Source organism: Vitis riparia, chromosome 1, assembly GCF_004353265.1.
Source record: "Vitis riparia cultivar Riparia Gloire de Montpellier isolate 1030 chromosome 1, EGFV_Vit.rip_1.0, whole genome shotgun sequence".
Taxonomy (NCBI): Eukaryota; Viridiplantae; Streptophyta; class Magnoliopsida; order Vitales; family Vitaceae; genus Vitis; species Vitis riparia.
In genome coordinates, this window is record NC_048431.1 from 16,099,944 (window position 1) to 16,172,032 (window position 72,089).

Consider the following 72,089-nt stretch of genomic DNA (forward strand, 5'->3'; position numbering starts at 1 on the left):
GTATTAGGTTCTATAGCTAGAAATAATTTTTTGAAAATCCTCTATTAAATAATAATTTATGAATTATAGGATAACCAATCAATTTTTTTTTTCAAAGCTTAGAGTTAAGTCGTGTGATTAAAAGATAATTTTCTGTTTGTAAAAATAAAAAATTATTTTAAAAAATTCATAATATTTTTTTGTCTATTGTTCTTTACTTTTCAGTTTTTAAAAATAAAATAAAATAAAAACAGTTTTTTAAAGAATAAGTAAAGATTGTTTTCGTCAATTTTTAAAAATAAAATAAAAATAGAATTTTTTTAAAAAACAGTAAAACCTAAAAAAAATTGAATATAATATTATTATTATTTTCCTTTAAATTATAAGCATTTTTCAATAACCAAATAAATTCAAATTAAAAAGCATATTTGATACATAAATAATTTGAAACCCAAAAACTAATTTTAGTAGTACTAAAAAATTATGGAACTAAATAATATTATAAAGTTTTTTTTTTTTTCATTAGGCAAATAAATTTCAAATTGAATAAGATTTAATATGTTGGATTCATTCATAAATATAATAATTTTAAAAATAACTTAAAACTTGAATGGTGATATAATAAATACCATAAATTAATATACAAAAATTGGTTTAAAACGACTATATTATTTGTATTCAACATAAAATAATTATTTTATTATTATTTTTTACTAGATAAATAAACTTCAAATTAAATAAGATTTAATGAGTTGGATTCATTAATGAGTATGATAATTTTTAAAAATAATTTAAAACTTAAATAATAAATAAAATATTTATGGATAAAAATTGATTCATAATAACTCTATTTTTTTTATATATAATTATATTTTTATAAACTTTCTCACTATAAAAATTAAATTTAAATCAAATGACACTATGTATTAAATTTATTAATATGTTTGTCAATTTTTAAAAAAATTTGGAATTCAGAGAAATAAATCTAATTACTAAAAAAAAATCAAAATTAATATATTATAAGTTGCAACTTTACTATTTCTCTTACACAAACAACTATATTTATTGAATTTTTTCACTAGTTAAATAAACTAAAAATTAAGTAAAATGTAATTAATAATTTAAATTCTTAATATTTTAATATTAAGAATAATTTGGAATTTCAAAAAATCAATTTTATTAATTATAGATTAAATCCAAGACATTTTAAATATTATATTCATAACTGATTACTAAATATGTGCATATAACGAAGAACTTGATTCATTTATATATTAAAAAAGTTAAACTTTATTTTTTATTCATTTTAAATAAAATATTATTAATAATGATTATTTTTAAATTATAATAATAATTATTTTTTGTTAAAAAAAAAAAGAATTACAAAAATGTTAATATCATCATGTTCCTAACATATACTAAAATAACATATTTTTATATAAAAAATATATAATTTATGATTTTATTATAACATAAAAAATTATTTATTTTTAATTACAAAACTATTCTTCTTTTTAGTAAGACTTGAATTGATTCAATTAATATTATACAAATTGAATTTAGAATATTTTTACAAAATCAAAATAGAAAAATTATTTTTAAAAATGGTTTATCCAAACTTTTTATTTTTTTATTTTTAAAAGCAATTAGTAAAACACCCTTATTTTTTATAAAACACTAAACATCTATTTTTCATTCTTTAACTTAAAAATAACTTTTAAAAAACTAGCATTAAAAAAAAAAAAATCCAAGAAGCCCTTAAACTCTTAAGATTTCTAAAATCTTCTCTTGGGTACAGTCTTCTATAAAGTTACACACGAATTTAATAAATTAAAAAAATATAACAAGTTATTTTGAATTTAACAAATTGAGAAAATAAATATAGGCGAGGGCATGAAGCATGAGCTCTTGTTAAACTAGATTTTATTACTTTCTTAAACAACTAATTTTTTAAAAATATTTAAATTTGATTTTTATAAATATTTAAGCTTATAGGATTTGAAGTTGTAATATATATTATGCATTTTAACAACCTTTTTACATTTCTAAAAATAATTTTTGAAATTTAAGTTCCTACAAGAAGCACTTATAGATGTTAAAAATTGGTACTAAACATTCTCAAAACACTTTCAAACAGAGGATACCCAAATCCAAAAACTGCTATTGTTAAATTGGCCTCACATAAGTTGCTGGCATGTTTGTTTAATCATATCCCGACAAGTGGCAGGGAAAGCACCAACGGCAAAGCAAAATCCCCTAATCCAAGACTAAAAACAAATCCAAAAGTCAAAGAAACTGTAGATCTGTCCATCTATCACGTAGAGGATTGATGTAATTCATTGGATGTGTACAGTCACCGGAAGGACAACATTTTGACTAAATTGACACGCCTGCGTGGCATGCGTGGAATGGGTCGACTTCAAGGGTTGGTACAAAAGAAAACCGTGTTTGACGCCCGCAAACGGCCGGTCCAATAGAAAATTTCAAGAATTCAAAAAGTAGAACTTAATTTATGTAATAAATAGATTATGGGGCAACCCTTTCGATCAACCACATTTATCCGCAAACCTGTAACACGAAGGAGTACAGAGACCGTTGGGACGTTGGTTGTTACGTGGTGGTTTCTTAAAAGATAAGGATTTTCCATCATTATGGGCTTTGACCGCCATTCACATTGAGGCGTCTTTTCTCGATCATTCTGGGTGGAAGACTGTGACCTTTATCCCAATTGATTTATGGGAATATCCCTTGCCTTCCCCATTAGACATCGCCTAACTTTATCCTTAACAAAATTCTGTCGGCTTGTTTCAAAACTTTGATTTCCAAAGTTGATGGGTAGGAGGATGCTAACAGTCGACAGAAGTGATTGTGAAGACGACATAATTGATGAATTATTATGTTTGATAAATAATAGTGTAAGATGATTTATTTGAAGGTGAAGAGATATAATAATGATTCATGAGTTATAAATTTATCTTCTTTTTTTTTTTTTTCTCAATTTTTTTGAATTTTTATCATTTATTTTACAAAATAAAAATTCAAAATTCAAAATTCAAAATTTTAATAAAAAAGAATTTAAGAAGTATGCGTACAATACAATCTAATATTATTATTTAATATGTAAAAATAATTTTGTACATTTAATCACATGATATAATATTTTTTATTTAAAAATATATTATTAATAAAAAATTACTTTATATATATATATATATATATAATGATTTTCCAAATAATACTAAAAAAATAATTTCTTATTTTTTAACAATAAAAATATGTTTTGATAATGGTTATAGGATAAGTTTTTTTTTTTTTTTTTGCCTAAAAAATATTTTTGAAAAAAAATTAAGTGTCCAAGAAAATTTTAAAAACTCCTTTAAAAATTTGAAATCCTTTAAAAATTTGAAATATTTTTTAAAAGGTTGAAAAATTATTTATAATATTTTTTAAAAAAATTTTACAAGTAATTCTCTTAAGAATATTTTTATTAAAAACACTTTTAAATAAATACTTTTACTAAAAACACTCTCACCAACATGAAGTAATACATCAAGATATGCATGGTATTTAAATACTTTTACTAAAAACACACTAACCAACAACAACTAATACATCAAGATATGGTTGGTACATTTTGCCAGAAATGAAGATTTTGGGTAAAATTGGAATTTCATTTCTTCTATAAAAGCAGGCTCTTAAATACAGCCCACCTTTCTTGTCTGGTACGTCTTCTCTGTGAAAGAGGGAGAAAAAAAAATGTAGAAAGGGAAATGATAAGGTGTGTTTAACATCCCTTGTAAAATTGGGAACTTTTTCCACCTTCATAATTTTTGGATCAAACATGTCGCGTTAGAAAAAAATCTTTAGACGATACTTGGCTTCAACTTATCCCAAATAGAAGAACTAAAATGTGACTTTGAAGTTCTTTTTTAATTTAATTTAAAATAAAATTTTAATGTTTAATAGTATTAAATATTAGATGGTTTATTTTTATAATATTTAATTTTTATTAAGTATTAAGAAATAAAAAAAAATAATATATTATTTTTTTTATTTAAAAAAATTAGATATTTTGATTTTTTTTATTTAATAAAAAATTTATAATAAATTATAAAAAAAACTTAAATTTTAAAAATAAATTATTTTCCATAAAAATTAAAAGAACAAATATCTTTTTAAAGAACAAATATTTATTATTATTATTATTATAAAATATTTATTAAAATCACTTTTAAAAAAAGTGTCATATCATGACACGTGACATTATCTTATTTGAAATATTTATATAATAATTTTTTTATTTGAAATATTTTGAAGGAGTTTTGACTGGGGAAGCGGGTGATGTCTACATCTACATCTACATTAGCGCCTACATTCTCGCTTAGATGAGCCGAAGACCCAAAAAGGCTCAATGCAAACAACGTTGAGGAAGCCGCATTCTTTGCCGATTTCACCTCTTTTTCCTTTTGGCTCATCGTTTTCCTCCCAACCATGTACAGTGAGGGTCATGGTCCCACAGCATGAATATTAAGGTTGCCATCATTTTTCATGCACTGAATTTAAAGGGCTGGACTTAAATTTCTCCTCCACTTCACCCATTAAGTAATTACTGATTAATAAATTTTTAAATATTCAATAATTACTGTTTTAACTTTGAACATGTATCCATTAATAACCAATTCACCCTATGCATAGATTTTGACCAATCAAAATTTCGAAAAGCTTCGTATAGTTTGTCAGGTACTTCATAAAATAACCAATAAAAAGGAGGGTTGCACGAAAATGAAAAGGAAAATTGATCATTTTCCACCTGTTTGCGTGATACACTCATGGGGTCTTTGAGAATATAATATTACAATCTTCATCGAGTGTACACAACTAGGCTGCGAGGAGAAAGGGACAGTGAGAAAAAGAGAAATCCCAGTAAAATGAGCACAAAAGATTACAATAAATGCCTATTAAAGAACTTTATGATGGCCTCAAAGGGAGGAAAAGAAAAACGAAAATCCTCAAAATCACTGTCTGGCTGCCAGTTTCGTCCTTTGGCCGGTGACGCTGGTGCGTCCGAGACAAGACAAAAGGGGCTTGCCGAGGATATTTAGATGTAATTTTACATTTGAGTTTGGGGATGGTGCTATATAAAGACGCCAATACTCACCCATCTTTGCATCTCTAGAGTTGTAAGTCGAAGAAAGGAGGAGCTGAATCCTATATATATAAACCAGCCCTGCGAACCCCAGCCACTACCATTGCAGCACGGTTTCTATTCTTGTTCATCTCTGCTGTTTTTTTCTTTCTTATTTCTGATTTAATCTTCAAATGCTTGTTGTGAAGAGGTGCTAGATCGCTTTCTCAGTTTGTGTGGATGCTGTACTCTGTTTAGGTGTCACCGGAGCAGGGTTCAGTCTTTTGTTAGTTGGGGATTGTCAAAGACAATGAAGTACGTTTTAGTGACGGGTGGAGTGGTAAGCGGTCTCGGGAAAGGAGTGACTGCCAGTAGTATTGGATTGATTCTCAAGGCCTGCGGACTTCGAGTTACTTCCATCAAGATAGGTTCGTCTTTCTTGTTCTCATTCTTCTTCTTGCTCGTTTTGTTCTCTTGTTATGCCCTTCTTCTTTTTCCCTTTTCTTCTGCATATTTTTTTTTTCAAAAAAAGATCCTTTTCAGGATTTACCAAAAATAAAATAAAAAAGAAGAAAAAGGAAAAACATATACAGCTTGGCCTTTGAATTTAACTTCTTTTTATTTCTGTTTTTAAACGTAGTCTTTAACTGTAAAATCAGATTGGAAGGATTTTCTTAAATCATAAATTTTCTATGTACTTTATTCAAGTTGGTTGGAGTGGCTGGATTTGTTTTTGAAATGATCTTTTTGCTTTTTTCAATGTGAGTATTGTCCAAATCACACAAAGTGGAAGGTTCAATCATGTTTCAGTATTCCGCAGTTTTCCTCAACTGTAGAGCTGAAGATGAGATGGGGGGCTCATCCCTGTTTTGTTGTTGCTGTTTTTCCTTGCTTTGTTTTCTCTGCATACCAAGATGATATATTTTTCTCACTTTTGGGTCTCTTTCCGCTCAGATCCTTATTTGAACACAGATGCTGGAACGATGTCCCCTTTTGAGCATGGGGAAGTGTATGTCTTAGATGATGGTGGAGAGGTAGAGAAGCTTGTCTCATATTATGAATGCTTTAGTCTTTCTTTACTTTCACTATCTTCCAGAGGGACTATAGACCATTAGAAGGCCAGTCCCCTCTATGTTTACAAGGTGTGTCAGATTCAAATTGTCAGTTTGGTGTTTTTCTGCCACCAGGTCAAGATACTCTGTTTTTGATCGAATTTATGAATATTTATGATGAGAAGAACTAAAGAGCAGTTACATATTTCTTTTCGACACATAAAAATCCCACTATGTCGTCCATTCTCAAAGAAGTGGGGTAATTGGTAAAAATCAAATAGACTAAATATGGTTTGAAGAGGACTGAAATGATGACAAATGAAGCAAAACATTCGAAATAGGCTTACCTTAGGCATATATGCAGCAGGAACTCTATGTTCCATTTGTTTCCGAAATGTGTAGGAACAGGCCAAATTACCTGAGGGGAATATGGACACTGGAAATGATCATTTTATAGACACAACTGATAGCTTGTTTTGTGTTTGTGTTTCAAAGGTGGACCTGGACCTTGGAAACTATGAGCGATTTCTAGATATCAAGTTGACCCGTGATAATAATATCACCACTGGGAAGATTTACCAGGCAAGTGGTTTAACTTGAGCATTTCATGCATTCTACAGATTGTGAAAATCATTGACCCAGCTGATGTTTTGTCTCAGTCTGTTATTGACAAAGAGAGAAGAGGGGATTATTTGGGAAAAACTGTCCAGGTTTTTATCTACTACTGAACTGGTTCTGTGATAATGTAAATATGCTTATCAAAGCTTCACATTTATTACACTGTTCTTCATTATGTTTTCTCTCCCTCTGTAGGTTGTTCCTCACATCACGGATGCCATTCAAGAGTGGGTTGAGCGTGTAGCAAAGATACCGGTGGATGGGGAAGAAGGTCCAGCTGATGTTTGTGTCATAGAATTGGGTGGAACTATAGGTAAAATAACAATATTATTTTTTTTCATGTGGCTAGATGAGTTGTTCTCCATTTTGGTTAGGTTAAAAACAACTGTCACGATGCAGGAGACATTGAATCAATGCCATTTATTGAGGCTCTTGGGCAGTTCTCTTACCGCGTAGGTAAGATTTTGATCAATGCAACTTTCTATGATGTGTAAGTTGCTACTTACAAGTATTGACTCCTTTGCAAAAAAGCAGGTGCTGGAAACTTCTGCTTGATTCATGTCAGCCTTGTGCCCGTTCTAAGTGTAGTTGGTGAACAGGTAAGCTTGTTAGAATTGGTATATCTCCACTTGTGATATTAGATGATTAAGTGTCTTCATGCATCTTATTAGCTTATCAGAACAATGGTGGTCTAATGAGGTGGTAATAATCATATCCAGAAAACAAAGCCTACACAGCATAGTGTTCGGGGACTGAGAGGCCTTGGCTTGGCACCAAATATCTTAGCCTGTCGCAGCACAACGGTATGTCTCTCTCTCTCCCCCCATCGGTCATGTGCTTATGTACATCAATGCTCTGTTTTCCAAGTTCTGAATTTTAATGTGTTCCACAGGCACTTGATGAAAATGTGAAGGCGAAGCTCTCCCAATTTTGCCATGTCTCGGTATTTGATTAGGCAATATTTTGCTTGCACATTCCGTGAATTATTTGTTTATTTGCTCTGGGAGATTCTGATATGTTGCTGCATTTTCCAGGCAGAAAACATCATCACTCTATATGATGTTTCCAACATCTGGCACATCCCTTTGCTTTTACGAGTAAGTCCTTTTGGAACCTACTTTCATAACAATAATAATAATAATAATAATAATAATGATTATTTCTGGAAAGTTTCACATGCTTTTGTTTACCTCTCAATTAGGATCAGAAGGCACATGAAGCAATCTTGAAAGTGTTGAACCTTCTAAGGTTTGTCTACTGAGTGCAATCATCCCTTTATCCGTTACTTTTGGGCTGGATGGTATACGCATTATTCGTCCTATGACAACCTTTTTTTCATTTGGATTTCTGGGTATCTTTGTGGAATTATGTTCCATAATATGCAGTGTTGCTGGGGAGCCATGTTTAGAGGAATGGACTTCTAGGGCTGAACTCTATGACATGTTACATGAGCGAGTGGGTTCCGACCATTTCTCAAATTTGTAATTTATTTTTTTATTGTTTATTGTTTGCATCCCATTTTTTTTTTATTATATTTATGGTTCCTTTAACTTACAGGTGAGAATTGCCATGGTTGGAAAGTATACAGGCCTTTCTGATTCTTACCTCTCTGTAATAAAGGTGAACTTAGATGCCCTTAATCCTTGATCTGGGCTGCCATACATGTATATGTACACGTATACACATAATTTTTGATAGCTACATTTTTATTTTTTTTTTCAAAGAAAAGATTAATTTATATTTTTTTATTCATTTATTTAGCATTCCACAATATACTCTTTTCTCAATAATTTACCTCTTCTTCATTTCATCACCAAGATGATCCATTTCCCTAAATTGTCCAAGGAATTCTCTTGTCACTGTTCGTGTACAACCTATCATCTCATTCAACACAAGATGGGTTTCTTCATCTCCATTCTCTTTTTTTTTTTTCCCTTTTAATCATTTTATCACTATTCTTGTGTTGTTAATTCCTATCAAGAAAAGAAAAGAGTAATAAAAATAAGACCACGATGTGGTTAAACTTTCTCCTGGTATTACTTCACAATCCTCAAATGATCCTTGGTCAATCCTCCTTCTAAGAAAGACTTATTTGACTAATATTTGTTCAACTTTTAATTCTCATTCAATCTTGGTTCTTCTTCTTAGATTGAGCATTTGCTATTACAAAATCATATGCTATTTCAAATTCCAAGATAGCATCTCTTGCCTCACTCTTTTCTCCAAACCTGCAATTCTTATTCACCTTTTCATATTCTATAACCATTTTCCCTATATGACCATTTAATTATCCTGACAAACATTTTGTATTTCTTGGATTAATTCATTCACATCCTCCCAAAATTGTATCCACCATTCCATCCTGTTTGCCTGTTAGTCTTAGCTTGATATACAATTGTTGGTCCATTCTCTAGTCTCTACAAGCCTAAGGTTTTAAGGGAAGTGGTAGTGTAACGTGGTATTAGAACTTTGGCTCCTTTAAGTCTTGGGTTCCAGCTCATTCCTTTACAGGATTTAAGTTCATAAAGTGTGGCCATATATTGAATGTTGGACATATTGCTAAATGCTTTAGTGCCAAAGCCTTCTACTGAATCAGCATGGGGACTGCTTCCTGAATGTTGAGGATGTCTCTTTCATACAGATATGTTGGGTTTTTTTATTCATGTAATTTTTGTTGGTGATATATTTTTTCCATTCACTGTCTTGGTTAGTCTAAAAAGGACAATTTTTTAGGAGGATATCCTTCATTATGCATGTAATGATGAGCTTATGAACAAATTAAGTTCTATCATTTAAATATGAAGTAATTAATAAGAGTAACTTTTGGAAAATAACTAATATTTGAGAGATTATGAGTATTTTTTTTCTTTTGTTACATAATCTCAATTGGCTCAATTTTATGATATGGCTCTTCATTCTGCCAGTGTACTCTTGAAGAATATATCAAGAAGTGCTTGTTTTATTCTCTTTTATATTATCCTTTCATACATTAATTCTTATGCTGCATAGGCTCTTCTGCACGCTTCTGTTGCCCAAGGCAAGAAACTCATTGTGGATTGGGTTCCAGCCTGTGACCTTGAACCTGAAACAGCAAAAGAGGTTATGGTCCATCTCGAATCTTGCATCTCTTTCCATTTATCTAGTTTCATAAATTGACAAAAAATTTGTCCTTCCAGAATCCTGATGTTTACAATGCTGCATGGAATTTGTTGAAGGTTTGTGTAGCTTGGGGTCTATCAGACTCAGAATAACTGGGTCAAAATTTTCTTCTCATGGTTAATTTTCCAGCTCATGTAGTGGTAACATTCTTTATTAGCCTTGTGACTAGCCTTGATCTTCAGGCTGCAGATGGGGTCCTGGTTCCAGGAGGTTTTGGTGACAGAGGTGTTCAAGGGAAAATTCTTGCCACCAAGTATGCCCGAGAAAACAGAATTCCATTCCTTGGTATTTGTCTAGGAATGCAAATTGCTGTTATTGAGTTTGCTCGATCTGTTCTTGGTCTGAAAGATGCAAACAGCACTGAGTTTGACCCCAACACCAAGAATCCCTGTGTTATATTCATGCCTGAGGTTTATGTTTCTACATGGTTGAAACTTATTTTAAGATGAAATGAAACAAATTTTTTTTCTGCTTTTCCTTTTGGCACCAACTATCTTGATATCTGTATTATGTGATCAGGGCTCAACAACCCACATGGGAGGAACCATGCGTTTGGGATCAAGGAGGACATATTTCCAGGTTATGGACTGCAAATCTGCAAAGCTGTAAGCACTATTGACCACCCCCCAGTCATAGCTAGTACATGTATGTATTACATATGTATACATGGTAAGAATGTGGTCTTGATAAATGAGTTGGGCAATGCCATGATATCAAGCCAAGTTCATCAATCAAACATGGATGTGCATATATCAACCTAAACCTAAAGATGTATTAAGATATATAAGTACTGATATATTGAATGAAGATGCCTCAACTTGGCTAACCCTGTGGTCTTTATTGTGTTAGATATGGCAATAGGGGCTTCATTGATGAGCGACATCGACATAGATATGAGGTGTGTGGCACCAAACATGTGCAAAGCTCAATGAGTAGTTTCTTTGCTTATATGTTCATGTGGATGGGATGTATTTCATCTCTTACACTCAAATCACGCAATGATTTTATAAAATATTTATTTTTGCTAGAGAAATTATTCTGTCTTGTGTAGGTGAATCCTAACATGGTGACGCATCTTGAAAATTCCGGTCTTTCATTCACTGGAAAAGATGCAAGTGGTCAACGTATGGAGGTATGGATTTTCTGCCTCACAATTATTATTGTAAATATTTGTGATTAGTACATTTTTTACGGTTTTGAGTTCTTACTGGCATACTGACCCTACAGATTGTTGAGTTGCCTAATCATCCATACTTTGTTGGAGTCCAATTCCATCCTGAATTTAAATCAAGACCTGGAAAACCTTCTGCTCTATTTTTAGGTATGTCTTTCATCTCAAAATTCCTTAAACCATAAATTAAGGGAATTTGCTGAATTTTATATTGTTTGAAATACAAGTGCTAACTGAAGTTGCCATGCCACTTTTGAATGCGCATCAAACTCTATGTTTTTCCATCATAGAAGCTGCATGAGTTGCTATTTTTTTTTTTGTTTTAGGTTTCTTTCACCTGAAACGTGCGCTGATATTTTGTACATAGTAGAAGTGGTATTATACCATTGCTATGCCTAAAGTTAATTTGTTTATTTAGGATCATGACTCATGAGTAAGCTGTAACAAGAATTAACTATGGCCAACAAAATATGAGACCCCAACATTTCTTATTATTTAGTGGTTTATGACAGTTAGGTTGTGAGTTGTGTTGGGTCCAAGTCTCCATCAAAGCACACAGGCATGCTCTGGTCTCACCTAAGAATTTCTTAGCTTGAGGTCAGCCCATTGCACCAATATGAGAAAAGGTGTAAAAAGCGTGTGCATAGGAAGTCCAGAAACTCCTTAGGTTATGGCTGGTTCTCGGAAAGTATGAAAGAAAGGGAATTTTTTTTTTTAAGAAAATAATCTTATCATGTTATGTTTTATCATGGAAAATACGAAAGAAAATCAAATATAATTAAATGAGTTGTAGAAGCATATAAAAACAATTTCTTTGTACCTTTCATTTTTTCCCTCATATTTTCCCTCAAATTTTTTTGGCATCCAACATAACCATCAGGATTTTGTTGCCCCTCTAGAGGACAAATGTATTTATCATGAAATACATTTTCTTACTGCTGAGGATAAAGGTCTTTTTTCTATTGTAACTGTAAAATATTATGTAAGTGATTATTTTCTTTGCCAAGCAGAATAAATTTTGCCATAATGTATGTTCAGTGCATATGTTATGTATTCTTCTAGGTGCATATGCATGGAAAAAGATTAGTTCAAGCCTTAAAATCCCTCGCCTCTTGTCTGAATTGTCATCTTGAAAGAAGTCAAATAGATTATTGCTCTTTATATCGATAGCCAAAGCATTAAAATAAATAAAAATGAGGCTTTTTAGATATTGTTGAGTAAATTAGCATTTTGAGATGAGCTACAAGTTTGAGTTTTCACTTTCATCCTTTAACTTGATTACATCATGTTGAGGGGAGGGGGTGGTTGGGCACAGGGAAGAGCCTAAATAAACTACCTTTTGGTGCTTGTATTGTCCTGTGGCTGTTGATTTCGGTGATTGTGGGGGGAGACTAATTTAAATCTAGTTTGCTATTCTGCTGAGTGGTGCATGGGATTCTTACTGCTGATGCGTGGATTCTTGCTTTGTTATGTTAAAAACAGGGCTCATAGCAGCAGCATGTGGGCAGTTGGATAGTGTTTTAAAGGAGGATCGATTCAGCCAAAAAATAGGGACAGGGAAAGGAGGAATGAGCAATGGTACTAAAATGGTGAAAACATACCAAAATGGATCTCCGACTAAGCCTGCTAATGGATCATTTGATGATGTTTACCGCAATTGTAATGGTGTTCAGGTTTAAAGGGGAGGCCGAGTTTGGTGCCTTTTTACTTTAGGGTCTTTCCTACGTGGTTTGCTGAATATCAAGGACATTATGACGCTGTACAGTCATCTGAGTATGGGTTGGTCATAGGCTCTCTCTCTAAAGGGCTCGTACATACAAGGAAGCTGGATTCCGAACTTTTATACGGAACAGCCAGTTGTATTTTGCAGTTGCGTTGTAACGAGAAGATGGGAGTTTTTCATTTTTAATTTTAATTCCAATTTCCTTTTTTTTTTTTTTTCTTAGGATGATGTTGATTTCCTTTTCTATTCTGCAGTTGCTATCCTATATCCTCATTGCCTTGGAAGTATTGTCTTCCTACTTCTCTTATCGCTCAGTGTAGATAAACTTTAAAAACTTTCTTCATTATATTTCTGTCTGGATGACGGCGGAAATGACAGCAGCTGATATACGACCATCTGTCTGGATGATGTCGCTGACGCTGAGGTGCTATTATCAGCGGATTCATAATTATACCACCTTACTAAACAGCTACGTTTTTCAGATAGAAAAGCTCTCAAGAGTTTTGTTTCACCCAATCATTCTCAAATTTGAACAATTTTCTCACCTTCTCCTTACATTTTTCAATACTCTTCCGTGAGCTATTATTATTGTCGGCCACCGACTCTCCCCATATATCTTTCTTCGTTTACTTATTTTTCTACTCCTAATAATAACTTTATTGAGAACGAGTTTATTGCGGTTTACTTTTAATATTCTGTTTAAAATTAAAAACAAAATTAATGCAATGATTTTAAATATTTGAGAATCTTTAGGTTGCTTTTGGTTTGAAAAACATTCTCTACTTTTCATTTTCTAAAAATAGCATTTATTTCCTATATTTTCTTTGCTTGAAAATGCTATTGATTATGAAAGTGAAACTTAGTTTTAGAAAATGAAAATTATAAAATCTTATTTGATTTTGATTTTTCTTTAAAAAAATGGTAAAAAAACAAAATTAAAATTTTATATACATGGAATAAGATATGTTATTAAAAATGATAATATTACGACGATGAACATATTGTAATATTATAATAATGGGTTTTATCTTTTAGACACATATATGTAACCTTATTATTATATTGCCTTTATCATTTATTATTTTTTATTTGTTTACTATGTTTTTTTATTTTAAAATAGTTTTACAAGAATATTTAAACCCCCTTGAATTACTCCGTTTCTTGGCCCTCGCTTTGATTAGGTGCATGCAACTATCCTAGAACAATTAGATCCTAGCAATGGAAGCATTTAAAAACAAAAACAGATCTAGTATTACCGGTTATAAGTGCTTACTACGATCTGGATATTCCCAGATCGATTCCTTGTAGTGAAGAATGTTGTTGAATGCAGTGGTAGTCATTGAGATCTCATGAACCCACTAATCTTCCACTTGACTCATTTTTTAGTCTAGGCACTAAGATGATGACAATCTCTAGAGGATAAAGGTTAGGGTTCTCTCTTTGGATGTGTGAGAGAAAATGGAAGAAGCAGAAGTATGAAGCCCTAAACCCTCAAGGGTTATTTATAGGTTTCCTATGAGCCTAAGTGACTTAGGTCCATCTTAGTCTTAGGTTACTTAATCTGGCCTAAAAAGGGTCATAATTGATTAGTTAATCTAATAAGGCTCTAATTGATCGATTATCAAAGTCCAAAGATACCATTCACTAAGCCTTGTGCAACCTTGCATATTTACCAAAACAACCTTATGCACATAAGTGAACCAAGAACCATAAACCAAGAACCAAGAACCAATCAAACCCTCATAAATTGTGCCATTAAGGTATATGAGCTCAAGCAGTGACTACTATGACCCATAGAATAATATTGACTCCCTTAAAATCCAATTTTGAAGTTGACTCAACATCTTACTACAAAGAGTCAACTGCATTCTAGTACATTATGTGTATTGTAATGAAATATAAAGTGATTGAGTTCATGACCCGCTATCTACTATATATTGTCTCCCTATAACTTGCTATCAATCTCTCAATATTATTTATACCATCCTGGAGTTATAGATCTTCTTATTATGTGATCAACTGACATATCTTGACTCATAAGAGCATATGTCAAATTCTACTTCACTAATTACTACAACTACATATATCATGATCACACATTCTTAGGATCACCTAAGAGGACACATTGTCTCATTGTCTATGAGATATCATGGTGCCTATATTGGGAATACCTAGTTGTACTAACTTCCATCAATAGTGACCCAATCCATAGGAAATATATGTGTTGGTATAGAGCCCTTAAAAGTAAGACATGATGTAACAAAGTTAGACTTGAGCTTCCACTTATCTATCAATTGTATGCATTAATATTGATTTAAGCATTCAAATCCATATCACTTATATTGTACATGACTTAGGTGCATTTGGAGTTACACATAAAATACAAGTCATGGGTTCCTTGCAAAATGATAAGTAGTTCACAATCTATTCATGGATTTTGGCAATCTAGTAGATGTTGTAATGCACTACCTCCTATTTGAATGATACCTTGTCTTGGCAGTCTAGATGAGTTTCCCATGGTGAGTGCACTAGTATGTATGGTTACACATTGGATAAGACCTATGATGAATCATGACATAAGGTTATTGGATTGTTATGATTTTCCAAGCTACTATATTCTATAGACTCTCAACCTTAAGAGGATATTGAGAATGTGCTGAAATCAATAGGAGACTTTGACTTGTAGGTGAAACCCTAAGTGATGGGAAACACTCGGATCTCTAAGTTTCCTAAGCTTGAATCACGTTAGGATCACACTTAACTATCCTAGGCTTTTCTATGCACAACGAAAAAATGACATTTTTTTAAACTTTAAAGGGATTTAGAAAGTGTTAATGAAAAACATAACTTAGATTTGGATGTTCTCGAACCAATTCTATGCAATGAAAATGAAGAACAAAGTCATAGAAGTCTTATAAACTTGGAGTCTTCCTCTTGATGACTCAAACCTTACCTTGACACACTTTCGGTGGAGGTAAAAAAAATGGTGGAGACTATGACTCTTTCTTGGAGGTGGAAGACGACTCTCCAAAAAAAGTTATGGAAACCTTAACCCCTAAGGGGGTATTTATAAGGTTTCCCACTAAGTTTAATTAAATGTAGTCTACTAAGGGCTTAGGTCACTTAATTTAGCCTAAAACAGGTCCTAATTGATTAATTAACCTAATGGAGCTTATTAATTAATCAATTAGCTAAATCCAAAGATCTTGTTCACTTATCCTTGTGCAACCTTACATAATTACCAGAACATCCTTATGCATAAAAGTGAACCTAGAGCCAATCTGACCCTTATAACCTATGCCAACAAGGTATATGAGGTAAGAGTGAGGATCATTGGGACCTATAAGAGTACTGGATGCCTCATAATCCAATTTTGAAGTTGATTCAACATCCCACTATAAGGAATGAACTAAACTTTAGTATCCCATGTAAATAGCAAACGAGACACTATTGCCACCAACTTTCATCCATAGTGACCCAATCCATAGGGATATATGACTACTTTAGGATTTCACCCATAGGTTAAAGCCTCTTCTTGATTTTTCCATAGACTCAATATCCTCTCAAGCTTAAGAGTCCATGCAGTTTAGTAGCTTGGTGAATCATGACAATTGATAGCCTTGCGTCATGATCCATTGTAAGTCCTACCTAGTGTGCATCTCATACATTAGCGCACTCACCATGGGAAACCTATCCTGACGGCCAAGATAAGCCATCCCTCCAATTGGGAGGTGATGCACTATAGTTTCTACTGGATTGCCCAAATCCAGAACTAATTGTGGACAACTGATCTACTTATAAGGAATTCATGACTTGTATCTTCTATGCAACTCCTAATTCACCTAAGTCATGTACAATGTAAGAGATATGGGCTAAATACTCAAATCAATGTCAATACACCAAAGGGATAACAAGTGGATAGTTAAGTTTAACTTTGTTATATCATGTCTTGCTATTAAGGTCTTAATCCCTACAAACTCCTACTAGCCTTAAAAGCAGATTGGCCATCGCAAAAAGATTATACTCTACAATTACATCACCTTTCTGTACTATCTCATAATAAGGTAACACTTCCTTTTTATACATTTCATTTTCTAGTGGTATTTCAGTTTTTTAGACTATGCCATTGTCCCACTATTATTACATAACAAGATCTTAGACGATATAGCCAAAGGCTACCCATAAGACAAAAAACTTTTTTTTTTTTTTGTTATTATAGAAGCAAAAATAACCACTTAGAGTGTACATATATTGAGAGTTAGAACTACGAGAGTTCTTATCAAATAGAAAGTCCAATTTCTGGTACAAAAGGAGTACCAACCATCTCAAAGACTCACAAACATATTGTTGGGATTGAGCCCCTAAAAGCAAAACATGATGTAACAAAGTTAGACTTAACTATCCACTTGTTATTCCTTTGGTGTATTGACATCGATTTGAGCATTCAACCCATGTCTCTTACATTGTACATGAGTTGTGTACATTAGAAGTTGCACATAAGATACAAGTTGTGAATTCCTTTTAAGTAGATAAGTTGTCCATAGTTGGTTCATGGATTTGGGTAATTTAGTAGAGACTGTAGTGCATCACCTCTTAATTGGAGGGATGGCTTGTTTTGGCCGTCGGGATGGGTTTTCCATGGTGAGTGCACTAGTGTATGTGATGCACATTGGACAATACCTAGGATGAATCATGATGCAAGACTATCAATTTTCATGATTCACCAAGCTACTATACTTTATGGACTTTCAGCCTTGAGAGGATATTGAGCTTATGCCAAAATCAATAGGAGGCTTTGACCTATGAGTGAGACCTTAAAGTGGTTATATATTCCTATGGATTGGTCACTATTGATGGAGGCTGGCGACAATAGGTATTCTCAATAGAGGCACCATGATATCTCATGGGATTGAGACAATGTTGATGGGAACCCTGGATTTCTCCATTTCCTTATCTTGGATCGTATAAGTGCATGCAAAACTACCTTAAGCCTCTAGATCCTATGCAACGGAAACAAAAAACATATTTTTACAATTCTAAGATAAAAAAGAAAACCATTATAGAACTTTACCTATGATTTGGATGTTCCAAAATCAATTCCGCTCGGAGAAGATGAAAAACAATGAATCTGGAAGTCTCGTACACCCAAGGTCTTCTGTTCAATGACTTGAACCACAATCTTAACACTCCAATGTGTGGACTTTGGAAATGATGATCTCTTGGCTCTCACTATCTCTCTCTTTCTCTAGAGATGGAAGACAAAGTCTCTCTCAAGGTTATGAAAACCCTAGCTCCTATGGAGTATTTATAGGGTTTCCTTATTAGGCTTAAGTGACTTGAGCCCATCAAGACTTGGGTCACTTAATCCAACCCAAAATGAGTCCTAATTGATTAACTAACCACATAGGGCCATCAAATTAATCAATTAGCCCAAATTAGAGAACTTGCTCACTATCCCTTATGCAATCTTACATAATTACCAAAACACCCTTATGCACAAGAATGAACCAAGAGCTAATTCATCATTCATAAACCATGTCATTATGGTATATGAACTCAGAGTAGGGACCATTAGGACCCATAGAAGTACTAGATCCTTTATAATCCAATTCTGAAGTTGATTCAACATTCTACTAAAGAGAATCAACTACATTCCAATATCCTATGTAAATAACAACGAGACGAAGTTTGGGGTCTGTGACTTACTATCCACTATATGTAAACTCCCCATGAGCTGGTGTTTGTAATCTAACAAGGTAGTATTATCACCTATCAAGATTATCTTTCCAATCCTTGAGTTACATATCCCACTTATTATGTGATCAATTGACATACTCTAACTCTAAAGAGCATATGTCAAATTTCCGCTAAAGGAAATGCTATGACCATAGTATTCTAGATCACATGTCCTTTGGATCACCCAATGGGGCACATTGTCTCAATCTATAAGATATCATGGTGCCTCTATTGAGAATACTTATTGCCATCAGCCTTCATCAATAGTGACCCAATCCATAGGGATATATGACCACTTTAGGGTCTCACCCATAGGTCAAAGCCTCTTGTTAACTTTGGCATGAACTCAATATCCTCTCAAGGTTGAGAGTTCATGCAGTATAGTAGCTTGGTGAATCATGAAAATTAATAACCTTGTGTCATGATTCACTGTAGGTCCTGTCTAATGAGTATCACATGTACTAATACACTCACCATGGGAAAACCATCCTGATAGCCAAGACTAGTTGTCCCTTCAATTAGGAGGTAGTGTACTACAGTCTTAAATGGATAACCCAAATCCATGAATCAACTGTGGATAACTCATCACTCTACAAGGAACCCATGACTTAGATCTTCTGTGCAACTCCTAATGCACCCAAGTTATGTACAATGTAAGTGATGTAGGGCGTGTATGTTCAAATAACCAATTAATACAAATGAGATATTTCAAGGAAACTAAGAAACATAAATAAATAAATAAATTTATAAATGAATATCAATTTGTTACATCATGTCATGCTTTTTAGGTCTCAATCCCAACAAGTATGTCCTATTTGGTTATCTAAAGGACATGTGGTCATGAAACTTGTGGCGATAATAATTCTTTTAAAGGAATTTGATATATGCTCTTTGGAGTTAGAGTATGTCGTTTGATCACACAATAAGTGAGATACGTGAATCAAGGATTTGAGAGGTAGTCTTGATAGGTGATAACCCCACCTTGTTAGATTACGGATACCAATTTATGGGGAGTCTGCATGTAGAAGATAATAGGTCATGGACTCGAGCACTTGGTGTCTCATTTTAATATACATAAGGTATTGAAGTGTAGTTGACTCTCTATAGTGGGATGTTGAGTCAATTTCAGAATTTGATATCGAGGGAGTTAGTACTCCTATGTGTCTTAGTGGTCCTTACTTTGAGTTTGTATTCTTTGATGACAAGGTTTATAAGGGTTGGATGGGTTTTTAGTTTGCTTTTGTGCATAAGGGCATTTTGGTAATCATGGAAGGTTGCACAAGGATAAATGGGTGGTATCTTTGGATAGTGATAATTGAAATTAGGGCCTTATATGGCTAATTAATCTATTAACAATATTTTTTGGGTTAGATTAAGTAACCCAAGCCCATGGTGAGCTTAAGCCACTTAAGCCTAGTAAGAAGCCTATAAATACCACTTTAAGGGTTAGGGTTTTCTAAGTCTTGTCATTTTCCCCCTATAGTCCAGAGAGAAAACCCTACCCTCCACCTCTGAAATCTCTACCATCTCAGTGCCTAGACATAAGGAAGAGTCATCGGGCGGAAGATCATTGTGTTTACGAGATCCATTACAACTTTGTTGTTATCTTTATCAATTGGAATCAATTCGGGAACATCCAAATCAGAGGTATGTGGCTTTATTATCTAAATCTAAGATATCTATGGTATTCATATTATTTTTTAATACTTGTTTATCTGCTACAAAATATTTAAAGGGCCTAGGGTAGATTTGCATGCACCCTATACGATCTAGGGCATGGGAACAAAATTGTCCGAGGTTTCCAACAATTGGTATTAAAGCCCTAAGGTAGGTTCTAGTATGTTAGATCTATTCTAGGGTGTGCTAACTCTGTTTTGCAGGGTTGTTTTATTCATCCTATGGCCTTGAGGGATGGATGAATGAAATGCTTTTATTCATTCAATCAAATATATCAATATATTTGGATTGATTAACTATAATTGAAATATCATATATGTCTTTTGATTCTCTAGATTGGGTTGTACACCCCATAAGGGGTATAAGATTTTTATTTGGTTGTAATTTTTTTTTTTCAATAAATGGGTTGTAAGCTCCATTATAGGAGCATATGAATTTTTATTATTGTAAAAAATTTCAGTTTTTTGTATCCATATGTGGTGACCCAAGAGAAAAGAAGGAATCTTGAAGGTTCTTTTTGAGCTTCTATGGTGGTTAAATAAGAAAGAAGGATTATTGGAAGTTCTTTGTTGTGTGATCCCTGGCTGCACAATGATGTCAAATTAAACTCAAATTGGGATTGCCTTCTAGTAATTTCTTAGGGCAAGCCACAAATGGATTTAAGCTTAGGAAGTCACAAATCCAATTGTTCAAGCAGATTGTAATTCGGAGTTGAAATGAGAGAGATATGATCGATTGAAGCAAGGTTGCACAAAGTGAATGGCAACATAGTGATGTCAAATTTGAGCAAAAATTGGGACTACTTACCTAAATTTTTGAAGCTTAGAAAGTCAGGAATCCAATGCTTAAAATGAATCAAAATTAGGAGTTCAAACAAGGGAGATATGGCCAATCAAAGCAATGTTGTGCAAAGAGGATACTATTATGGGATTCCATACGAGTCCAATTTCTTTTGGTTGTTTGGGCTGAATTTTGGACCTCTTCTTGGGCTCAATTTTTTGTGGCAATTAGGCCTTTTGGGTTTTCAATTTTTACTGACCCTATCTTTGGTTGCAAAGCTATTTTTGGTGATTTGGATTTTATCTAAATTTTAATTGCCAAATATGCAACAAGATCCTTAAAGGTCATGAGAAAATTTTCTATTTATTTATTCCCTTATTTTTATTATATGCTCTTGATTAATTGTATATGTGGCCTCAATATACTTTGGTATTCTTAAGTAGAAATAAATTTTTATGAATTTTTCAAAATTGGAAAACTTATTTAAATTGAAATATGTATGGTTAGGAAATTTTATTTTGTTTTTTAAAAAGAAGATAAGTTGGAAAAGGATTAAAAGCTTTCTTCTCTTTTTAAAATGAATTCTTAGGGATTTTAATTTTATTTAAAATCTTCTCAAATCTTTGAGATCTCTAAGAATAAAATATTTCTTTTAAAGAATAGCCCTTATTTTTCCAAATCTTTATAAAATAGAATTTTTCTTATTTTGCCTAGGATTCCGATTTAAATAAAATAATCTAATTTTGAAAATTCATAATAGATGATTTATAATTAGGAATGATTACCAACATGAGTATTAGAACCCAAAGAAAGGTTTTTTATTTATTTTTATTTTTGTTTATTTTTTATTTTTAGTAAATTTTCATAAGAAGATATTTTCCAAAATCATTTATTTAAACTAGTTGTTGTTAAGAAGATTGCTATTTCTTTAGAACTATTTGTTTATTACACTTTAGGAGGTTTTCTTGTTCAACAACTAGAGGAAAACTATACCTATAGTTGGTTCTTCCGGCTCCCCCCCTTAGAGAGAAAGAGGAAATTGTTTTGTTGGAAAGTTTAATGATAATGAATAAGAGAACAATTCTTTTAACGCAAAAGTCTCGGTTTAAAAGATAAATAATGGATTTGAAAAATCTCATGATAGAAAATTTATGATAAGAAGGGTTACCAAAATAACTTTGGAAAGTTTTAGTAATTTAATGGAGATATAAAATATGTTAAAAATACTTTCCATAATGGATTGTTTAATTCCTTTTTGGAAATAAACATTTTTGGGAGTTTTCTCATAGAGAATATTTTATCTAGTAAGGAATGTTATATCTTTGGTAGTATTTAATGAAATAAATTATTATGAAATTCCTATGAAAATATTTATTAAGTTGGAAAAGTGTAAGGAATGAGGAAAGTAAATCTTATGAGAATTTTTGAATATGAGAAGCAAAAGTTCCTTTCTTGTATAAAGTGCTCTCAAGATTATTCAAAATCTCATAAATTGGTAATTTCCTTATTACACAAGAGTTTCCAATTTGAAAAATAAATGTTTAGAAAATTTTCATTAGAGATGATTATCATTAAAAAAATTATTACCAAAAGGCTTAGTAATTTGATGGAAATAAATTTATTTGAAATATTTCCTAGATAAAATATTTATTAATTAGAAGTGTGTATAGAAGGAGAATTTTATGAAAATATATTTAAAAATTTTGAGAGTGGATATTTTATCAAAATTATTTTTGAAAATTACTCTCATGGAAATTTTAAAATTTTCATGTTGGTATTCTCCTATTATACAAGGTTTCCAATTATGAAATAAATATTTTTGAAAAATTTCAAAGTAGATAATTTATTCATTAGGGAAATTACTAATGGTTTTAAAATGCTCTTATTTATCTCAAAAGATTAATTGGGAGAGGGCCTTAGGTGAGCCCATGACCTTCATTGTCAAGCCCATCTTGATTTCGATTCATCACTACCCCACTGGTGGGTTAGGTCCTAGGAATCAAGGGATATGAACTCTCCATAAGGATGAGACTAGACATGTCTATAGTGGGAGCAACCACCCTACTAGTAGGGTTCCTTATTTGGTGACTTTGATAGTTCAAGGACAATGGTTATACACTTATCATTGGATATGAAGTGGTCGAATCACCCACCACTATCCCACTTGCATAGTTCATGGGCCAAATAAAAGACATATTGATCTTGCCTTTAGATACCTTTCATGGTTAAGGAAGGGAGATCATCTCAGAGGGTCTCTAACTAGTAATAAGGTTATGAGTTGCCCACTGTAGGCTTTATTCTTATGATACTAGAATAGCTTGCAAAAAAATGTGTAGCTTGAGAGCACTACATTTTTGCTAAATTAATTACTAGATGCCTTGAATGCTCAATTATCTAATATGCTTAGTCATATTCTTTGTTACAAATATCATGTTGGTTTTATTATCAATCTCTTTCTCATAATAGACCAAGCCTAACTAATCAATTGGACTAATTTTATTCTGGATATAATAACTAATTGTATAGGAGTTAGTTTTGGGAGAGCTAGCTATTCCTTATGAACAAACCTAGAAAAAGGAAAGAGTAGAGACTTTGATATTCTCTTTCTAGTTTGCAATGGTTATTTGGTGATAAGGGTAGGTCAATTTTGAAAAGCTACTCTTAGGACTATTATGAACACCAACATTCATATGATCTTAAAGACTTTGCCATTTCCTTCAAGATGGCTAAGGGGATTCTCAAATATTATAGGGTGTTCATATGGAAGTCAAAGGTTCTTCAGGTTCTTTTATAAAAAAGAATAAGAACAACACCAAATAAGGAAAGTTCAAGACAAGGAATAAGAGAGCAAACTCAAGGGTAAGTGATTTCTTTGTGACCTTTTAGGACACTAGAAAAGGAATACCCATTTTACCTAAAGGAAAAAAGAAAGTATACATCATTTTCTCGTTGTTGAATATTTAGTGGTGGATTTCACCACTTATGGTGGATCGATTCTAGACTCATTGTTTATAAGTATTTATAGGACATTCAACAAGTGATAAGGTTAAATGATGGGATTATACTTACCCTAGCTTCGAATGCAAGGTTATTTATGCAGGTTAGTGAGAGCTGATATCCTCTTCATTTGTATGTATTCCATTATCACTTTGCCAAGTAATGAAAATAGTCATATCTTAGGATTTAACCTAGCACTAATTAAACATTTAGTATTTAGACTTAGGTCATATTAATCTAAATAAGATCCAAAGACTAGTAAAGTCTAGACTCTTTGATTCCAGAAGATCTTCTAGTATGTGAATCTTGTAAAAATGGCAAAATGACAAACAGGATTAGAGCCAAAGAATGTTCAGAGTTAGTGCATACTGACATGTATGAAACTTTTAGTGTCCATGCATGGGGAGGGTATGGGTATTTTATCACTTTTATTGATGATTACTCTAGATTTGGATATACACATAGGAAATTCAATGCCTTGGATACATTCATTGAATTTAAGGTGGGATTGGATAACCTATTGGGTATACATACCAAGTCACTTCAATTAGATCAAGGTGATATGTCTAGTAAGTTTAATTCTTTCCATTGGAGCACAAGATTATTTCTTAGTTATGTGCACTAGGGTCTCTATTGCAAAATAGAAAGATGAAATGAAGATATCAAACTTGGATGGACATAGTGAGATCGTGAATAGGTTTTTTTTTCCCCTAGATTCTTTTGGGGATATGTATTATAATGTCACACCTTGGGTTTTAGAATTACTAATTAATACTCAAATACAAAATTAGTGCTCCCAAAATTGGGGAGACAAAATTTGAATGTTTAGTTTCTGGTTGATTTTATGCAAAATGAGGATGTGGAAACCTGTTATAAAGAAGTATACATCCTGTGATAAACTTTGTAACCATTAACTAACAAAATATGATTTGTTTCACCAAAGAAAATCTATACCACATTACTTTTTACATACCATAACACCATGGTTTACTAAGGGTAGCCCATACTACAAGTGTACAAAAACAAATATACATGACATCATACCTTAAAAAATGATTTAATTGGGTATGATACAATGGCAAAAGCCTCAAAACGCTTTCAACACGAACAAAACAACATCTAATCAACTCAAAAGCAATGCTTAGGCATTAACCCCAGTTAATGTCTTTTGACCTCCATCTAAAAGTGGAAGTGATAGGGTGAGTTCACAACTTAGAAGGAAAGTTTATAAACATCCTATGCATATTCTTAAAAACCTTGAATTAAACATATAATTACATGGATGATAAACATTTTATAACCATGAACAAATATGAAATAATGTTAAACATGTATGCATGTTGTTGATGGTTTCATCTCTGTTTTGCCTCATCCATCCTTTCACACCTGATAAGCTACTAACCCTCACCAATGTACATATCAAACATCAATGCTCCAAAAGATACTTGGTTATAATAATGACTATTATGGGACTATCACCTAAGGGTAAGTCATACCCTATGTCTTCTGGGACTCATACCCAAGGACAGGACCAACCCCATGTCTTTAGGGACTAAAAGCTAGGAACAAGACCAACCCTATACACCCACATCAGAGTGTCTTCCTCGAGGGCTTTAGGGACTTTCACCCAAGGACCCACAGTCCTATAAACAATATATCTAAAGATAGCACCTGTAGCTTCACATGAACACTTCCCACATATCAATCTATTTTGTGGATATTATCTACCATTATCTCATATCATTCTTGCAATGCAACTATACCATGAATCATTTCCTTAATATTGAACCCATGAATCCTCATACCAATACATATCCAAATATCATTACAATATTTTAATACAATAAATAAAGAATACCATGTGACAAACACTTCATGAAATCATAGTAATGACATGAAAATTTCAATAAATGCTTCAAGAAATGAAACCAAGATTCACAATGAAATGTTATAAAATTACATAAGTTACACCCACTTTTTTTTTTTTGCAATTCTTCTATGTGGACACCCTTAGCTATTACAAGGAACTAAAATGAAACAATATAGTTTATGTTTTTTGGTCATAGAAATTTCATAATTAAAGCTTGACATTCTTCCCTTATTGTTAATTTTAACAATTTGATGTTGATAAATTAAATTTTCACATTCCCTAATCATCATGCTTGCAAGTTTACTAATCTAATTTAAGGTGAATTGAACAATCTTTGCTATGCATACTGATGTTTCCCAATTAATTAGCATACACTACTTATTATGATTTTCCTTATACCTCATTCATTAGTAGCTTCAAGTATTCAAATAAACCTGATTAATCACAAGATTCATTAATTTTTTTTCAATTAAAGCAAACTAAACAAATAAGCATATTGAATCTTTTATCAAGAAATACTTAAATCAAAATCCTTAAAACCCTAATTAACCTTGGTTTATAATTAAAACATGTTTATGCCTAATTAGACTCATCTTTTAAACAAACTTTACCATTAATTTGCTTCAAAAGATCATTTGGAACCCAAATATACCAAATTTACTAAATTTATCTTCTTACTTACCTTGATTCTTCATTTTATCTCTCTAGCTTCTCTCTTTAAACCCACCAGCTTGTAACAAAGGTAGGTTGGAAATGAGGGTTAGCAACACTTATAGAGGGGTCCTTAAGCTAGTATGCATGAGGTGGTAGACCTTAAGGTTACCACTAACCACCAATTTCCCATTTTTACGGTTTAGTTATTCTAGTTGTAAGTTTTTATGTCTATAGTTGCCTAATCCCTAAGAAGCTAATACATATGCTCAAACCATTAACTAATCACACTAACCTTAATCAAGGTTTAATTCTAATTAAATAGGATTAGAGTTAAGGTTAAGTACTAAGATAATCATTCTTTCCCATTTAATTCATTACTACTAGGTATTACATATAAACTGTGTAATAATTTTTTTTTCTTAAGAAGAATATTAGTTTATAGGATAACAGAATATCAATTAAACTATGTTTGTACTCACTTAAGACAAGGAGCTATGAAGAGGTAGTTAGAATCTTTGTATTTTAACATAGTTTGGGTTCCTGTAAAAGCACCTAAAGGGATAAAACCCATAGGTGTAAGTTGGTTTACGAGTGAAACACATGAGTAGATGGAAAAGTTGAGTTTTATGTGGCTAAGACAGTAGCTAAAGGTTATAGTTTGAAACTTTGTTTCAATTATGAAAAACCTTTCCAACAATGGACATACTCAAATCCATTAGATTGCTCCTATCTATTGTAGTATATCTCATCTGAGATATAACAACTAAACATTTTCATAGCAAAAGGCCTTGTGTGTATAAGAAAGCACAAGGAAGCATGGTGATGCTCTAAGATCTTATAGGTAGATGACAATCTACTCCTTGGATATAATGTAGGGATATTGTTATTTGTCAAGATCTAGCAGTTTACTCAATTCTATATAAAAATCTAGAAGAAGACACAATATATTCTTGAGATTAAGGTTTTTTAGGATCACAAGAACAGGAAAATTGCGCCTGTTGGGATTGGGCCCCTAAAAGCAAGACATGATGTAACAAAGTTAGACTTAACTATCCCCTTATTGTTCCTTTGTCGTATTGACATTGATTGGAGCATTCAACCCATGTCTTTTACATTGTACATGAATTGGGTATATTAGGAGTTGCACAAAAGATACAAGACAAGGGTTCCTTGTAAGTAGATAAATTGTCCACAGTTGGTTCATGGATTCGGGCAATCCAATAGAGATTGTAGTGCACTAGTGCATGTAATGCACACTAGATAGGACCTATGGTTAATCATGACGCTAGGCTATCAATTGTCATAATTCACTAAGCTACTATACTGCATGGACTCTCAACCTTGAGAGAATATTGAGCTTGTGCCAAAATCAACAAGAGGCTTTGATTTATGGATGAGACCCTAAAGTGGTCATATATCTTTATGGATTGGGTCATTGTTGATGGAGGTTGGTGGCAACAGGTGTTCTTAATAGAGGCACCACGATATCTCATGTGATTAAGACAATGTGTCTTCTTGGGTGATCCAAAGGACATGTGATCCACAATAATTTCTTTAATGGAATTTGAAAAATGCTCATTGGATCTAAAGTATGTTAGTTGATCACATAATAAGTGAGATTTGTAACTCAAGGATTTGAGAGGTAATCTTGACTGGTGATAACACTACCTTGTTAGATTATGAACATCAGTTCATGGGGAGTCTGTATGCAATGGATAGTATATCATGAGCCTGAGCACTTGATGTCTCGTTGTAATATACATAGGGTACTGAAGTGCAGTTGACTCTTTATAGTGGAATGTTGAGTCAATTTCAAAATTTGATTATGAGGGACCTAGTACTCCTATAGGACCTAATGGTCCCCACTTTTGTTGGGAACCCTGGATTACTCTATTCCCATGCCCTATATCATGTAGGGTGCATGGAAATTTATCCTAGGCTTTCTAAATCTATCGCAACGGATAAACAAGTATTCAAAAACAATATGAATATTATAGAAAAATAGATCTAGAGAATAAAACCACATACCTTTGATTAGATGTTCCTAGATCAATTCCAATCGATCTAAATAACTCTAAACTCATAATGGATCTTGTAAACACCATGATCTTCCACCCAATGACTCTTCCTTATGTCTAGGTACTAAAATGGTGGAAATCTCAAGGATGAAGGCTAAGGTTCTCTCTCCAGTTGAAAGGAAGAATGGCTAGACTTGGAAACCCTAACCCATAAAGGGGTATTTATAGGCTTCCTATTGAGCTTAAGTGACTTAAACCCACCATGGGCTTGGGTCACTTAATCTAACCTAAAAAGATTGATAATTGATTAGTTAACAATATAATGCACTAATTAATCAGTTAGTCCAGTCTAGACTTATCAATCACTTATCCTTGTGCAACCTTGTGTAAGTACCAAAACGCCCTTATGCACAAAACTGAACTAATACCCATCTAACCCTTATAAATTGTGTCATACAAGAATATGAGCTCAAAGTGAGGACCATTGGGACCCAGATGAGTATTGGCTCCCTCATAATCAAATTCTGACATTAACTCAACATCCCACTATAGAGAGTTAATTGCACTCCAGTATCCCATGTATATTACAACGAGACACCAAGTGCTTGAATCCATGACCTACTATCCATTGCATGTAGACTCCCCATAAACTGGTGTCCGTAATCTAACAAAGTAGTGCTATAACTTATCAAGATTATATCTCAAATCCTTGAGTTACAGATCCCACTAATTATGTGATCAATTAACACACTTTAGCTCCAAGGAGCAAATGTCAAATTCCATTAAAGGAATTACTGTGGCCATAAATTTCATGATCACATGACATTTGGATCACCCAATGAGACACAATATCTCAATCTTATGAGTTATTATGGTGTCTCTATTGAGAATACATGTTGCCACCAACCTCCATCAATAGTTATCCAATCCATAGGGATATATGACCACTTTAGAGTCTCACCTATAGGTCAAAGCCTCCTCTTGATTTTGGCATAAGCTTAATATCCTCTCAAGGTTGACAGTCCACGCAGTATAGTAGCTCAGTGGATCATGAACATTGATAGCCTTGCATCATTGTCCCCCATAGGTCATGTCTAGTTTGCATCACATACACAAGTGCACTTAGCAAGGGAAACCCATCCCCATGACCAAGACAAGTAATTTTTCCAATTAGGAGGTGGTGCACTACAATATTTACTAGATTGCCCAAATCCATGAACCAATTGTGGACAACTTATCTACTTACAAGGAACCCATGACTTGTATCTTCTATGCAACTCCTAATGCACCTAAGTCATCTACAATGTAAGAGACATGGGCTGAATGCTCAAATCAATGTCAATACACCAAAAAGATAGCAAGGGGATAGTTAAATCTAACTTAATTACATTATGTCTTGCTTTTAGGGTCCCAATCCTAACAGGTTTGAGCTCATATTCCTTGATGACATGGTTTATGAGGGTTGGATGAGTTTTTAATTCACTTTTGTGCATAAAGGCGTTTTGGCAATTATGCAAGGTTGCAAAGGGATAAGTGAGTGGTATGTCTAGACTGGGTAATTGATTAATTAGGGCTTTGTATAGTTAATTAATAAGCAACCTTTTTGGGCTAAATTAAGTGACCTAAGCCCATGGTGGGCTTAAGTCACTTAAATCCAATAGGAAGCCTATAAATACCCCTTTAGGGGTTAGGGTTTTTGGGTATTGCCATTCTCTCTTTCAGTCTAGAGAGAAAACCTTAGCCTCCACCCTTGAGATCTCCACCATCTTAGTCTATAGACACAAGGAAGAGTCTTCAAGTAGAAGATCTTGGGTGTACGTGAAATGCATTGGAATCACACAAGTCGCATGCACGAGAATCGCACAGGACACACATAGGCCGCATGCATAGGAATTGCATGGGATGCACATGTGGGAAGCATGAGGAGAGATTCTCTAGTTTTTCTAGGCATATTCTTTCCCGTAATGAATTAATTTGAGAGCATCCAAATCCAAGTATGAGCATTTTTTTCTTTAGATCTTTATTGTATAATGATTTTTGAAGCCATTATTTTCTACTACGTTAGATCTAGAGAGCCCTAAGGATAGAAGCATGCACCCTATGGGATCCAAGGAATGGGAATAAAGTAATCCAATGTTCCCAACAACTAGTATCATAGCCGTAAGGTAAGTTCAAGCATTTAGATCTATTCTAGGGTGTGCCAAATATGTTTTAGGTTGTAAATTTTGTTTTATAGGGTATTTTTTTGTTCATCCCATGGCCCTAAGAGATGAATGAATTTTATTAATTATTCATATATTGAATCTAATTGTTATCGATTAAATTGAAAGAATGAATATGATAACATATGATTTATGTCTTTTGATTCTATAGATTGGGTTGTACGTATAAGGGGTGTAGGATTTTTATTTGGTTGTAAAAATATTTTATTTTCAATAAATGGGTTGTAAGCTCTATTATAGGAGCATAAGAATTTTTATTATTGTAAAAATTTTAGTTTTTCATATCCATCTATGGTGATGAAGATAAAAGAAAGAATCTTGAAGGTTTTTTTTTTTTTTTTTTTTTTTTTTTTTTTTTTAAGATTCTTTGGTGGTTAAAGAAAAAAAAAGCATTCTTGGAAATTCTTAGTTTGAAGCAACATAGTAATGTTGACTTGAACTCAATATCGTGATAATGGATTTGAAGCTTGGGAAGTCACAAATCCAATGCATTAAACAGATCATAATTCAAAGTTAAAACAATGGAAATATGACTGATTGAAGCAAGACTGTTCAAAGTGCATGATAGCACAATGATGTCAACTTTGAGCCAAAATCAGGGCTACTCCAATTAGTTTCTTGGGGTTAATCATATATGTTTTTGAATCTTAGGAAATCAGGAATCCAATGCTTTAAAAGGATTGCAATTTAGAGCTGGAATTAGGAAGATATGGTCAATTGAAGCAATGCTGCACAAAGAACATGTTGTTACGAGATAACATACAAGTCCAATTCTTTTTGGTTGTTTGGGCTGAATTATCGGCCCCCCCTTTTTTTTTGGTGGCAATTGGGCCTTTTGGGGTTTTTATTTTCACTAACCATGTTTTTGGTTATAGGGCTATTTTTGGTAATTTAGATTTTATCAAAATTTTAATTACCAAATGTGCAACAAGATCCTTAAAGGCCATGAGAAATTTTCTATTTAATTATTCCCTTGTTTTTATTTTATGCCCTTGATTAATTTTATATGTGGCCCCAAGATATTTTGGTATTCTAAATTGGAAATAAATTATTATGTTGTTTTCAAAATTGGAAAGCTTATTTAAATTAGAATGTGCATGGTTAGGATTTTTTTTTTTAAAAAAGAAAAGATAAGTTGGGAAAAGGATTAAGAGCTTTCTTACATTTTTTAAATTAATTCTTAGAGATTTTATTTTTATTTAAAATCTTCTCAAATTTTGAAATCTTTAAGAATAAAATCTTTCTTTTAAGGAATCTTCTTATTTTTCCATATTTTTATAAAATAGTATTTTTTTTTTCCTATTTTGCATAGGATTCTGATTTAAAGAAAATAAATTAATTTGAAAATTCATGATAGATAATTTATAATTAAGAATGGTTACCAAAATAAGTATTAGAACCGAAAGAAAATGTTTTTGGTATTCTTAGTAAATTTTCATGAGAATATTTTTCCAAGATTATTTATTTAAACTGATTGTTATTAAGAAGATTGCTATTTCTTTAAAACTATCTATTTATTAAACTTTAGGAGGTCTTCCTATTCTTTTTCGGTGAGAGAAAGAAAATTATACCTATAGTTGGTCCTTCAAGCTCTTCCTTCCAAAGAGAAAGAGGAAACCATTCTATTTGGATAGTTCAATGATAAAGAATAAGAGAACAATTCTTTTAGCATAGGAGTCCCGGTTTGAAAGTAAATAATGAATTTGAAAAATCTCATGATAGAAAATTTATGATAAGAAGGGTTACCAAAATAAATTTGGAAAATTTTTAGTGATTTAATGGAGGTATAAATTATTTTCAAAATACTTTCCAAAATGGATTGTTTAATTCTTTTGGAAATAAACATTTTTGGGAGTTCTTCATAGAGAATATTTTATCTATTAAGGAACTACTAGAAGGTTCTATTTTTGGTAGTATTTAATGGAATAAATTATTATGAAATTTCCATGGAAATATTTATTAAGTTGGAAAAGTGTAAGGAACAAGGAAAGTAAATCTTATGAGGATTTTTTTTTTTTATTATGAGAAGCAAAAGTTCCTTTCTTGGATAAGGTGCTCTCAAGATTATTCAAAATCTCATAAAAGTGATAATTTTCTCATTACGCAAGAGTTTCCAATTTGGAAAATAAATATTTTGGAAATTTTCATTAGAGATAATTTATCATTAAAAGATAATTACCCAAAAAGCTTAGTAATTTGATGAAAATAAATTTATTTGAAACATTTTCTAGGTAAAATATTTATTAATTGGAATTGTGTATAGAAGCAAAATTTTATGAAGATAGATTTTAAAATTTTGAGAGCGGATATTTTATCAAAATTCTTTTTGAAAATTACTCTCATGGAAAATTGAAAATTTTCACATTGGTATTCTCCTATTATACTAGGTTTCCAATTAGGAAATAAATATTTTTGGAAATTTTCAAAGTAAATAATTTATTTATTAAGAAAATTACTAATGGTTTTAAAATGCTCTTATTTATCTCAAAAGAATAAGTGAGAGAGGGCCTTAGGCAAGCCTATGGTCTCCATTGTCGAGTCCATCTTGATTTGGATTTATCATCACCCCCACAGTGGGTTAGCCCTAAGAATTAGGAGATGTGGAATATCCACATGGGCGAGACTAGATATGTTTGTAGTGAGGGCAACCACCCCCATGGTGGGGTTCTTTAATTGGTGACATTGAAAGTTCAAGGATAATGGTCATAGACTTGACCTTCGATATGAAGTGGTAGAATCTCCCCATGCAATCTGACTTGCATAGTCCATGGGCTAAATAAAAGGTATGTTAATCTTGCCTTTATATATATTTATGGTTAAGGTAAGGAGATCAACCTGAGAGGGTCTTTAACTAGTAATAAGATCATGATCTATCCCACTTAGGCTTGATTCTTATGATATTAGGATACTTTGCAAAATCACATGTTGTTTGAGAGCACTATATTTTTTGCTAAATTAATTATCAATTGCCATGAATTCTCAATTATGTCATGTACTTGGTTATATTCTTTGTTATAAATACCATGTTGGTTCTATTATCACTTTCTTTCTAACAATAGGCCAAACCCAACTAATCAATTGGACTAATTTTATTTTGGATATAGTAACTAATTGCATAGAAGGTAGTTTAGGTAGAGCCAACTATTCCTTACTAACTAACATAGCAAAAAGAAAAAGTGGCATATCAAGGTGGTATTAGACGGATTAGAAGACCAAGTTTCTAATACTTGGATCTTTGGATAATGTGTTGCAATAGCAACACATGTTTATTACTAGAGACTTTGATATTCTCTTTCTAGTTTGTAATGGTTATTTAGTGATAAGGGTAGGTCAGCTATGACAAGCTACACTTAGGATTTTAAGAACACCAGTATTCATATGATCTTAAAGACCTTACCATTTTTCTTCAAGATGGCTAAGGAGATTCTTAAAGATTATAGGGTGTTCATATGAAAGTAAAAGATTCTTCAGGTTTTTTTATTAAGAAGAAGAAGAAAAACACCAAATAAGAAAAGGTCAAGAAAAGGAATAAGAGATAAAGATCAGGGGAAAGCGATTCCTTTATGACATTTTAGGACATTAGAAAAGGAATACCCAGTTCACCTAAAAGAAAAAGGAAAGTATACATCATTTTCTTATTGTTGAATATTTAGTGGTGGATTTCTTCATTTATGGTGGATAGATTCTAGGCCCACTGTCTGTAAGTCCTTAAAGGATATTGAACTAGTGAGAGGTTAAATGAAGGGATTATACTTACCTTAGCTTAAAATGCAAGGTTAGTTATGCAAGTTAGTGGGAGGTAATATTCTCTTCTTTTACATGTATTCCATTATCACTTTGCAAAGTGATGAGAATAGTCAGATCTTAGGATTAAACCTAGTACTAATTAAACATTTGGTTTCTAAACCTACATCATATTAATCTAAATAGGATCCAAAGACTGGTAAAGTCTAAACTCTTTGATTCTAGAAGATCTTTTAGTCTATGAATCTTGTATAGATGGTAAAATGACCAAGAGGATTAGAGCTAAGGAATGTTTAGAGTTAGTGCATACTAACATGTATGAAACTTTTAGTATCCATGCATGGGAGGAGTATAGGTATTTCATCACTTTTGGTTATGATTACTCTAGGTTTGGATTTGTATGTAGGAAATTCGATGCCTTGGATACATTCATTGAATTTAAGGCGGGATTGGATAACCTAATGGGTGCACATACCAAGTCACTTTGATTAGATCAAGGTGATATATGTATAGTAAGTTTGATTCTTTCTGTTGGAGTGTGTGATTATTTCTTAGTTATGTGCACTAGGGTTTCTATTGCAAAATGGAAAGGTGGAAAGAAGATATCAAACTTGGATGAACATAGTGAGATCGTGAATAGGTTTCTCATCTTTTCTCAGATTCTTTTGGGGATATGTCTTATAAACTATGTAATACCTTTTTTCTTAACAATTATATTAGTTTATAGGATATCTAAGAGGATTTTTGGGTTATTACCTTTATAGTCAAGATCATTAGAAAATGTTTGTTGACACAAATGTCAAATTTTTATGAAGACTATATGATAAGGAATAAGGCAAAAAGTGATATAATTTAGATGATATATTATAAGATAGTCCCATATTACATAGGATTCTATGGATCCAAAGGGTTAAAGGCACACCATTCCGATGATTTCTAGTACACAAGTGCGTCATCATAGTGGAAGGTTTATATCCCTCAAACTATGATGAAGTAGTGAGCAATGTTTGTGCTCACTTAAGGCAAGGAGCTATGAAGAGGTAGTTATAATATTTGTATTCTAACATAGTTTGGGTTCCTATGGAAATGCTTAAAGGGATAAAACCCATTGATGTAAGTTGGTCTACAAGAGGAACATATGAGTAGATTGAAAAGCTTAAGTTTTATGTGACTAAGATTGCAACTAAAGATTATAGTTTGAAACTTTGCTTCAACCAATAGTGGTCATATTCAAATCCATTAGATTACTCCTATCTATTATAGTGTGTCTCATTTATGAGATATAACAATCAGACATTTTCATAGCAAAAGGCCTTGTGTGTACAAGAAGGCATAGAGAAGCATGGTGAAGCTCTAAGATCTTGCAGGTAGATGACAATCTACTCATTGGATATGTGATGTAGAGATATTGTTGTTAGTCAAGATCTAGTAGTCTACTCACTTCTAGATGAAAATCCAGAAGAAGACGCAATATATTATTGGGGTTAAGGTCCTTCAGGATCGCAATAATAGGAAAATTGCATCATGTCGCCTACATAGATGAGCATTTGGTCAAGTACATGATGCAAAACTCCAAGAAGGGTTTGTTACTCTTTGGATTTGGAGTTGTCTTTCTTAGGATCAATGTCCTTGGACATTAGTGGAGAGAGATTGCATTAAGGTGTTATCCAATGCCTTTACAATGGATAGCCTTAAGTATGTGATGCTATATGCTAAACTAGATATTTTCTTTATTGTAGAAATAATAAGTGGATATTAGTTTATTTCCTTATTTTAGCTTTGGGTGGATGTCAAACATATACTCTAGTATCTTTGGAGAATAGGGAATTATATGTTTGTGAATCTTGTGATGAGTTGGTGCTTCTTGGATCTAGAGTATGTTAATTGATCACATAATAAGTGGGATTTGTAACTCAAGGATTTGAGAGGTAATCTTGATAAGTGATAACCCTACCTTGTTAGATTATATACATCAATTCATGGGGAGTCTGCATGTAGTGGATAGTATGTCATGAACTTGAGCACTTGGTGTCTCGTTGTAATATACATAGGGTATAGAAGTGCAATTAACTCTTTGTAGTGGGATGTTGAGTCAATTTTAGAATTTGATTATGAGGGAGCTAGTACTCCTATGGCTTCTAGTGGTCCCTTACTCTGAGCTCATATTCCTTGATGACATATTTTATGAGGGTTGAATTGGTTTTTAGTTCACTTTTGTGCATAAGGGCATTTTGGTAACTACACAAGGTTGCACAATGATAAGTGAGTGGTATGCTTGGACTGAGCTAATTGATTAATTAGGGCCCTGTATGGTTAATTAATCAATTAACAACCTTTTTGGACTAAATTAAGTGACTCAAGCCCAATAGGAAGCCTATAAATACTCCTTTAGGGGTTAGGGTTATTGGGTCTTGCCATTCTCCCTTTCAGCCTAGAGAAAACCCTTGCCTCCACCCTTGAGATCTTCATCATCTTAGTGCATAGACATAAGGAAGAGTCACTAGGTGGAAGATCTTGGGTGTACAAGAAACACACTAGAATCACACAATTTGTATGCAGACGCCGAGTAGGGTTTGGAAGTCTACAACACCAAAAAAGGTTTGGATGATGGAGAGATTGGTATTATTGAGGGAAATGTATCAATGAGAGCGTCACAGGTGGGGCTAGAGTTGCCTTTAAAGCTGGCCTAAGCTCTTGGCACAGTGATAAACACCGAAATGAAGGATAGAGAGAGAAGCAGCATAGTAGAACCCATGGTGGAGTTGTGTAGAGAATAGGGTTTGGAATCTGGGGCCAATGAAGCTTGACTATTGTTGTTATGGTTGTGGTTGAGAGAATAGGATGGAGAAGAGAGATGGTTTGAATTTGGAGAAAAAATAACAGCATGAATGGAGTGCCGAAGATGGGAATGGAAGATGAAATACCAAGGATGAGGCTATTGAGGGTGGAGGTGAAAAAGTTGAGCTCTAAACAATGTGGTGTTTAAAAAATGAAAGATTAGGCAAACTAAGGGAATAGTGGCAACCATGAGTTGTGGTGTGTTGGTGGGAAAAGAAATGAAATGAGGCTTTGGTGGTCATGGGTGTGGCTCAATTTGGAGAAAGGTGGGATAAGGTTGTAGTATGCAAGTGGAGAAGGAAGAAGGTGAAGTTGTATGGTATAATGTGTTGTGATGTGGTATGATGGCTTCTGAAAGCTTGGATGGGATATTTTAGAATTAGGCTACAGGCTAAGCATAGAGGAGTTGTTGGTGATGGCTGTAGTAGTTGGAATCGATGGGTAGAGCATCTGGCACATCAAAATTAAATAAATGTTTAAAGAAAAAAAACAAAACAAAAGATATAAAAATATATATAGTATATTTGTTGTTAAATATAAGAAATATCTCATTTTATGCTTTAAATCATAAACTCAATAAACATAATAAATCCAAATACTCATTTTAATTTGTAATTCGTAAAATATTAAAATCTCGGTCAAGATCGGTATGACTCGGTCGAGTTGTATCCGCCTCAGCCATGGTCGGTACCAGACTGATACCCGAGTTGGATATTTTGTCAGCTTGTGAACAAACTCGGTTGAATTGAAGATAAATGAACAGTCTCAGAGTGAATCCCATGGAAACTTTGAGACAACTCTAAGATCATGTTGAGACTAAGCTATTTGGGTAATTGGTAATGGAAAAAAAGGTAATATTGGAGTAGAAATGGTGGAGAAGATGAGAGGATCAAAACCTAGGAAAATGAAAAATACAGAGAGTTCGAACCCTGCATCTTCATCCCTATTAGCATCTTCATCCTTCTATATCTTCATAAAGCTGTTTTGTCTTTCGTCTAAAAACTCTTCAAAAATGGGTATTGTGCAGAGAAACAGGGAGTTGTGGTATTTTGTAGAGAAATAGGGAGTTGTGGTTTTATTTTTTTAATAATTGAAAATATTTTTTAAAAATTCAAAATATTTAATTTAAACAATTTTTTTTATAAAAAAATTACTTTTTATTATTTTCATCTTCAATAAGAAACATTTATTATCAAGTGATTAAATTAAAATATTTTTAAAGATTTTTAATTTTATTATAAATCATCCCAAAAGTATGTTTTTATTATAATTTGAATAATTTTAATATAATAGAAGTTTATTTTATTAATTTTTTACTTTACTTATTTGTATTTAATTTTTTTTTAATAATTTTCATATTTTAAAAAAATTATTTTGAGCTCTTAAATTAGATTTTTTTGCATATCACCTGATATCGATTTGAGATACTGAGACCGATGTGCCTTAGGGCCTTTCGAGTTAATGACCGATACCGCGACTTTGAACTATGACCTCAACAGACAAAAGCGTGGCTATGAAGAGCAAGGTCGTTATCCCCTTCTCTTGCCACTGCTCCAATAACACTAAAAAATTTGACTGTCAGCTTGTAGTAAACAACCATGAGATGATGCAGCGATTTTTTGTTTTGAATATTTTTCTTTTTTTTTTTGGGTTGTAGGGGCCATACAGGCTGCCATTTTTTTCTTTATTATTATTATTATTATTGCATGCCTTTTTTTTTCTATATATTTTTTAGTTTACTTTTTGGCATTCCTAATTTACATAAATATCTATGGACCCGCATTTTTCAAGCCCATGCAAAATAAAAATAAACTCAAATGTAAATATAGAAAAATATACAAAATCCAAAACAAATATTCAAGCTAAAATTCAAACTTCAAATTAGTACAATTAATTTCACCAATTAAAATGGGCTCAAATTATCAAATATAATCCAACAGAAATATCTCACATGTCATAGGCCCTAATCCAAAATTTCCAAATTAATAACCAAAGTATAAGCTCAATTAGTCAAACTCAAATATAACAAATCAAAATAAATTTAATTAGGCCTAAACTTAATTTCCCATAATTCAAGCCTAATTTAATATACAAACCTAAAATCCATAACCAAAATCAAGTTTGTTTAATATGCAAAGCCCAAATGTAACAAAAATATACCACAATATTATAGTATGCCCAAATTAAATAATTCAAATGAAATCCCATTTAAATTATCAACCAATTTAACAAATTTTACCAACAAAAAATGAGTCAAATTCCATATTAATTAACAATCCCAAATATCACAAACAACAATTACTATTAAAATCAAAGCAAGAAAAAAAAAAAGTAAAGCAAAATAAACCTACACAACTTATTTTTATTATTTTGTTTTTGGAGAAAATGAAGATTTGGAGTGGCAATAGAGGTACTTGGAGATGAAAGAAAGGAATATGAAGATAAAAAAATGAATAATAAAAAAATGTGAGGTGAAAAAGATAAAGAAAGTGAGAGAAATGAAGGAATGAGGGAAGGGAAGAAGGGGTCACTGATCGATAGTGGCTCGCCAACTGTGACTGGCCAATGGTGCTGCCAGTAATGATGAGGGATTGATGGGTTTTTGGGAAACAAAAAATAAAATAAAATAAAGAAAAATAAACGAGTAAAAAAAAATTGAAGAAATGAAAGGAAGAAGATGAGAGAGGATGGAGGAGAGAAAAATGAAGGAGTTGTGTGGGTGTCTCTTGGTGTGTGCTGAAAGTGTCGTCTGTGAGAAGAAAAGGAAAAAATTTGAAGAATACCAAAAAAGGAAAGAAAAAAGGCAAAGAGAAAAATGAGGGGGAAAAAAAAAATGAAGTGAGTGGCTTGTCTTTATGACATGGGGAGTATGGGAAAAAGTGGTGGTAGGTGGGGTAAGTGGGAAGAAAGAGGAGAGAGAAAAAAAGAAAAAGAAAAAGAAAAAAAGAAAAAAAGAAAAAAATGTAATAATAATAATAATAATAATAATAATAATTGTAATGGTAATAATATTAACAATAATAAAAAATAAAACAATATACAAAATAATAAAAACTAATAATTAAATGGTGTGTAGGCCAAAAAATTAGATGTAACCAGGATTTAAATTGGGCTAAAAAATAATGTAAAATAAATTTGGGATAAATTTTAGGGTCTACAAATATGCCCATGTTTGGTAGAGTCAACGAGTCAAGTAAGTGTATACACAAGCAAAACGAAGTAGGCTTTATCAAAGAATAAGAAAGACTACCAAATTAGCCTTAGTAACGTAACCTCTCTCAAATAAAAACAAAAACAAATGGGCTTTAAAACCCTAAGAAAGAGTAACATCAAGTCGGGCAAAGAAAAGGTTTCTGAAGGTGCCTCTAAAGTTACACTATGGATCTAAAACTTTCTCTAAAAGACCTCTAAAGTGGCTTGAAAATTGGTATCAAAGTTGAGAAGCAGTCAGACCACTATAGAGCACAGGAATGAACACATATAGAAGGAAAACTACACGTGCACTATACAAGGACGCAATGCGATGGGTACTAAAGATACGATCAAGACACATGCTATAAGCTCACAGGACTATATCACACACAATGGATGAGGAGAGACTCTAGAAAAGTAAGGCTTTAAATGCCTGAAATGCGGCTCTAAACACCTGGAACGCGACTTTGAACACTAAGACTGCAGAGAACAACTTTGAACACCTAAACTATGGTTTCAAATGCTTAACTATGAGCAATGACTTTAAACGCCAAAATAAGAAGTGGCTCTAAATGCCTAAGTAAGGAAGGTGACTTTAAAGGCCTAATATAAGAAAGTGGTTTTGAATGCCTAAGTTGATGAAGTGGCTTCGAATGCCTAAGTTGATGAAGTGGCTTTGAACACTTATGCTAATGAAAATGGATTTGAATGCCCAATTGAGAAAGTGGCTTTCTACGCCTACGCTAATAATGGTGGCTCTAAACGCCTAATATAATGAAAATGACTCTGAAAACCTAACTAAGAAAGGTGGCTTTGAACACCCAACTTCATAATGGTGGCTTTGAACACCTAATTTAAGAAAGTGGCTCTAAACGCCTAAGTTGATGAAGACAATTGTGAGCGCCTAACTAAGAAGTGGCTCTGAACGCCTAAAATGAGGAAGTGGCTTTGAACACCTAACTGAGAAAGTGACTTTGAAAGCCTAACCTGAGGAAGTGGCTCTGAACGCATAATTGAGAAAGGTGGCTCTGAATTCCTAAGCTGACAAAGGTGGCTTTGAATGCCAAACTGTGAAAGGTGACTCTAAACACCTAAGTGAGAAAAATGGCTCAAATGTCTAACTGAAGAAGGTGGCTCTAAACGCCTAATTGAGGAAGGTGATTGTAGACCCCCAATTTTATCCCTTGCCACTTGCATGTATCTTAGGGGTGTTGCCCGCACCCAATTTCTGTATGTCACGGCCATGGAGCCCTTGTTGGGCTTAATCAGTTTTCGGACCTCACATGAGTTCACTTATGGTTAGATTGATGGATTTTTTAGATTAGGTGAGTTTTTAGCTTTATCTTTTTATTTGGGTTGCTCGAGAGGAACTTTCTATGTTTAATTGTGTTAATTGGGTATTTTGATTTATTTTCATTTTTTATTTTTATTTTCCATTTGTATTTTAGCTTAACATTTAGACTATTGTTACGTGCATGCGATATTTATTTATGTTTCCTACTTTATTTATTTATTCATCCACTTGTTTATTTTCAGAAAATTGCATGTGCTTGGAAACCTGATTATCCTATTATTATTATTATTATTACTAGTATTGTTAATTTTTATTATCATTACCATTTTTTTTTTCGTATTATTATTAGTATTTACTTACTACATGTGTGTTTATTATTATTTCACTCTTCTTATTTTATTTTCAGTTTTTTTATTTTTGTTTGCATATCTTTGTTTTTATTTTTCATTTTCTTATCTTATTAACTAATAATAATAATAATAAGAAGAAAAAAAAACAAAAAATGAAAAAATAAACAAATGAAGAGGTGTGGGAGCCAGGAAGCTGCATGAAAAAAAAAAAAAAGTCAAAAAGAAATTGAGAAGTCGGCAGACTGCATGGGAAGAGAGAGAGAGAGACTGACTTTTTTTGCTGAAAATTATGTGGCTTTGATGGGAAATGAGAAGGGGAGAGATTACAAGAAATGAAAAATGGGAGTCGGTTGAGTATCTTAGTAGGGAAGAAAAAAGGAAAAAGAAGAAAAAATATGAGAAGGGGAGGGGAGATTTCGAGGAGTTGTGTGGGAAAGAGAAGAGAGCATATTTTCGAGATAGGATGGAGCTGGTTTCAAGAGAAGGTATAAGAAAGAAAAACAGATAACGAGAAAAGAGAAAGGAATGAAGAAAAACAGAGAACAGGAAAGAAAGAAAGAAGGAAGAAAAATAAAGAAGAGAAAGGAGAAAGCAAAAGGGAGTTGGGGGAATTTCTACTTGGTTTGGGTGACGGCACCAAGAGCTAGAAGAGGCATATCAGTGCTTGAGGAAAGTTTTACAGGTATGGTTAGCAAGCCTCTCATTTCCTACTGTTCATATTTTCTTCTCTATTGATCTATGGATATTATTTGATGCTCTAATATGGATTCTGGATGCCCTATTTCATTTTGTTGATCATTGGTTAGCTACGAACTTGTTATTGTGTTACTTATCTCTTCTTTTTAAGCTAAATTTGGGAATAAATATGAAAGTAGACTCATCTTTGTTTTTGGTGCTTGAAAATCATGACTATGTTCTTCTGTTGAGCTCACTTAAATCTTTCCACCTGCACTTTCAACACATCGACAATCTGTGAAATGGTACTTGGCTTGAAGAGTTTGTTTGTTTTGTTTTGTTAACTGTATCCGCATTCCTCTCTCTGTTTCTGGGATATGTTTGGGTTTGAGGTGAAGGGGGAAATCCAAAACTTCTTGGGCACGAAGAGGTGATACTTGGCCTCTGTTATGTTGCTAGCAATAGTCTAGATGAAGTTTCAAAACATGAAGCAATGGGCAACGAATGATGGAAACTGGAAACTGCCTGATTGCTGAGTCATACCAGGATGTGAGCCATGTCATCCCAATTGTTGCCAAGGCGTTTCAACCCACTCCTAGCATGAAATTCAAGTGCCCGAACAACACTAACATGGATTGTTGCCTACAAAATGCGTGTTATTGGTGTATTAAGCATGGTGGTAAGAGTTCCTTTAGGAATACAGGGGGAACACACAAAAAAAAATAAAATGAAAAACATGCTTTAAACGCAGCACACTATGCATCGTCAAATGATGTTGTGAGATAACATTCAAATATTCATTATGTTGGTCTTTTAATGCTCGTCAAAGTCTTTGTTTATTATATATTCATTTTGTTGGTTAGTTAATGCTTGTTAAAGTCTTTGTTTATTATATATTTCATGTTGTTGGTCTTTTAATGTTTGTCAAGGTCTTTGTTTATTATATATTCATTTTGTTGATCTCCAACCACACATGGTATTGTCCTTAGTTTGCTAAAACCTAATTTTAAAATATCACCTTTAAGTAGCCTTCTAAAAGTTAGTTTTTTTAGATTCAAATATTCATTGTGTTGGTCTTTTAATGCTCGTCAAAGTCTTTGTTTATTATATATTCATTATGTTGGTTTGTTAATGCTTGTTAAAGTCTTTGTTTATTATATATTCATGTTGTTGGTCTTCTAATGTTTGTCAAGGTCTTTGTTTATTATATATTCATTCTGTTGATTTCCAACCACACATGGTATTGTCCTTAGTTTGCTAAAACCTAATTTTAAAATGGGAGAATTATGTTTTGAGCCCAGCTGGACCCAAAAATTAACATTTGGTCCATATATCATGCATATTTAAGCCCAAGACCCAAACAAACTATGAAAATTAAGATGAAAGATATCGTCCTTCATTAATCCCTAAAATACCCTTAATACATAGGCATAAGTGAGTGTGAATTTCAATTTTTCGTGTTTTTTCCCATTTTCTATTCCCTATTAAGTATTACTCATTTCTAGCTTTTTTTTTTTCTTCCAATCTATATTTCTATTTTACGTCAGATAAAAAGCAATAATGTTTTTTTGTTTTTCATTTTTTTTAGATATTGAATCTTTTTGCTCTTATTATAAGCAATGATAAAAATTTTGGGATTTTTCATCCAAATATTTTTTATCTTTTTGTATTTATCTTTTAGTTTAATTTTAATTTTTTATTTTAATTTATATTACCCTTTCATTTATATTTTTCTCTTATTTTAATTATTTTTTTTATATTTTCTACATTAACCATATTTTAAAAAAAAATTAAAAATTGACTATCACTTCACTTTATATATATATATATATATATATATATATATCCTTTTAGATTTTTAATTTTTAATGTTTTTATTTTAAAATTTTAAAAAAGATAAATTTATTGAAAAAAATAACTAAGATATGAAGTTCTAATATTATATTAATAATTTTTCTTATCTAGATAGACTAATGCAAAGTATTTTGATTCACAACAAGAAAATTGTCAATACAATTAGTGAAACTTTAGAAATTAAATTTCAAATAAAATATATTAAATAAAATTTTATCTAAAAATTATTGAAAGTGGTATTTAATTTTTTTATTGACTTTCAAACTTATCTAATTTTTTACTTGAAGGTAATAGAATATGCTTACAAAATATATATATATATATATATATATATATATATATATATAGTTTTTCATTTTTTAATAAATGAGTATAAATATATTAAAAGAATTAAAGATAATCTTAGTAAAAAATTTGATAAATATGATTATAATTTTAAATATAGATTCATTTGGATAAAATTTCACAAAAAAAAAAGTAGAAAGAAAGAACATTACTAAAACTATAAAAACAAAATATGCAATTACAAAATTTTGATGATGAAATTTTAAAATAAAATTTGAAATAATTCTTGAGTGAGATAATTTGAGTGGGAAAAAAAAATCTTTGAGTGGAAAAAAATGGGAAAGTTTTTCAAAATCACTTGAAATCCTTAACAAAAAGTAGTCTTGTACACCCTTATACAATTAGTAAATTTGTCTTGTACAGTTAGTGTAATACCCTTGTATAATAACTGAAATTTCATATATCATATTATAAATATCTGACAATAGGTCGGTTAACCATATTTGCATTGGTTTGGTTTTAAAAAAGAAGAAAAATTGTTGTATAATTTTGTTTTACAATCATCATAAGTGAGGTACCTATTCAAATGATCATATACAAGTTAGATAAAGTGCATGAGATGAATGTATGCTTAACCAATGTGTGTAAGGAATGTCATTTATCATCGATTAGGGAAAATAAACAAACAAGTTTTTCAGAATCACTTAAAATCCTTCACAAATAATAGTCTTGTACACCTTTGTACAATTAGTAGATTTATCATGTACACTTAGTGTAAATACCTTGTACAGTGACTCAAATAAAACATTATTTTATTTTATTTTCAATGCAAAATGTAATTAAAAATAAGACAAAGAAATTACTTAAAAATGTTTATTTATGCCAAGTTTATTTATTTATTTCCTTTTATTTTTGGAAATAAAAAAATAATAAAAAATTTATTTAACCATAAGAAATATGAATATAAGATCAGTTCGAAAATACCAAATTTATTTATTTATTTCATTTTATTTTTGGCATTAAAGAAATAAAAAATAAAATTTTTATTTAACCATAAAAAATATTGATATAAGATATGTTAAAAAATAGAAATAATCCCAAATTTATTTACTTATTTTATTTTATTTATTTAAATTAGAAAGTAATTTATTTTAATAGATTAAAATGTGCACAATTGATTTATTACTTTGTTAATTATGGATATATTAAAATTTTCTATTAGACAAAAAAATAAATAAAGAAAATAAAATTAAAAAGAGTAATAAATATATATAATTTAGTTATTTAATTATTTTTTATGTAAAAGATAGTCCCACAAAAAACACATAATTGATCAATTTCTTTGTTTAATTGTAAAAATACTATATTTTTATTTTTATTATTAAAATAATTAATAGAAAAAAAAATGGATAATCAATGAATGAAATTTAATTTTTTTTAATTGTTTTCATATAAAAAATAATACTAAACAAGGTTTTCAATTTTTATTTTTAAAAATAGTTTTCATTTTTAAATTAAATGTTTCTTCAAAAAGAAAATATAAAAAATATAAATCATATTACCATTTTTTTAGAAAGTATTTTTTAAAAATAGTTTTTGAACATAATTTTTCTTTATTTATAATTTAAAATAGAAAATAATACTGATTTTCAATTATTTATAAAAAAAATTAAAAACAATAAAAAATCAAAATTGTTAAAATAGAATTATTATGGTTGCATGAATAGTGGTGCAATAAAGATAAAAAAAGTTTATGTGAAATGTCATTGGGTATTTTAGTCTATTACTATTTTATATCCTTAAAAGGTAATATATAGAAATTTGAAGGATATATTAGTCTTTTAACATTTATATCATTTCCATTAATTATGGAAGTTATATGGACTTAATGTTAATTTTTGGGCCCAGCTGGGACCAAAACACAATTCTTCCTTTTAAAATATCACCTTTAAATAGCTTTCTAAAAGTTAGTTTATTTTTTATTTTTTATATTATGATTTTCAAATTTTTTTTTTTAACCGTCCAAAACTTAGATTGTTTTCACCATTCTTCAATTCTCAAGTTTCCGAAAATTCTTAAAAATCCCGGATTCATTTTAAAAAAAATTCCCATTCCAAGTTTCTGAAAATTTCAAAGATCCCGGATTCATTTTTTTAAAAAATTCTTGTTCCAAGTTTCCGAAAATTCCAAAAATCCCGGATTCATTTTTTTTTTTTTTTAAATTCCCGTTCCAAGTTTCCAAAAATTCCAAAGATCCCGGATTCATTATTTAAAAAAAATTCCTGTTCCAAGTTTCCGAAAATCCCAGATTCATTTTTTTTAAAAAAAATTCCCATTCCAAGTTTCCAAAAATTCCAAAGATCCCGGATTCATTTTTAAAAAAATTCTCGTTCCAAGTTTCCGAAAATTCCAAAAATCCCGGATTCATTTTAAAAAAATTCCCGATCCAAGTTTCGGAAAATTCCAAAAATCCCGGATTCATTTTTTAAAAAAAAAAGAAATCCCGTTCCAAGTTTTCGAAAATTCCAAAAATCCTGGATTCATTTTTTTAAAAATTCCGTTCCAAGTTTCCGAAAATTCCAAAAATCCTGAATTCATTTTTTAAAAATTCCCGTTCCAAGTTTTCGAAAATTCCCAAAAATCTCGGATTCATTTTTTTTTTTTTAAAAAAACAAAATCCCGTTCCAAGTTTTCAAAAATTCCAAAAATCTTGGATTCATTTTAAAAAAAATTCCGTTCCAAGTTTCCGAAAATTCCAAAAATTCTGGATACAATTTTTAAAAATTCTCGTTTCAAGTTTCCAAAAATTTCAAAAATCCTGGATTCATTTTTTAAAAATTTCCGTTCCAAGTTTCCGAAAATTCCAAAAATCCCAGATTCATTTTTTAAAAATTTCCATTCCAAGTTTCCAAAAATTCCAAAAATTCCGGATTCACTTTTTAAAAATTCCCGTTCTAAGTTTCAGAAAATTCCAAAAATTCCGGATTCATTATTTTAAAATTCCCGTACCAAAGTTTATGAAAATTCTGCAAATTTCGGATTCATTTTTTAAAAATTCCCGTACCAAAGTTTCTGAAAATTCCAGATTCATTTTTTAAAATTCTCGTACACCCAAGTTTTCGAAAATTCCAAAAATTCCGGATTCATTTTTTAAAATTCCTGTACACCCAAGTTTCTGAAAATCCAAAAGTTCCAGGTTCATTTTTTTTAAAAAAATTCCCGTACCCAAGTTTCTGAAAATTCCAAAAATCTCGGATTCATTTTTTAAAAAATTAATGTACCAAAGTTTCTAAAAATTCCAAAAATTTTGGATTCATTTTTTAAAAAAATTCTCATACCCAAGTTTCCAAAAATTTGAACAGTTCCAAATAGCGTTTTAAAATCCTTGTTTTTTTTTTTTTTTTGTCTATTTAATCTTTAAGTTTTAGTCCTTCGAAAAGTTTCCAAATTTGCGAAAAGTCCAGATTCAATTTTTTAGTGTCATTTCCAAAAATTTCCAAAGTTTCCAAAATTCCGGTTATTAGGGGATGAAGTTCAAATGGGAAAGATGTTAGTCCTCAGTTGAAAAGCAGTGGAATGGGAGTGGCTAAATTTTAGCCACGTAGTACAGAGTCATGGCTGCGCTTGATGGCCATTGGGTAGCGCCTAGAGATTACATATATATGATTTGGTCATGGCTGGAAATTTTAGTAAATTTGGAATTTTCATATATTGTGTGCTTGTGCTTATTGACTAACCCTTTCTTGCAATGCACAGCTAGGGACCTCAGGTACGCAACTTTGTTCTTGTCATTAATTTCCTATGTGTGCCGAATACCAACTAGAATTGCAAGTCTTGTCATTCATGTAGCCCAAGGGGGAAGTTGATTGATCTTCGACTCGTATGCTCCAATGTACCCAATTCACTAGTAGAGACCAGATTTCGGGCCTAAAGGGGTGCTACCTCGTATGAGGTACCTTCCTGATAGGTAACCTGATCCCCGGACCCAAAAATCTAGTTTCGCAGACCACTTTTTCCTAATTGGAGTCATTGAGGGGTTTTTGTTCTTAATTTTCCCCATTTCAAAAATAAAATAAAAAGTAAGTGGCGACTCCAACGAAAATCGTCCCTCGTCGGGATGGATTTTCTAAAACTCGAAAACCACATTTTCTCCACATTGACGTTATTTGTTTTAAATCGCGAGTTATGCTAGTTGGTGGATCGGGGGAGGGTCCATAGTGATACTAAATGTCTAAACTGTGGAAGATGGCTTTGAACACCTAACTAAGGAAGGTGACTTTGAACACCTTAATTGAAGAAGGTGGCTTTGAACGCTTAAACTGATGAAGGTGGCTTTGAATGCCTAACAAGGAAGGTAGCCTTGAACGCCTAAATTGAGCAAGGTGGCTCTAAATGCCTAAACTGAGTAAGGTGGATTTGAACCCTTAACTAAAGAAGGTGACTCTGAACACCTAAATTGTGGAATGTGGCTCTGAATGCCTAAACTGTGGAAGGTGGCTTTGAATGCCTAAATTGAGCAAGGTAGCTTTGAATGCCTAAATTGAGCAAGGTGGATCTAAACGTCTAATCTGAGCAAGGTGGCTCTGAACAACTAACTAAGCAAAGTGGCTTTGAATGCCTAAACTAAACAAGGTGGCTTTGAACGCCTAAACTGAGCAAGATGGCTCTGAATGCCTAACCGAGGAAGGTGGTTCTGAAATCCTAAACCGTGGAAGGTGGCTCTAAATGCCTAAATTATAAAAGATGGCTTTGAATGCTTAAACTAAGCAAGATGGATCTGAACGCCTAGACTGAGTAAGGTGGCTCTGAACGCTTAGACTAAGCAAAGTGTCTCTAAACGTTTAAACTAAGCATAGTGGCTTTGAACACCTTACTATGAAAAGTGGCTTTGAATGCCTAAACTAAGCAAGGTGACTCTGAATGCCTAGAGTGAGTAAGATAGCTTTAAATGCCTGAATTGAAGAAGGTGGCTCTTAACGCTTAGTGGCTCTAAACGCTTAAATTGTGGAAGGTGGCTTTGAATGCCTAAAAAGTGAAAGGTGGCTCTGAATGCCTAAACTATGGAAGGTGGCTCTAAATGCCTAAACTGTGGAAGGTGGCTTTAAATGCCTAAATTAAGTAAGGTGGCTTTGAATAGCTAAACTGAGCCAGGTGGCTTTGAAAGCCTAACTATGAAAGGTGGCTCTAACACCTAAATTGTGGAAGGTGACTCTAAACACCTAAACTAAGCAAGGTGGCTCTAAACACCTAGATCGAGCAAAGTGGATCTAAACACCTAAAATGAGCAAGGTGGCTTTCAATGCCTAAATTGAGTAAGGTGGCTTTGAACATCTAAACTAAGCAAGGTGGCTCTGAACGCCTAACTTAGGAAGTGGATCTGAACCCCTAATCTGAGAAGGTGGCTCTAAATGTCTAATTGAGGAAAATGGTTCTAAACGCCTAATATGAGGAGATGGTTCTGAACACCTAATTTGAGGAGGTGGCTTTGAATGCCTAATCTGAGGAGGCAGCTTTGAATGCCTAACCAAGGAAGACAACTTTGAACACCTAATCTAAGGATGTGGCTTTAAACACCTAATTGAGAAGGTGGCTCTGAATGCCTAAGTTGAGGAAATGGCTTTGAATGCCTAATATGAGGAAGTGGCTCTGAATGCCTAAGAGACTTAAGAGAGGGAACAACTAAGATAATGAACTCAATGAAAAAGGGTAAACCCTAATAGAAGAACTCTAAAAAGGAGGATGCTCTAGGTGATAATTCATAAGGATCGATAAACGGATCAAATAACCATTAAATCAATATAAAATATGAAGAACCCATACAAGGGTTATGCCCCAGTGTAATGACTTGCAAGTATCAGTAAATGGATTGAATAGCTATGAAGTTAAAAGAATATCTGATGAACTCAAAGAGTGGATATGCTCTAATGTAAGATAATGACCAAAATAAGACACAAAATGTCACCATACAAGACACTCTAGGACATGCTTAACGACATTGCAATGAAAATATATAGCCTCAATGAACAAATGCTCAAACAAGACCATGCATCACAGAAACTATGTTGATATAGCAAAACTAAAATAATAGACCAAACAAATGCTGATCAAGGCTCTAAATCTAAAATATAAGCAAGTCAAGACACAACATGTCTACTATCAACATGAAAATGTCACCACCAATACATCATCAATCTAACAAGCCCTACCATCATAGAAGATGTTGAACCTAACGTCCAAAGGCATATGAAAACTCAAACCAAAAACTCAAGACTGGTCTATATCCTCATCTGATCAAGAGAATATGATAAGGTCATGTAGAATGACAAAATAGGTAGGATAAAAAAAATAAAATATGTAAGGCTCTAAAAAGATGGATGCAAGTGTGATGGTGTTAAAGGTATGATGTCTAGATGTACGAAAAAGGTAAGTAGGTATCCAAGTTGAACCAGGTACGTTGAGAAGATTGAACTCAAGGTGTCAATAACTCTATAATCCATAAAAAATAGCAATCATAAATAGAAAGTCAAGTCTCAATGTCAAAATCAGCAAGGTGGCTATGTCGTAGTATGAATGCATCATCTCAGAATGGGTAAGCCCTCAATGTAAGATAATATTTGGAAAGTATGGGTCTGGAATAAACTGCCATCTCATAGAATCTATCATCGATGAGTGGGTTATGTCCCAATGTAAGCATCTCAAAATCAAGCATCGATGAGAGGAGTAAAACCAGTCATACATCATCTTATCAAAATGAGCCTTTACTCATCTCAGTCATCTTGTGGTAACATGAAGAGAGTATCTGATCTCCTCTAAAAATGAGCATATCCCATTGTGGAAAATCAAGCAAAGTGGTACGTCTGAACAAAAATTCTCTTTGACATGATCATGCCCTGATGTAAGCTGGTATCTCTAAGATCAATCGCCAATTAAAGGGTTATGCCCTAGAATAGGGCAATCTATGAAATGACTAAAATCCGCTGCAAGCTCTCTCACAAGTGTTTGAGGCATAATCCAATCATCTCAAAAATCAATCCATGCCAATGAGAGGGCTATGCTCCTATATAAACACATCCAATCAAATCACCCAGTCATATCTCATCTTCCAATGTGAAAGGAATCTAATCATTTCCAAGGAACGACTATGCCTCAAAAGCCATCATCAACTAAGAGGGGTATGCTCCTGTATAATCATCAAGAACCAATCAACACTAATGAGGGGGTATGTCCTGACATAGTCATATCAAATGAAATCACCCAGTCGTCTCATACTCCAATATGAAGGGGGTGTCTAATATTTTTTTTTAAAGAATTAGCATGTCTCGGTGTAAACCATCATCTTAAGAATCCATAAATAGCTGAAAGAGGTATGCCCTAGTGTAATACATCGAATAAAATGGTTGCATATCCAAAAAAAACTCTCTAAGGTAGTTATGCCCCAGTGTGGGGTCATACCACAACTCCTGAACCATCATAATCATAATGCTCTCTGATGGATCACTCACATGATAGCTATCAAACATAATATGTGATATCATAGTCTCAAGGTGGTCTTAATACCCAGGACATAAAGTAGGATAGGGTAATAGGGTGAAGAAATGAAAGGAAAATAGGCTTAATAATCCCAATGATAAAATCCCATACCCTCGTGTGTAAAATGCAATATGTATAGAAAATATCATAAGTCATGGACTTAAGGCTATCCAATACAAATGTATCGATGATGAAAAGAAAGAATCCAAAATGAATGTATCAGTGATGAAAGAGAAGAAAAGAAGAATATCGAACTACCGATGGGATATATAAAATGATCTGTGGAAAATATCGAACATGGAATGTAAATCAATATAAACAATAAACAATTTAGGCAAGACGAATGAAATACCATGAGAAGAACAAATAGATCGAAAGAAAAATGAATGAGCATTAATCTACTCAAATCAAGTCATGGAGAACAGTCAAATCACCAATGTATGTAATGATGGAGAAGACAATGATCTGAAGTCCATAGGAAAAGGTCGCTCATCTTTCATACATAAAATACATAACGAGATGGGCACAAGGAGAAGAGTACATCTGAAAGCTCACATATGAACTCTCATAAGCAATTGACTCAAAAAACAGCTCTCTATGGCTAATACACACACTTAACGGAGAAGGACATTATATACATACGTAAATACATGCACTTATTTTTTTTTCTTTTACCTATGTATATTTTGAATATCAACAAATGAGTTATACTGAGAATACATAATGAAATGGATATACTCTCAAACAATGATGTAGACGAACTCTCTCTGACAAGATGACCCTCTCAATTAAGGATCTCCGAACCAATGTCTATGAACTGGGAGTGGTGGGGGATATGGTTGTCCTTCATGCATTGAAATGCAAAAAAACCATCACTCATGACATAAAAAGAAACATGATGAAAAAGAGAAATGATGGAACAAAGGATATAAATAATGAGGTATGATGAATAATGATGGTAGTTGAAGGGAAAAACTTGGATATCTCCATTTTCCAAACCCACAATCTGGTTCGGAACATACATAACTATCATAGGCTTTTTCTAAATTGTATGCACAACAAAAAAATAACATTTTTATACTTTAAAAGGATTTAGAAAGTGTTAACGAAAACCATACCTCAAATTCAGATGTTCTCGAATCAAATCCACATGGTGAAGATGAAGATTGAAATTGTAGAAATTTTGTACACCCAAAGTCTTCAGCTCAATGACTCAAACCTTGATCTTGGCACACTTCCGATAGGAAGGAAAAAATGGTGGAGGCTACAACTCTCTATCTCTCTAGATGGTGGAAGACAAAAGTTATGGAAACCTAACCCTTAGGGGGTATTTATAGGGTTCCTACGTGGCTTAAAGTGACTTGAGTCCACATGGGCTTGGGTCACTTAATTTAGCCCAAAAAAGGCCTTAATTGATTAATTAACCCAATGGGGCCTACTAATTAATCAATTAGCCCAATCTAGAGACCTTGTTCACTTACCCCTATGCAACCTTGCATAATTTCCAAAATGCCCTTATGCACAAAAGTGAACCTAAAGCCAATCTAATCCTCATAACCCATGTCAACAAGGTATATGAGCTCATAGTGGAGACCACTAGGACCTATAGGAATATTGGCTCCCTTAGAATACAATTCTAAAGTTGATTCAACATCCTTCTATAAAGAATCAACTGAATTCCAGTATCCTATGTAAATAACAACGAGACATCAAGTGTTTGGGTCTGTGACCTGCTATCCATTATGTTCAGTCTCCTCATGAATTGGTGTTCGTAGTCTAACAAGGTGAAAGCTATCAGCTTTTCAAGACTACTTCTACCATTCTTGAGTTATAGATCCTCTTATCGTGTGTTCAATTGACATATCTTAGCTCTTAAAGAGCCTATGTCAAGTTCCACTTAAGGAACTACTATGGCCATAGTTTCCATGAACACACCTCCTTAGGATCACCCAAGGGAACACATTATCTCAATCCCAAGAGATATCATGGTGTCTTTATTGACAATACCTATTGCTATTGACTTCCACCAATAATGACCCAATCCATAGGAAATATATGATCAACTTACGATCTCACCCATAGGTTAAAGTCATTGCTAAATTAACACAAGTTCAATATTATCTCAAGGTTGAGAGACAACATAATGAAGCAACTTGGTGAGGTCATGACCACTTTATAGCCTTAAGTCATGACTCACTATAGGTCTTGTCCAATGTGTAACCATACACACTAATGCACTCACAATGAGAAACCCATCCCGATAGCCAAGACTAGTGTAGACCCTCAATTTTGTCCCTCGACACTGGCATTTATCCTTTGGGCGTCACCTGCACCCATCGTTCTCATATGGCACCACTAGGGCCCCTTTTGGGCTTAGTCGGTGTCCGAGCCTCGTGTGGGCTTGTCTGTGGTCCATTGTGGTGCGTATGTGGTTCATTTTGGAGGTTCATCGTGGCCATTTTCCTAGTCATTCACATCACCCTATAGGAAGGAAGTGGGTTCATCCCGATGTTTTAGCTTAGTTGGAGTTTATAGGGGCATGTTGAGGTTCGGAGCACTCGGGCTTGTTTTGATCATATCTCCCTTTTCCGAACTCAGAATTGCATACTGCTTTTTTTCATGGATTCCTCACTTTTCCAGGAACATTCTATCAAATTTTCAAGATTTTTTGCAACCGGTTTGACCGGTTGCCATCCGGTTCAGCCGGTTCATTGAGTCAGCCGGTGTAGAACACTGATTTTTGGTAATTATTTTGATCATATCTCCTTTTTCCGAACTTGGAATTGTGTACCGTTTTTTTCATGGATTCCTCACTCTTCCAGGAACATTCTATCAAAATTTCAAGATTTTTTGTGACCGGTTCGACCAGTTGACATCCGGTTCAGCTGGTTCATTAAGTCAGCTGGTGTAAAACACTGATTTTGGTAATTTTGGGACCCAAATCCTACATGGCTCAGGCCCATAAGCTCCAGATCGGTTTTGGGCAATGTTGTGGGCCCATTTTGGGTCCTGGTTTGGGTTCCTTGTAGCCCACCACGAATCCATATGGATTCTTGGTGGTGAAGCAAGCTGAAAACTGAAGGGAGTGAGCTGGCCTCGTAAGTGCAAGAGAAATAATGGGGGGTGTGGTTCCCATGCTGATGGAGGGGATTTCGGTGCTGAAGGGGAAGGAACCCAAGAGGCTCAAATGAGAGAGGGGTATGAGTATAAAAGGTGAGAGGATAGGAGAGCAAAGGACCTTTTGGCATTTTTGAGAGAGGGGATATTTTGTTGGTGAGAAAAACAGAGGGTGAGGAGCATCTTCTGAGTTGAGAGCGTGGAGGAAAGCTACAGCATCTCGGTTTCTAGAAGTCATCATCAGTGTACATGGATCATATTTGGCGGAGATTCTGAGGTAAGTATGCTGAACTTTTTTTTTACCTACAGGTTATCTTTATCGTCTTCGTATGTTTTTTCTTCTTTCTCATCCTCTTTTATTTCCTTTGATGTGAAGATTGTATTGCTTAGGTGTGGATAATAAAGGCCACACATGTTTGTTGTTGATTGGTTATGAATGGTTGAGGATTACAGTTGAGGATGATTGTTTTCTTGATGTGTTAGAATCACGTTTAGGCTCAAGTTTAATTCATTCATCGTTTTCAATTCAGCACCATAGTTGGCTGACTCTGTCAGTCATGAGGAATACCTAACCTTGCTTTGTTTGGTTCACACTCATCCGGGCTCGGAATTGAGAACCGTTTCTTTTGTTTGCTTCCTTATTCATTTAGAAACTTTCTGACCAAAATTTGGGATTTTTTATCAACCGGATGGACCATTTGGAAACCGGTTCAACCTGTTCAGCACCATAGTCGGCTGACTCTATCAGTCATGAGGAATACCTGACCTTGCTTTGTTTGGTTCTCACTCATCCGAGCTCGTAATTGAGAACCGTTTCTTTTGTTTGCTCCCTTATTCATTTAGAAGCTTTCTGACCAAATTTGGGATTTTTTATCAACCGGATGGACCAGTTACAAACCGGTTCAACCGGTTCAGCACCATAGTTGACTAACTCTATCAGTCATGAGGAATACCTGACCTTGCTTTGTTTGGTTCTCACTCATCCGGGCTCAGAATTGAGAACCGTTTCTTTTTTTTGATTCCTTATTCATTTAGGAACTTTCTGACCAAATTTGGGATTTTTTATCAACCGGATGAATTGGTTGAGAACCGGTTCAACCGGTTCAGCACCATGATTGACTGACTCTATCAGTCATGACAAATACCTGACCTTGTTTTGTTTGGTTCTCACTCATCCAGGCTTGGAATTGAGAACCGTTTCTTTCATTTGATTCCTTATTTATTTAGGAGTCTTCTAAAAAATTTGGGAACTTTTTCTCAACAAGTTGTACCAGTTGAGAACTGGTTCAACCTATTCTGCAAGAGGACTTTGGGCAGCCCTCAATTTTGGAATTTTTCGAGCCCTTATCCATTGGGGCTCAAACCCATTTGCTATAGGGCACTTGTGAGCCATCTTGAAGGTTTAGGGCAGTGTTTGATTTCAGTTAGTATGGGCAATTTTGAAGTTATGGGTGGTGTGGTCTAGATGAGTCTAGTTCGATTTGTATGACATTTGGGGAGTCTCTTACCTCATTTCAACCAGCTATCTTCCTTTTTGGCACAAGCTTTGATACTTGATTTTGAATACATGTTGCGTGACTGACTCACCCTCTGCTGTAGCACATGGCTAGGGACCACAGGTATGCATCGTTGGTTTTGATTGTTGAATCATATGCATGCATGGTGCTTAATCTCGAATGTTTGTTATGTGTTTGTCTGTGTTTGGCTGACCTTTTATGCAGCGCATGGCTGGGGACCACAGGTACGCACCCATTGTTTTGGTTGGTTGAATTCATATGCATGCCAAATACCAATTAGGATTGTGTGATTCATGACATCTATTTAGCCTAGGGTTTCATCTTTGACCCATATGCTCCCACATACCCAATTCATTAGTAGAGACCGAGTTCCAGGCCTAGAGGGGTGCTACCTCGCATGAGGTACCTTCCCAATGGGTAACCTGATCCCCGGACCCAGAGTCTAGTTTTCGCAGACCGCTTTTTCCAATACTAGGGTCATTAGGGGTTTTTGTTCTTACTTAATTTTTGCCATTTTAAAAATAAAAATAAAAATAAAAAAAGTAAGTGGCGACTCCATACAACACCGTTCCTCACCGGGGGCGGGTTTTTCAAAACTGGAAAACTCAACTTTTTCATTCTTTCTTTTCTTTTAAAAACGAGTCGCGCCGGTCCGATGGATCGGGTGAGGGTCCACAACTAGCCATCCCTCCAATTTGGAGGTAGTACACTACAACCTCTAATGGGTTGCCTAGACCCATGAACTAGTTGTGAACAAGTTATCTATTTGCAAGGAACCCATTACTTTGATCTTCTATGCAATTCCTAATGCACCTAAGTCACATATAATGCAAAAGATGCAGACAAGAATCCTCATAAAGTATAATAAGGATAAATAAAAGTGAAACCGAAACATCATTAAATAAATAATGAATTCCAAATTTATTACACCATGTCACGCTTTTAAGGGCTCTATCCTAATAGGTAGGATGATAAAAAACAATGACGAATCCTCATAAAGTATAATAAGGATAAATAAAAGTGAAACCGAAACATCATTAAATAAATAATGAATTCCAAATTTATTACACCATGTCACGCTTTTAAGGGCTCTATCCTAATAGGTAGGATGATAAAAAACAATGAAGAAGGTGAGTCAATAGTCCATGGCTCATGAAAATCCCTAAATAAAGCATATATACACCAGAGGGCCCCTATCTTGGTGTAAAGGGTGAGCATGTCTATAAGAAAGAAAAGGTTATGTTGCTCATGTGAGGCTTAAAGGGCTAGCAATGGTCCATATGTCAATAAAGGTAATAAGGTGTAGACTAACCAAAATAAAGGTCACCCATATTGCAACCACGATCTCAAACATCATGCTCTTAAACTCTTAAATGAATGATACTAAAAATCAATGTCCATTTGATATAATCACATCAACCCTTTGGAATCGTACGCTAAATCCTACTCCAAATGCTCTGTAATAATCTCAAAGATGATCATCTCAAAGCAAAGTAAATGATGATCTCATTAAGCATAACTGTTCATCACAAGCCAAGTCTTATCATGCAAGATCAATCTCTATACTCATGGCATAATAAGTGACAATCTCATCAAGCAATCGACCAATCCTCATATTGTAAGCCACCCAAAGAACAGAAGACACCCTTCACCATGCAAAATAAACCCTGGGCTCAAAATTCTCACACTCTACCTGGTTGGATCGGAGAATGAATATGCAAAGCTAGAATAACTGGTGATGGAAAGGTCGTGTAATAATGTCAAGGGTGATACTATATAAAACTCAAAATAGGTAGATGTGGGTCAAAGCAAAGTAAAAGTGTGAGAATGAGTAAGGTACTACTTTGATCATAGGAAAATAGGTCATAGTCTCGAACTCCCTAAGTCAAGTCTCAATCCTAGGCTAATAAGCTTAATATCCTCCATGAAGAGTCAAGCCTCAAGACCACAATGTGCAAGTGAAGAGATGCCTCAAGTCAAAAGTACAACGCATCATATGATATAAAGTCCTATGATGGAAATCTAAAACTGGATATATGATAGAAATCTAAGGTCATAAAGGTGTCCACTATGAAATGGCTACAAATGTGACTAAATAATTTCTATCAACAATATAGAAAAATGAATGAGGTGTGAAAAACAACATTGTTATGAGATTGATACTCTATTTATAAAAAAAATATCCTTGATTCACTTTCAACCCAAGCTTTATAAAGAAAAATGATAAGGTGATAAAGGTGAACCTCTCAAAAATTGTGTGAATGTGAGAATATGCCTTTCACCTTTATGCAATAAAAATATTGAGTTGAAAATAGAATCAGGTAATTCGACCAAAGAATGAAGTATCAAGTTCATGATAGGTGAAGAATGTAAAAGGGGTGACCATGATCAATGAGCATATCTCAAAACATTAAGCATAGTGAAAAACAACTAAATAATGCTAACTTAAGAAAGGAAGACTATCTAAAACCCCAGGGAGAAAACATGCTTAACACAACAAAAGACTTGAATGAGTCAACACTACACGACAAATGGTGGTCCAGCTGATACTCAAACTCACATTAATCTCTGAGCACTCTCAATTGAAAACTAAAAAAGGAGTACCAGGTCCAAATTGTGACTAAAGTAACCCCAAAGGCTCTCAAATGTACCCACGTGTAGGAAATGAAGCCTAATAAAAGGATCTAAGGCTCAACCTATGAGGCCAAGGTGGCTTTAAAAAGAAAAAAAAAAGACTTTAAAGGATCCCTAGTAGAAGCAATCTTACTCTCCGGCGGTACAAAACCTCCTGTATACCTATAAAGAGATGGGGTGCTTTCATGCAAGGTGGTCATCACCTCCACACATGCATTATCTCACGTCCTAGGAGGTTTTCTATGGTGAAGACTCTCCTAACTCTCAATACTCATTGGCAATCTAAAGTGCACAATGAGTGGTATGGGTGCATCATAAAAACCTATGAAGCTAAAGCAAAAAATGAACCATATTGGCCACACAAATATCCATGAAATCTAGCTCTAGGCTATAGAGGTCTTCCAAGATCGGATTCCAATCAGCATCAGTATGTCAACCTTCTCTATAATGCTCCCAAACATCGATATAGCCCATTGCTAGACCTTACTCTAAGCCACTAGCTTGGTTCAAAGGTAAACAAAGTAACAAGTCTCATATCAAATACAAGATCAAGGGAAACAAAGTCAACCAAGACTAAAGGGTTATAGATAAAGAGATAAATGTGTGTCCCACACAAATAAGCAACATATAGTCACACAGAAGAAAAATAGTCATGCGATAAGTAATCACGCAAGGCATAGGTATATCACTCATATTTACACAAAACTAAGTGAAAATAGGATAAGCACGATGAATATACAATAGGGATAACATACTAAAAGAGGATCAAGATAATGCATAAAAAAACATAAAAAATCAACATATTGAGACAAACAAGATATATAACAATGTGAGCATAGATGTCAAAGTGAGTAAGATAATCATGGCAAGAGGATCAATCGACATAATCAACATGTGAACATCTCCAATGAACAATAATAACCAAGCATGCATCACAGATAAACATATCAAAGCTCTCAATATGTAATCAACACCCAATCATACAAAGAAACAAAGAGAGAAGGGTATCCAATGACTGACCAGTCAAATGCCACATTTTCCTCAACTTGAGTTAAAGTTTGACCCTCTAAAATCCCTAACAGAGTCACCATTTTGTGGATACACATTTTTCAAGTGCGTCCTCACTCGAGTGATGAGACTTGCTTTTTATTGTGAAAATTTGATTTTTAGAAAAGACTTGGAGTCGCAACTTATTTTATTTTTTTTAAAAGGGAAAAAAATAAAAAAGAAAACCTAGTGTGACTCCTTATTTGAAAAACATGTGTCTGCAAAAATTAAGTTTAAATTCAGGGACCTATCGAGAAGGTACAGTGGTGAGCTGTAGCACCCCTTTAAGCTTGTATACATACAATCTCTACTAATTGAATGAAGGGAATTATGACAATTAATTAATTAATCATGGATACCAAGAAAAAACACACACACAAATGAGTATATATAAATCATGGTAAAAATCAAATTACAAGAATATATAAATTGATTTATTAAACTGATCAAAAAAAGATATTTCAAAAATTAGTTTTTCAAGAAATTTCAATGGATTTTGTTAAAAAACAATTTTGAATGAATGATTTCAATTTAATTATTTAGAAAGAAAAAGTTTTAATTTATTTGCAACAAATTATTTTATTGAATTTCATTTGTATTCAATTTTTATTTTCAAGAAAATTTAAAAAATGAATTTTTACAACTTTATTTAAAAAAATATTTCAATTTGATTTATATTTACGAAGGAAGTACTTTCTTTTTAAATTTCATTTACAAAAATATTTTATATTCAATTTTATTAAAAAAAAAAAAAAAGATTTCTACCACTTTGATTTGCAAAAATGCCTCTCATCCTATTCTCACTAAAAGGTTATTTAAGACATTCATTCACAAAAAATACTTTTAATACCATTTTGATTAAGTAAATAGATTTTTACTTTTTTTTTATTATATAAAAAAAACACTTTTTGGGCCATTTTATTAAAAAAATTAACTTTTGAGACAATTTTATTTACAAAACAAATTTTTTGGGACAATTTTTATTAAACAAATAAATTTTTGAATAATTATTACTATTTTTTTTTTAATTTTTATTAAAAACAATTTTCCAGATTTTCTTAAAAACATTTTTAAAAAAACAATTATGAAAAAAAAATTCTTGTATTGAGAAGAATATTTTGGAATTATTATTTTATTAAAACATATTTATTGAATTGTTCTTCTTATTTAAACAAAATTTCTAGTTTGTTTGATATTCAATTATGCATATATCTAATAAATATATACAAATGAATATTTACAAAAACCAATAGAAATAAAACCAAGTAGTAGTGGGAAATAAAACGTGTACCAAACAAGCTTACAACAAGTTCAATGTCTTCATGTGCCTTCTTTTCCTCCATGAAGTTCAAATCTAATATGCAAAGTCTAAATGAAACAAAAATATAGCACAATATTATATTATGCCCAAATTAAATGGTTAGAAAAATTAGACTAATCCAACCTAAGGTAATCACCCTAGAAGGGGATGAATAGGGTGATGGTCTCTTTTTTCAAATTTAAATTATATGAATGCAAGAGACAATTATATGCAAATATAAAATAAAACAATATAAAGACAATTGCATATAAAATAAAAGAGTAGGGAATAGAGAATGCAAACACAAGATTTTTATAGTGGTTCGACGCAACCCAATCTACGTCCACTCTTTTCTAACTTCAATCCCAAGCTTGAGGTTACACTATTTCAGGACTTCCAAACCAACCCTTCAAGCAATACAATTGGATTATGGTCCTAATCCATCATCTTGGACTTTTGGTTCTAAGCACCCTTTACAATATTCAAGAGATACCTTACTCTTGAATAACCCCTCAAGTGATGCCCCACACTTGAGAATCCCTAAGTGATACCTCACACTTAGATTCTTCCTCTCAAAAATTAATAAATAATTTTACAAAATCCTAGTACAAAACTTTAGACTCAATTGATACAAGAAAAACTAAGATTGAAAGGTGCACTGATGATATGCAAGTTTTAGAACAATGGTGTGCTCAAAAACACTCTCACAAGGCTTAAATATATTCAAGAAATGTTTAGGAAATTTAAGCTCTTGAAACAATGAAGATTTGAGCCTTTTATAGAGGAAAAAAGGGTTAAACTAGCTTTTTGGGGTTTAACGGTCAATATGTGGGTCAATGGTTGACTAGCCGTTAGCATTTAATGTTTGGCAGGTGACCATTAGACCTTGATCGCCCCTTGACTGGACCTCGATAGTTTGAGGTTCAACCTTGACTGGTTGAACAAGCGTCGTGGAAGAGAGAAAATTTTTGCACCCTTCAACTGTTTAAGCTGAACTGGTAGATCAATTCCTCATCCGGTTCAACTAGTTGAGTCGTTTTTTTGGATCAACAACCATCTTTTTCAACTTAAAACCTTTTAAACAAGTTTGGAAAATATTTGACACAAGGTTTTAGTTGAAAACATGAAATCACCTAATTTCAAAAGATTTAAAACAAAATTACTTTTGGATGATTTTGGTGCATAAATTAATAGTGTAATGCATGAAAGACCTAGTGCGCCAACAACCTTACAAAGAGATCCTATAAAGCTTAGGTCTTGAAAAACACTTCTCTTTGAGGTCTTCTTCTTTTTATTAATTTTTCTTTAACTTGATTTTGTCTTTGTGATTGCCACTTTGGAAATCTTCTTGCCTAATCATACTAGAAATATAATCATTAATTCCAAACATTATTTTGTTATCATCAAAACTGAGATTAAGTAAACCTTAGTTTCAAAGAAATGGCTAAATAGATGAGAAACAAATGAATGAACAATAATTCTAAGAAGTAAGGATGGATGCAAAAATGGTTGAGGAAGGTTAGGATATTCGGATTTTATAGTTTAAGCAAGAAAAAGGAAATAACAAGAACAATTTTAATTAATTGATTACATAAGATAGTCAACCAATATTTTAATGTAATTGATTGCAAGCAATTGATATAAATAACTAGAAGATTACCATCCTACACGGACATAGGAAAAATGAAATATCAATAAATAGCTTTTGATCATAATAATCTAAACTTATTGAATTTTATTAGCTTTAAAATCTGATTGTGAAAATACAAATTCTATTTTTTTTTTAAGCCCTTGAACAAATTGCATGGCAATGGACTTTAGAATAAAACTCTTTATTTTAGAAAGACCTAATTTCTTATTTTCTTATGAGACATAAAATGTTCCTAAATGTTTTAAAAGAACTCTTTCACCATTGTTTTCTTTAATCATTGAACTTTAAAATGACATTTTTTTATATGTTAAAAATCTACTATTTTAAAATTAGTTTTAAACCCTTTTATGATCATTTAGTTTTCCACTCAAAGTAATATAGATCACTTAGGCAATAAAACTTCTATTCTCTTAAAATGGATACTACCTAATTTCATTCGACAAGCATGTTTGAAAAACATTTTAAAAATGATATACATGAATTGAATTTCATGACTCCAATTAATGGAGACTTGTAGATAAATTCATGGAGATCAAAATGGGATTTAACAAATCCCAACATATAAAATGGTTTTAAAAATGAATTTTGTTTCTCTTACATGATTTTTCATCTATTTAAATAATCAATTCTTAAATTAAAGCTCAAATTATTTAGGGGATATTTCAATTCTTCACAATATTAGGAATAATTAAGTTAAGGATTAGCATAGGAATAAACAAATAAAACAACCTTAAATTACATTCTGATTTGGTATGGTTCTGAATTTGATCATGTTTCTTTAATCATATTCAGTTTCTTATTGATATGCATATCATTGGTTAGATTTAAGTTTTAAAGTCAACGTTATCGTATTTTATAAATTAAATATTGCCCTTGGAAGAAACACTATGCTTGCTAAACCAGATATGCAAACTTTCCCCTTACTTTTTTTTAAAAATAAAATAAAATAAAATAAAGGTATATGGGTGAACTTTGTCTGTAATTGTTTGTTTGTTGTGTTGAAATCAAATAATGTTGAGTTTGACTTGCTATCAATATGTAGTTTTTATAGTGCAATTTGATATTTATTACTTGATGCTTAACTTTTATAAAAAAACGCTTTTGAATGCTACTAAGGTACATTTCCTTCCCTTACCTTTTTGTGTATATTAGCATCTATGCTTAATTCATATGATTGGTTGGCTTTGCTCTATTTGATCTTTATGGTGATATGTCCTTACTTATTGAACTTGGGTGGAATGCATATTGTATATTGTTGCATGTGAACTAATTCTTTTGTTTTATGGAAGTGCTTAACGAGCTATAAAGGTATGTTCTTCACTCTATGTGATCATTACTTATTGAGTGTGCATGCTTTGACATACACTTTAACCCATGGTATTCATTGATTTACCCATTAATTGTCATAATTACTTAAACTTACTTAGTTGAGACCAATTAATTTAGGGATTAGAGGGATGCTACCATTATGGTAACTTCCCAATAGGTAACCTGACCCCTAGACTTAGACTCGGGTTTCCAAAGACATACTTTTCCAAAACAAAGAGTCACTTCTTTTAAGGTTTTATTTTTTATTTTGTTTTCCCTTAAAAGTAAAATAAGCGACTCCAATATTTATCAAATTAATTTTTCACAATTAAAAAAATTCGAGTCTCGCCATCGAGTGGGAATGAATGTGAAAAATGTAAGACCACAACCTTGTTATGAGATAGTATATAGAGGTGATATGACTGTGGAGTAGATTCTTTCTACAACACCTAGTATGCTTTTGGGGCTAGTGAGAGTTTGTTGGGATTGAGCCCATAAAAGCAAGACATGATGTAACAAAGTTAGACTTAATTATCCCCTGCTATTCCTTTAGTGTATTGACATTGATTTGAGCATTCAACCCATGTCTCTTACATTATACATGACTTGTGTGCATTAAGAGTTACATAGAAAATACAAGTAGTGGGTTCCTTGTAAGTAGATAAGTTGCTCATAGTTGGTTTATAGATTTTAGCAATCTAGTAGAGACTGTAACACATCACCTCCTAATTGGAGGGATGACTTGTCTTGGTTGTCAGGATGGGTTTTCCATGGTGAGTACACTAGTGTATGTGATGCACATTAGACAGGACCTACGGTGAATCATGATGCAAGGCTATCAATTGTCATGATTCACCAACCTACTATACAACATGGACTCTCTACCTTGAGAGGATATTGAGTCTGTACTGATTACTACTCAAAAAGTGCTCTTTTATAGCTTGTTATAAACTCTTTTAAACACTTTTGAGTAGTAATTAATACCTTTTAACTCAATTGGCACGTTAAGGACCCTTGCAAATGTTTTTAATCAATTCTTGGCTAGTTTTGGTGTTTTTGGTAGCTTTTTGATCATTGAAGCAAGCCAAGAATGAGGGAGAATTTTGTGAAAACCTTGGGAATGAGTTTCCAAGCCAATCAAGAGATGCAAGCAAGAGGATTAGAGAAAGAAATCCATCATGAAGCAATTTTGCATGGTGATGCGAAATCTTCACATGCTATGCGAAATTCAAAGGACATCAGTTGCAAGGAAAATTTGGAGCAATTCCTGGAGTCCATTTTTTACATGCTATATATCATTTCGAAGCTCAGGAAGTCAGAAGTCCAACGCTTCAAACGGTGTGCAATTTAAAGCTGAAACGAAGACGTTATAGCCAATTGAAGCCAACTGCGCAAAGTTGAAGAGGAATTTCGCATTGACATTTCCTAATGCGAAAATTTTCGCATTGACATTCCCTGATGCGAAAATTTTCGCGCTAACTTTTCCCAATGTGAAAATTTTCGCAGCACACTTTCCCAATGCAAAAATTTTCGCACTGACTTTCTCCGATGTGAAATTTTTCACACCACCTTTCTCCAATGCGAAAATGTAATAGTTAGATATTTTACACCGACTCTTTTAGATCTTTTTACCTTAAGATATTTGGTGTCAATTATCAATTCTCTCCTTGTAATCAGTTGAAGACCTTTTAAGATATTTAGGATATCTAATTAAGAGGTTGAAAATATCTCTCCTTATATATCCTAAGATATCTCCTTGTAATAGATATCCTCGATACAATCCCCTGACACAATTCCATATCTCTAAACCATCTCTGATATCTCTCATCTCTCTGAGGAGGGGAAGATATTGGAGTGGGGATCACTTGTACATGTTTTTAGTAAGAAATATACAGAGCGTTGCTCTACCTTACCTTCTCATTTTGATTGTATTTTTCATTCTAGCCAAACAACCTCTGAAGATGTTTTCTCAGAGGATGAGTGGCTAGACTTTTTGTCTCTTGGACGGAAGGGAGCTTGGTGAGGGACCCGACTACAAAAGTGGGAGTTTTCCTTGTTTCAATTTTTAATGAAGAGGAAGTTGCGACCCGTTAATGGTTTTTATATTTTTAGTTAACTTAAAACGCCTTAAAATCACCTGGGCCAACACTTGATAAGGCAAGTGAACTCCATCCATTGAGTTACACTAGTTTATCTCTTGCGAGCCTCTGGTAGGTGGTTTAAAGGTAGGATTTTCTAGAATAGCCAACACTTGGTAAGCTTTTGGACTCTAAGGAGACATCCATTAGTTATCTCTTGCGAGCTTGTGAAGGGTAATCCAAGGTTAAGGATCACCTTGAATGGTAAATGCTAGGTGAGAGGCACAAGCCATTGCAAGATGCATCAGTGAGAGGGATTTAGCGTTGAAACCATTAATGGGAAGCGACTGTAACACACCGGTTGGGAGGATAACTATAGGTTAAATCCCCAATGCGAGGAAAGATCCGGAATCTCCACTTTTGTATAAGGGGCCTGAACTTAGTGATGCGACTCATGGTAGCTTAGCTTTAAAGGCGTATCAACAAAATTTATACCTTAAATACTATTACTAAAGTAGCTAAGCTACTATAGCATAGTGGTTCTAGGATCGTTCACTGGGAAGGGTTTTCGTAAACACAAGTGATATTCAAATTAGGAAAATAGGTGATTTTCTTATGGATGTTAGCTTTAAAAGAAGATGAAAATGTTTTAGACAGATTTAAACTAATTTAAGCTAACTATAAAGACTAAAATGAAAGGGTGTAAAAACAAGTTTCTCAAAGATAGGATAGCTATGCTCTGGCTCTTATGCAAATTGGAAATCTCAGGATAGGCTCCTCGCGTTGGGGTTGCAACTATGGTGATGCTTGCTTCCCGAACCGGTATGGATTTAGCAAATCAAGTTTTAATCCTTTAAAATGGCAAAACAGATGGTAGTGAATTTCATCAATGGTTATTCACCTTAGACTTCTTTTGAATGGCTCGTAAGAGATAACTAATGGTCTAAAGCCAAAAGCTTACCAAATATTGGCAACTCAAAGTCATTCCAGGTGATAAACTCGTCTTTCAATGGCCATTGAAATTGGTTCTAACGGATTAATGCAAAACTTGGAATTGAAAACCTCACCTTCCAATAGCTCGTAGGAGATAACTAATGGATAGAAATCCAAAAGCTTATCAAGTATTGGCCGTTGGAAGTTGTCCAAAGGAAATAAAAACCAAACTTTGCATTAATGAACCATTAATGAAAAACGACTACCTTACCTTCCAGGTGCGAGAAATTTCCATGGGATTGCATCCAAGCCATCACATAACATCCATACTTTGAGAAACTTAAAAGTTTTAGCCAATCATCCTCTGAGGAAAAGTCCTTAGAGGCTGTTTGGCTACTAAGAAAATAGAAATGGGGAAGAACAGGAGAAGAGAGAAAAACAGAGCTTTATATATTTCTAAGTTAATGTACAGAGGATCGATCCCCCCAATCATACCTTTTCCTAGAGGCATTGTGCACCTCTATATATAGCAAAATTACAAGATAAAGCCTTATGTCGGCTGAATACAAGGTTACAAAAGGAATTTACATGAGAAAATATCAAGCTAAAAATATATGGGAAGTCGGTGGTGCGTGCGTGGAGAAACGGAGGAAATTTGGCATTTTCGCAAGGTGTCTAAATCCTCCTTGCGAAATTTTGCAATGGTACGAAATGGAAAAATTTCGCAATGGTGCGAAATGACAAAATTTCGCACCATGAGGAAAATCCCCTTGCGAAATTTCGCAAGGAGAAATTCACCTTGCGAAATTTTCGTAAGGTTTGATGCAGTTGTCTTCCGAAGGCCATATCTTCCTCATTTCAGCTCCAAATTGTACACGGTTTGAAGCGTTGGATTCTTGACTTCCTGATCTTTGAAATGGTATATAGTATGTAGAAAGTGGACTTCGGGAAGTGCTCCAAAAGTGCGAAGGAAGACTGCAGCTGCTGTCCTCTGTTTTCCTCTTCTCCATTGTTCTTTCCTTGCATACTTTGAATGACTTTGGCAAAGGGCTATGGAGCTCCAAAGCTTGGTTCTTTATGAATTTGAGCTTCCAAAATCGTTGCTTTAACTTGTCCAAGTAGCTCCTCCATCATTTGGCATGCTTGAATTGATTCATAAGCTGATAAAAACATGTAAACTTGCCACAAAATGGTTAAAACCAATTACTAAGGACCTTAATGAATTAATTGGGTTAAATGAATATGATTACTACACAAAGGTGCTTAAAACCATTATAATTAGGTCTACAAAATAGCACTTTTTGGTAGTAATCACTTAGTGACCTGAAAATCCAAGAGACCATTTTCTTTGTAATTAAACTCATTTACTATTTTTGGTTAGTTTAAAACCAACCTTTTCCAAATCAAAGATTATGTTTTCTTTTCAAGCTAACTTAGAAAAGAAAAAGCACCAATCCAATTCTTTAAACTAATATCAGGTGTGAAATGAAAACTCATCCCAGTGAACGATCCTAGAGCCACTATGCTATGCTAGCCGAGGCTATCCTAGTACATGGTGAAATAGGTTATAAATTTTGTTAATTACTCCCGTTTGAGGATTGAATTAGAAGACACCAGCTGGGCACGGAATCAAATGGCACCGTTGCCGGGGATGGTGCCACTTCACAGTGATGTTATCTTTTTAGAATACTTGTGATGAAGATTGGTGAATTTTCTTTTCCTTTACTAACTTTTTAATTTTTATTTCTTTTTATCTATCTCTGTTTTTTTAATTGATCTTTTTAATTAGTTTTGTTTAGCATAATTTTCTTTCTTTCTAGATTTGTTTTTCTTGTGTTTTCTTTGTTTTTATTTTTGTTTCAGATATTGCTAGTTGTGTATGCCATATTGGATACGAGATAGTGAGGGAAGACTTGTGAAAATAAAAAATCCTCACGAAACAGAGTTGGAATTGGAAGTGGAAGTCATGGAAGCTATACCTGAAGATCAGCATAGTCAACATGCTCCAGCTGAAAATCTCAACGCATACCGATCCATGAGGGACCGCATGCATCCATCTCGTATGAGTGCACCATCATGCATAGTGCCACCTATAGAGCAACTAGTGATTCGACCACATATTGTGCCACTTCTACCTATTTTTCATGGGATGGACCGTGAGAATCCCTACCAGCATATCAAGGAATTTGAAGAAGTTTGTAACACTTTCCGAGATGGAGGAGCTTCAATCGACTTGATGAGGCTTAAGCTATTTCCTTTCACTTTAAAGGACAAGGCCAAAGTCTATCTTAATTCTTTAAGGCCAAGGAGTATCCGATCTTGGACTGATTTGCAAGTTGAATTTCTCAAGAAATTTTTCCCGACTCACAGGACAAACGGCTTGAAAAGGCAAATCTCAAGCTTCTCAACTAAGGAGAATGAGAAATTCTATGAATGTTAGGAAAGATACATGGAGGCTATCAACGCTTGTCCTCACCATGGCTTTGATACATGTGCGGAGGAGAGACTTCATGAGTAAGAATCCGGAGGAAGCCATGGATTTCTTGAGTTATGTAGCTGAAGTTTCAAGAGGATGGGATGAGCCCAATGCCAGAGAAGTGGGAAGAATGAATTCTCAACCAAATGCTTCAAATGCTAAGGCTGGGATGTATACCTTGAATGAAGGTACTGATGCGAAAGCAAATTATGCAACTTTGGCAAGAAGAAGAATGGTGGAACTTGAAGTGCAGGCCATTTCAGACACACCAATGCAAGCTAAGTCGTGTTCAATTTGTCAATCTTTTGAGCACTTGGTGGATGAGTGTCCTATGATGCCAACTATGAGAGAAATGTTTGGGGATCAAGCAAATTTTATTGGACAATTCAAGCCTAATAATAATGCTCCGTATGGCAACACCTACAATTCAAGTTGGGCGAACCATCCGAATTTCTCTTGGAAGCCAAGGGCACCTTAGTACACGCAACCTAGCCAAGCACCCCCGTAAGCTTCAAATCTTGAACAAGCCATTCTGAATCTTAACAAGGTCGTGGGAGACTTTGTTGCAGACCAGAAATCCATCAATGCTCAGATCAGGCAAGAAAATGCTCATATCATGCAAGAATTGGCCAATAGAGACAGAATGATGGATGGGAAGCACAATGATCTATCTCAGAAGATAGATAATCTCCAGTACCAGATCTCAAGGCTTACCAATCTCAACACAGTGCAAGAGAGAGGAAAATTTCCTTCTCAACCTCATCAAAATCCAAAGGCTATCCATGAAGTGGAGGCTCAGGAGGGAAAATCTTCTCAGATGAGGGAAGTCAAAGCAGTGATCACTCTAAGGAGTGGTAAAGAGGTTGATATGCCTACACCCAAGCCAGAGCAAGAGCCAAAGCAAGAACCAGAGACTGAAGCAGAGAAAGATAAGAGGGAGAAAAACAAAGGAAAGAAGAAAGGAAGCAGTACAAAGAAGGAGGACCTTGAAGCTAAGGTGAATGAAAAAATGGAGAGGACCATCAATCAAGAAGAAGTGATAAAGAAGCACATGCCTCCACCTTTCCCACAAGCATTGCATGGCAAGAGGGGAATCAACAACGCATCAGAAATTCTTGAAGTGTTGAGGCAAGTAAAAGTTAATATCCCTTTGCTAGGCATGATCAAACAAGTTCTAACTTATGCAAAATTCCTGAAAGACTTGTGCACTATCAAAAGAGGGTTGAATGTGAGTAAGAAAGCCTTCTTAATTGAGCAAGTAGGTTCCATTATACAGTGCAAGTCCCCAATGAAATACAAAGATCCAGGTTGTCCTACCATATCAGTGATGATTGGAGAGACGTGTGTGGAGAAAGCTTTGTTGGACTTGGGAGCAAGTGTGAATTTGCTACCCTACTCTGTCTATAAGCAATTGGGACTGGGAGAGTTGAAGCCAACATCAATCACTCTATCTCTAGCAGATAGATTTGTGAAAATTCCAAGAGG

The 72,089-nt window shown here is 33.3% G+C and overlaps 1 protein-coding gene across 1 annotated transcript; it reads left to right on the forward strand.

Moving 5' to 3' along the window:
* The first annotated feature begins 4,961 nt into the window (after window positions 1-4,961).
* On the forward strand, window positions 4,962-13,092 carry LOC117919185 (CTP synthase 1-like). Its single transcript, XM_034836306.1, has 22 exons — window positions 4,962-5,238; window positions 5,363-5,532; window positions 6,059-6,138; window positions 6,652-6,738; window positions 6,816-6,866; window positions 6,970-7,087; window positions 7,174-7,230; window positions 7,309-7,373; window positions 7,494-7,577; window positions 7,667-7,717; window positions 7,809-7,871; window positions 7,976-8,022; window positions 8,160-8,229; window positions 8,332-8,394; window positions 9,784-9,873; window positions 9,951-9,989; window positions 10,116-10,343; window positions 10,453-10,538; window positions 10,783-10,831; window positions 10,985-11,065; window positions 11,161-11,254; window positions 12,587-13,092. The coding sequence occupies exons 2-22, from the start codon at window positions 5,415-5,417 to the stop codon at window positions 12,781-12,783; spliced, it is 1,818 nt and encodes a 605-aa protein (XP_034692197.1). The 5' UTR covers window positions 4,962-5,238; window positions 5,363-5,414; the 3' UTR covers window positions 12,784-13,092.
* Window positions 13,093-72,089: the final 58,997 nt, after the last annotated feature.

Excerpts from the sequence above, each read along its gene's own strand:
- LOC117919185 (XM_034836306.1), top strand. The coding sequence starts at position 5,415 with ATGAAGTACGTTTTAGTGACGGGTGGAGTGGTAAGCGGTCTCGGGAAA. Across the intron at positions 7,088-7,173 it reads AGAATTGGGTGGAACTATAG|GAGACATTGAATCAATGCCA; the intron begins GTAAAATAACAA and ends GTCACGATGCAG. Across the intron at positions 7,872-7,975 it reads ACATCCCTTTGCTTTTACGA|GATCAGAAGGCACATGAAGC; the intron begins GTAAGTCCTTTT and ends CCTCTCAATTAG.